This window comes from Podarcis raffonei, chromosome 5, assembly GCF_027172205.1.
Source record: "Podarcis raffonei isolate rPodRaf1 chromosome 5, rPodRaf1.pri, whole genome shotgun sequence".
NCBI lineage: Eukaryota > Metazoa > Chordata > Lepidosauria > Squamata > Lacertidae > Podarcis > Podarcis raffonei.
Window position 1 is genome coordinate 95836854 of NC_070606.1, and position 66140 is coordinate 95902993.

Genomic DNA, 66140 nt, shown 5'->3' on the forward strand with positions numbered 1-66140 from the left:
TTACGCACGAATTTCGCTGGGTGAGAGCTTCGGGGATCGATCGGCAGAAATGGGAATCAATTGAGAAAGAGAGAGAGAGGGACCATCATTCATAGGCATAGATCTGTAGGGTTAGGGGGCGCAAATCCACGGGTTAGGGGGCGCAAATTACTTGCCTTGCCCCGGGTGCTGACAACCCACGCTACGCCACTGCTGGCCCCAAGTTGTTAAGGGCTTTATATTCTAACAGTAACACCTTGAACCTAGCCTAGTAGCAGATTGACAACCAGTGCAGATTCCTGAGCACTGGTGTTCTATGCTGAGAAGGCCTCACTCTTATTAGCAATTGTGCTGCAGCACTGTTCACTAACTGCTGCTCCCGGTTCAAGTGCATTGCAGTAATGCAGTCTTGAAGTTACCAGTGCATGAACTGCCGTGGCCAACCTTTCCCAGTACGAACTTTTTCCTGGCTATATTCAATCATTTCAGTGGGTCTAAATGTGTAAATGCCACCCACGGTCTCCCATTATTTCAATATTGTTGCTTCCCCGCCCCCCTTCCAAATAGGATGCTCAGCTCCTTTCCTGAGCAAGGTTCCCATGCCTTTCAGTTCATTAAAGCATAGCGGTGACAACCCTAAGGTTGCAGGTTCGATCCCTGAATGGGACAGCTGCATATTCCTGCATTGCAGGGGGTTGGATTAATTCAGGGGTCAGCAAACTTTTTCAGCAGGGGGCTGGTCCACTGTCCCTCAGACCTTGTGGGGGGCTGGATTATTATTATTTATTTATTTTTTGTATTTTAATATTCTGTTAGAAGCCACCCAGAGTAGCTGGGGAAACCCAGCCAGATGGGTGGGATAGTTAGATAGATAATTTATTACAGTCAAAAACCAGCTCACATAACATAACATGATAAAACAGCATTTATAAAGATAAAATATGCAATCAGAGCAGATTGCAGCAATAGCTCATGAGTTAAAATTGATATACATATATATATATATCCAGCAAGTTTGGAAAACTCAGCAGTGGCCAGAAGATTGGAGAAGATCAGTCTACATCCCAGTCCCAAAGAAGGGCAGTGCCAAAGAGTGCTCCAACTACCGCACAATTGCACTCATTTCACACGCTAGCAAGGTTATGCTTAAAATTCTACAAGGAAGGCTCAAGCAGTATGTGGACCGAGAACTCCCAGAAGTGCAAGCTGGATTTAGAAGAGGCAGAGGAACCAGAGACCAAATTGCAAACATGCGCTGGATTATGGAGAAAGCTAGAGAGTTCCAGAAAGACACGACTAAACGACTAAACAACAACAACAAACACGTACAACTGAGATTTCGGCTACCATAAAAATTGACCCTGAGGCGACTTCAGCATTTCCCTAGTGAGCTATTTTATTCTAGAGGATGATCTGTGCCTATAAATCTGGGCGCAGAATCTGGCTACCAGCCAGGTCGTCTTGTGATCTTTGCCTAAGAGGAGAGAATTAAGTTTAGACTTGTCTGAACGATTGGCGGGCCTCTTCAGCAAAGGATCAATGGTGTCTCTACGAATCTCAACATAAAAAGGACATCTAAAAAATATTTTTTGGGGGCTTCCTATTTCCCCTAATGGGGTGGGCGGGGTATAAATAATAAATTATTATTATTAAATTATTATAAAAATGAACGAATTCCTATGCCCCACACATAACCCAGAGCTGCATTTTAAATAAAAGGGCACATTCTACTTATGCAAAAACACGCTGATTCCCTGACTATCAGCAGGCCAGATTTAGAAGGCGATTGGGCTGCATCCGGCCCCCGGGCCTTAGTTTGCCTACCCATGGACTAGGTGGTCCTCAGGGTCCCTTTACAATTCTATGAATCTATGAATCAACCTCTACCACTTTTCTTGCTCTGGGCACACATCAACTGGGAGGCAGTTGAGGTCCTTCAGGTTTTGCTGTTTGTTTTAAGAAGCCAGTAATTTGAAGGGGGCGTATTGTGTACATTTTCTCTTAAGGCAGCTTGGCTCAGCTGGAAGGCCTTTGCACAAGGGGATTTAGGAAAGCTTCAGGAGGATTTAGATAAAGGCAGGATTAGTTTGCAGGCCACTTCCTCTCTCTCTTGATTGCGGCTGGCTGGGAGTGTCTGCCCACTGGCAAGAAAGCAATGGCTCTTGGCACAGGTTTCAAGCCAGCTCCATCTGTCAACCAAATGACACATCTAGAAGACACCACATTGGTTTCCCCTGGACTAAAGCATAAACAGCTAAGGCTGGGTCTGATTCCCACCCCCAGTATAGGGCAGTAAATATGGAGGAAGGCACTTGTGGGCATTGAGGTCACCAGCATATCCCTGGATAAAGCTAGACCCCTTTGTGAGTCTGTTGCTCTAGGGCCGGGGAGTGCATTCCTGTCTAAAATAGGTTCCTGTCTAAAATAGGTTCCACCTAGATCACTATTATTATCAACCAAAAACTATTACCACCTAGTTTGGATCGATCTTTAGTTTGTTCACCACAAGTTTAGTGAACCCAAGCTTAACATGAGTCTAGGTGGGGAAACTAATTGCCCAACTGAAAAATAACAAAGCTCCGGGCATAGACCACATTCCAGCAGAGCTCATGAAGAACAATATCAGTTGGTGGGCTCCTATAATGGCGTCAATATTTACATACATCGATTCAACAGGCATAATTCCTGGTTGCTGGACAGAGGCAGTAATCATCCCAATCTATAAAAAGGGTCCTATGGCAGATCCAGCGAGCTATAGACCCATTAGCCTCCTTACTATCCCCAGCAAATTGTATGCCAAACATCTCCACATCAAACTAATTGACTGGATGGAAACTGAGGCAGTTCTGGCAGAGGAGCAAGCCGGCTTCAGACAGGGCAGAACAACAATAGACCATTGCTTCGTATTAGCACACCTCATTGACAAATACGTCAACAAAACACGTGGGATTCTATACGCAGCATTTATTGACCTGAAGGCGGCCTTTGACTCGATCCCATGAGTCAAACTTTGGGCTAAACTCAATGCTACCAACATTGACAAAAGATTACTATTCTTGATAAAAAGCCTATATAATGACTCCAAGTTATATGTAAGAACCTCAGTAAATGGGCACCTAATTGGCCCTGTACCAGCCACCAAAGGAGTTAAGCAGGGCTGTATTTTAGCCCCGGCCTTATTCAACTTATATATAAATGACATGCTCAAATACCTAACATCCCCGGAGTTTCATGCCCCCAAACTGGCCGAAAAATCAATATCAGCGCTCCTCTATGCGGACGACGCGGTTCTCTTATCACGAACTAAAGTAGGCCTCAAAAGGCTACTAAGAGAATTCTCAGCCTACTGCAGGAGAGATCATCTGGTGGTTAACCACCAAAAAACCAAAGTCATGGTCTTCGCTAGGAGACACAGACATCACAGATGGGAGATGGACAATCAGCCAATAGAACAGGTCAAAATTTTCAAATACCTCGGAGTAGTTTTCCAGTCAACAGGAGCCTGGGAGGCCCATCATAAATATGCTAGGGGAAAAGCATCTCAAAGCGCCAAAATACTGTCTCGCTTTTACTTTACGAAGGGGGGCAGACATATCCCAGCAGCTCTGGAGGTCTTTCAAGCAAAACCCTTGGCGCAATTACTCTACGGAGCCCAAATCTGGACGGGAAATCATTGCCGCACACTTGAAACGGTCCAGTCTAAATTCTTAAGACAGATTCTAGCCGTTCCACCATGCGCACCAAATGCGGCCCTACGGCTGGAGTCTGGCCTCCTCTCCATCGAAACCCAGACCTGGTTAAGAACATTCAACTATTGGCTTTGCTTAAATTTAAACCCATCCGGAATACTACCTCTAGTAGCACGAGATGCTCATAGAAGTCGGTGGTCCAAAGTAGTGCATCAAAAACTACTTACATGTGGCCTCCAAGCACAGCATCTCCTGAAAATGGGTCTCCCCAAGGCAAAAACCATTATTGACCAGCGCATGAAGGATATTGAGCAGCAGAATAATCTGGCCTATATTAAGAAATTTAGTGCTTGGTACGCTTATCTGCCCCCCTCCCACTTTGATTTTCGGGCACCTTATTTGTCTACCTTAACCATTCCAAAATACAGACGGGCCTTTACACTGGCCAGACTAAATATGTTACCCTCAGCTGTTCTTGAAGGTAGATATCAAAAAATTTCATTCGAGAACCGGCTCTGCCCCTGTGGAGCTGGCTACGTAGAGACTGTGTCACACGTTCTCTTGTCTTGCTCCCTATATAAAGATCTCAGGGACGAGACCATCACGCCACTCCTATCTGCCATCCCGGGCTGCTCTTGCGAAGCCAAGTTGTTCTCGCTCCTGGCCGACCAGAGCAGCTCGACAACAGAGAAGGTTGCCAGGTTTGTCGTGGGAGCAATGAGACTGAGGGCTGCCATCTGAATGGCATCGGTGTCGTCACCTGGATTCCTCGCCTGGGATCTTGTTTTTATTATCATTGTGTTTTGTTGTTGTTGTTTTGTTCCTTTGATGCTATGGCCTGTCGGCTACGCAAATAAAGTTTATTGTATTATTGTATTGTAACATGAGTCAATAGTGTGATGCAGCAGCAAATAAGGTTAATGCTATTCTAGGCTGTGTCAACAGAAGTATATAGTGTCCCGATCAAGGGAAGTCATAGTACCACTCTATTCTGCCTTGGTCACACCACACCTGGGGTACTGTGTCTAATTCAGGGAACCACAATTTGAGAAAGATATTGACAAGCTAGAATATGTGCAGAGGAGGGTGACCAAGATGATCAAGAGTCTGGAAACCAAGCCTTATGAGGAATGATTGAGGGAGTTGAGTATGTTGAGCCTGGAAAAGAGGAGACTGAGAGGAGACAGGATAGCCATCTTCAAATATTTTAGGGGCTGTCACATGGAAGATGGAGCAAGCTTGTTTTCTCCTGCTCTGTGTGTATCTTTGTGTGTGTTAAAAATTGGATTTTTTAACATTTCTGGGTAGGGCTGAGAGTGTCCCTTGCCAAAACCCATTGAGAGTTGCTGCCAATCAGTGTAGACAATACAGAAGGAGATAGGCCAATGGTCTAACTCTGTATAAAGCTGCTTCCTAGGTTCCTAACTTGTGCATGGATGCAATGAAGCCTTTTGGCCACAAAGACACAAATGTGAATTGCCCAGGTCACCTGCCATTCTGGTCTGGCCCAACCAAATAGACAGCCAGGGGCTCCAGCTAGCAACAGGGGAGAGTTTTGATTCAGTTCACATTTTCAAGGTAAACCTTCCAAATTTTCACTTTCTGGAGCAATGTGCCAACTGAAACACAGCTGCCCTTCGAAATTCTCTAAATTTTGCAGCTAACGTAAGTCAAGGAATATGTCCGAAAATGCACATGCTAGTGCAAAGCGTGCATGGAATGCATATGCTTCTGAAAACAATATACAAAAATGTGTTGTATTAGGAAAAAATGCTTTGTAAGAATGTGAATGCATGCAGGTCTTGTGATTAGAAAATTTGTTCTATGAAAGTTCACTAATCTAAACACAAGGAATTAGTACTGAAACATTGCTATACACACCGCAAGTTCAGATATCCAAGCAGCCAGGCCTGCATAAAGTACTATAAACAGATAAGCAGTCTTAAACATGCCTTCTTCTTTTTTACTGTTTTACTGGTCCTCATAAGCCGTTTCATCAGAAACAGTGTTGGGTGGGAGCGGTAGAATTTGGACAAGGTTCCAGAGGGTTTTTCTGTCCCCCCTTCCCCCATTTTGAGGTCAAAGTTCCACAGTCAGGAATGCTTAGAAATTCCCCCATAGGAATCAATTGAGAATGTTGACTCATTATGTGAACGCTTGTCTAACAAACGGATTGCGTTTATTAGGCAAAAGTAAATACAAAATGTGCATTTCAGAAGAAATTTGCACTGAAATGCTGGCGAATTTTCACAAGGCCTTGAAAAAAATGTTCAACTGGTATGGAAATAATAAATTTAAGAATGGGAAAATGAGAAAAAGAGAGAAACCAACAGGGACAGATTTGCTCTTCCTGAGCGCTAGTAGATTGGGAAATATCAGAAGGGGAGTCTTACAGGCCCTGTGGGGCAGCAGAGTCAGCAATGTGAGGGATGCTAGTGCTTTTCCTCTTCAGGGGGATCTTAGTTTGGGGTCACAGCTCAGTGGTCAGAGCACCTGCTTTGCAGGCAGAAGGTCCCAGGTGAGGCTAGGCATCTATCTCCCTTGCCTGGAACCACGGAGAGCTACTGCCAGTCATTGCAGACAGCACTGATTCAAAGGGACCTTAATGGTCTGATTCAGTATGAAGCAACTCCTTATGCATTCCTTCCTTTGTCTTTGGGGGGGGATTGCTCCCCATTTCTGCCCATGCAAACAAATGGACCAGAAGTGCACATTCTCTCATGCAGAGTCAGGAAAAGGGGTCTTGGTTGGGAATACCCTCGAGGGCAGAATATTTGTATACTGCGAACAATCTTTTGGATCATGGGGAGTCATTTTGAAGCGCCCCTTCATCCAACCTGCCTGTTCTCTTTTCTTTTTGTTGTTGGGTCAGGCGAAGGGGCTTACTCAGAGCTGTAGCTACGGGGGAGCTAGCAAGGGTTTTTGCCCAGTTGAAGCCTCCAGTGGGGTGCCATTGAGGCTCCCAGTCTTTCTCTCCCCGCCCCGTCTGTACACAAGTACGGATGGGGAGTGTGCCAAACTGGGTCTTTGACTCAGGTGAAATAAAGCCTGGTTTTGCCCCGGTTGGTATCCAGTTGCAGCCCAGCAATTATCACTTAATAGGGTGTTACCCAATACCACCTATCCAAGATAGCAGATCCACAGTTGGCCAAAGTGTTACATAAGACGTGGGAGGAGGCGCTGCAGAGCGCCCTGGCTGCTGTGACACCCAAGGGGAGAGGTATAAAGTTGGGCGCCTTCGAAGGAGACGGCATCTTCCTCTGCCCAGCTGCTTTTCTATTGACAGCACGCAAGGAGCAAGAGGAGGCACCCGCAGGATGAGGTCCACCATGCACAGCCTTTTGATGCTCCTGCTTTGCTCATTCTGCGTTCGGGCAGACATTGCCATGCAACCAGACTTCGATCTTCAGAAGGTACTGAGCTGTAGGGAAAGGGTGCGGTCACTGCTGTGTGGAAGTTGCACCCCTTTCTTTGCTTCCAGAGCTAGCCAATTGCTCACACTTCTGCAACCAAGTGCCCTCCAGGAGTTGGTGCTGAAGGAACTCCCACCAGTCCCAGCTAGCCAGAGGCCAGTGGCAAGGGGATGATGGGAGCAGGAGTCCACCAAGTACCATCTAAATTTATACTCGATTTGTTCCTGGCCATTTTCTCTGTTGTCTTTTGATCTTATAATGCTATCTGGTTGCCAAATTTGAAAGCCTTGTCATCACCTCATGCACTTGCCAGAGTCAGCTTCCCTGACGCCGTTGTTGGTTTATTGCTGACCTACACTTCAGTCCAGCTCCTGAGTTTTAATCTGGGTGTGCATTTATTCTCCTTTTTATTATGGGCTTCTTTTCATTAGAGGGGTTCCTGTGCTCCACTCTGAGCCTTGGCACAAATAATGCAGGTTAATTGAAATGCACAGAAATGTGGGAAATGCCAGATTTGGCCTCGTCTGGATGGTGGAGTGGAGGGGTGAGACCTCTGGTCTGACTGGAATGGTTTCCTCCAGTTTTCAGGGATGTGGCACATCATGGCTGGATCGTCAAACTGCCCTGTGTTCCAGGGCATGAAGAGCCTCATGACAACATCTGCTGCTCTAGTCAAACCCCTTCCAAACGGTGACATGAAAATACTTACTGGCTACCCTTTGTAAGTAACTACTGCTAGTCCCTTAGCTGGCCTTAGGAGCACTTTACATGATTAAGAATGGGGGAGGGAGGGCACATTTTGCAGGGGAGGAAATATGCCCCTCCCAAATACCCCCTCCCTGTGAAACCCTTTGAAAACGCTGGGGTAGGATGAAAATGTTCCCTCTTCATTAGACCAGGCACTCTGGTTTCCCTTGGGGGTGTTGCCATGTAGACTACAATGGATTGGTGATCCCCGATGGCTGGATCATAGAGCCAGCAAGGAGAGGCACCCTCTTTCAGAACAGATGTGCCAAATTCTCATCAAAATTTGCTGGGATGGGTTTGGACCATTTCCCTATAAGGAGATATTTAATGCTCTGGCCACCCCACTCCTCCTACAAACCAACACTGAAGTGTTATAGTGTTCCAATACTAATTTAATCAGTACTTTCCTAATCTTATACATACTGGAAAAGTGACCTGATGCTAATTAAAATACACAAGTGGGATGATAAAATGAAACCTGCTGCAAATGTTATAATTTATTTGTTTATTTCATTGCATTTCTATTCCACCTTTTTCTAAGATGAGCTCATGGGGGTGTATATGCTTCTGCCTCCTCGTCTAATCCTCACAATGACCATGTGAGGTAGGTTAGGGTGAGAGGCAACAACTGGCCCCCAGTGAGAGCCCTGGTCTCTTAGGTCTTTGTGGTTGCACCAACTACTACACTATCACTGGCTCTCATAATGCAGTTTTCCTCCGTGTAGGGCTTTCTGGGTGTTTTGGATTCCAGTTCCCATCATCCCTGACCATTGATCTTCCTGGCTGGGGCAGATGCAACATGTAGCCCCCAAACGCCTGTGAATATGTTGGGCAGCTAAATCTTCCCCAGGTCAATATGAAGGAAGAGTCCTAGCTCAACATATTGTCAGCAACGGCAATGATGCTCCTTTCCCTGTTCTCCCCTCTGAGAAAGGGATCACGATGTCAAGTGTGCCCCTCACCCGCATTAAAATATGGGTGAATGAGACAAAGCACCTCTGCTGAAAATGCCCCACGGGGAAGCAGCCTCCGTAGTCTAATAGCTCAGTTGGTAGAGCATGAGACTTTTGATCTCAGGGTCGTGAGTTCGAGCCCCACATTGGACAAAACATTCCTGCATTGCAGGGGGTTGGACTAGATAACCCTCAAGGTCCCTTCCAACTCTATGATTTTATATATTTGGGGGGGGGCAGGGCTCAGCCTCTTGCTAATATTAAAAATTAAAAAACAGGCAGATTTTACTATCTGGGCCCACTTGCTTAGTCACATTAAATAGGTCCTTGTAAGAGTAGCTCTGTATACTTACTGTTTTGTAAAGTTTGTGGAGGCTTTAAAGCTGCACAGAATCAAATGATAGCTTAGTAGATAGAGCATGAGACTCTTAACCTCAGGGTTGTCGGTCTGAGCCCCACATTGGACAAAACATTCCTGCATTGCAGGGGGTTGGACTAGATGACCCTTGTGGTCCCTTCCAACTGTATAATTCTGTGATTTCTAAACCCAGTATGTCTCTTTCCCTCATTTCTCTTTTCAGCCCTGAGGAGTGCAAGAAGGTAGAGATGTACTTTAAGAAGACAGACCAGCCTGCACACTTCACAAATGACGGTAGGGCACAAGTGCTTTAGGGCGTAGAGAGAGGGGAGCAGGGCTGTGCATTAAGGTTTGCCCCCAGAATTGCATTTTCCTGGCCCCCGCCCAGCCTGCCGTGATTCAGATGGGGGGATGGACCAATCAATGGGTTTCCCAGGCACGGCCAGGGCAGGCAAAAGTCTGCATCTTGGAGGGAAGTCAGGACCATGGAGAGATCCCCTTCTCCTGAGGTCAAACAGCCATGTTGCCTCAGCAAGGTCTTAGGGCCACAGACTTTTCAAGCAGGACTAGCTAGTCATTGACTAGAGGCCTTGCTCCTTGAGGGTGAGTGAAAGAACTGTAGCTTTCTGCTGCAACCCTTGGTTCCTTTGTGGGAATAGGATTTTCAGCTGCAGGGATCTCTCCTGAGGACTCTCTTGATTTCTCATGGAGTCTGTGGACCAGCCATCAGAGTCTGGTGGCCAAGGTGTCTACTCAGGGAGAGAGGAAGAAGTGTCAATGGACCCCCATGAGATGGACAAGGGCATGGACTAATTTCCTTCTCAGAGCTGCAGTTGCCTGAGGATTTTTCCTCTGCAGGATTTTGGTCCAGAGCCAGGACACAACCACATCTTGTGTGAGAGGAAAGCCTGGCACGTGACCTCTTTCTGAGTAGGGGCTACCTGTGTGGGTAACTACACATGAGTAATGTGGCAACAGGGACAGTGGGACTCTGCAAAACTGACCTGCCAAATGGTTATGTGTTTAAAATTCCTGTGTGACCCTGAGTCAGTGCAGAGTGCTTTTTTTCTCTCTAAAAGAACCAAGGTTTTGATAAAAAGGCTTGAGACAGAGTGATCCTGAGCATATACAGGGTACTTCTTAATGCAGGTTGAAACTCACATGTTTTGGTATATATATTCCCTTGCCTGCTAGGTGCAAGAACACTGCACACACATTTTTTCAAAATTCCTAGCAATTGCCAAATAAATTCTGGTTTCTCTGCAGCCTAACTGGCAAAAGAGCTTGCCATTCACGCTAGTGGTTCTTGGATCATTTCCTCCTCCCCCATCTAGGAAAATTGGTGCGGACACTCTAGAAGAAGTCAAGAATCCTTTGAAGGAATGGGTTTCCCAAATCTAAAACCTGACTATGCAGTCAGTCTGAAATGGGCCCCAAAATCCCCATTTTCCCTTCTCCATTAGCTAAAATGCATTAACTTGAGCACTTGAGCCAATGTATAAAAAGAGCCCAGCTGTATAAACAAAGCCCTCTCCTTTATCAGTACATGACGCTTAATGGATGGCCTTGCCAGTTCCGAATTTGAGACGGGACGGCAGAGTTGGGGTTTATCTTATCTTGTAGGTTGTAAATATCCTGACACACTGACGCACAGGCTCTGCAAGACAGGGTCTGTCAGCCCCCACGGCCGGAGATGGAGATGGCTTCAAGGGAAACTCCTATAGCTGGGTGACCTCCTTACCCCAAGATAAGAGTACCGGTACAGGAACATCTGTTTATGGTCATGGATGTCAACTTACGTGTATGAACGTACGAGGCTGGATTCCTGGGGAAGGGGGGAGAGGGTGCCTTGAGGGGATATATACTGTGTGAAATTTCTCTTTCTTTGGGCTTGCTGTGAACTGACCACGCAAGTGCCTTTCTGCTGCTCCGGAGAGCAGAAATAAAGAACTCTTTCTCTTCAGAGTGTGGCTTGGTGGGTGATTATCAATATTATCTGGCTCTGGAAAGATGGGAGGAAGGAAAAGTTGAAAGGACAGAAGAACAGATTCTGTTCCTCCTTCCATGGCCAGAACTAATCGGGGTTCCATCTCCTCCTTCATTCAGAGAATGCCAAGAGAGATATGCGGGTGCTGGAAACCGACTACACCAACTTTGCCCTCCTCTACACCTTCAAGGAGATCGAAGACGAGCCCAGCAGCACCACCGTCCAGTTGTACAGTATGTGCTCCAATGACCCATCTTTGAGGAAGAGAGAGGAGGGTGGAGGTGGCAAGAGCCGCCATCTTACTTCCTAAGCCATTGATGGCAGAGCGGCATTGCTAAGTTGGGGCTGCTTCTTTGAATGAAGGGATTGCACACCCTCTGATGCATCCCAGGCAAAAGCAGAGCCCCCTGACTGAATCCCCTGATCGGGACCCCTCACTGAAAATCAGGAGTTGCTTTCTTCTCTTTGTCCTTGGTGCTGTGCTGATTAACTCCGCAGCCACTTGTCTTCCATGGTTTTAAAGCCAGGAGGGTATTGGCGGGGGGGGGGGGAGTTGTAGATAAAACTAGCAAACCCTCATTGCCCTACAATAGATTATAATACAGTACAGTACTAAACAGTACTTAACAGGGCCAGCACGAGGCAATTTTCTGCCTGAAGTGAAGGGTAAGATGGCACGTCTCCCCCACATATACTGGCAGCTGAATCTTATTTTAGCACTGGTGATGGGGACAGCAGAATTTCAGGGCAGGCTATGTGGCATAGCTCTCCCCTCTGATACTTCGCTGCTGCTGCTGCTGCTGCTGCTGCTGCTACCCTCCTCCCCTCCAGCTGCCTTACACTTCATAATGGACAGGCTCCATCACCAAAATAAAAAGTAGCATCCATTTTATGACACTTTAAATTATCTGGAATCCTGGTAATTGGTGGAGGATGCAGGGGACTCAATGACTCCCATACAACAAGAGTCCCAGGATTCCTTGCAAGGAGGGAGAAGGTTGTTAAATGGTTTGACTGGACCACTAGTTTTAAGGTGGGATGAGACAGATGTTTTGTTATATGTACAGCAGCATCAGCCGGCAAGAGGCACTTTATATAGCTTAAGAGGCCAGGCCTTTGCCCCAATAAGTTTAGAGTCTAAAAGTTGATGGAGGGAAGGCCATGAAAACAGAAGTGCCAAGTTGCTCCCAAGACTGAGGGGGCCCAGCGCATGTCATGCGAAAGTGGGGCAAGTGTCCAGGCCATGAGGTGCAACCCCTCATTCAAACCGCTTCTGAAAGTTCCTCCTCCTCGCTACCTCCAGCCTCAGCCCACAGACTGGAACCCCCTTAGGGTGTTCCCTCCACATGGCAGCCTCTCAAGACTCTACCCTGCCCTGCCCACAAACTGGAGGTTGGTGAAGTTATTGCTCACCACCTGAAACAGAGTCTAATTCTGACCTCCTCTGGATGCAGCCCGCACTCAAGACATCAGCAATGAAGTGCTGGAGAAGTTCAAGGAGCATTACCACAAGGTGGGGCTCACAGACGACCTGATGGTAATCCTCCCCAAGTCTGGTGAGTATAGCATTTGTGATTTGTTTTCCTTTCAGCCTGTCTGGTTTAGCATGATGCTGGTACTCACCATGAAGTTGCTACAGTAATCTCACACTTTTAACATTTGAAAGAAAAAGGTACCGGTGCTGCATACCCTTGAGTGCCCCCAGAAAAAAAACACTGCTCATTGCGAGGATAACACTGATTCCCACAAATTGATCCAGAGGTTGGGTTGTGAGTGAAATGGCAGCAAAGGAATGGGCCAAGTGAGATTTTCCAAGCTAGCATATCCATTGGGTATAAGCCATACTACTAGACATAAAAACAACCTACTTGTTTTGCCTAGTGGGAGTCAATCCTGACCATTAAGGCCCCCCATGCTTGCTTGACAATTGGATTTCCTAAAGTCACACTTCTATGTTCTAATATTCATGAACTTCTTTCCCTTTTTTGCATTGCAGATGTTTGCTACAAGCTCCTCAGGTGAGTGATAAGTCTGACTAAAGAGGGGGTGTTTGCTACATCTGGAAAACTGGAAGCTGGAGGGTAGAGAGTTACTCCCCCCTTTGGTAATGTAGTAATGGGCAGCCAGTGTCCAATGGTGATTTAGACTACCTGGAATCAAGCTATCTGGGTGTAGAGAGACAGGACAACACTCAGATACCAGGCACTGGAGGCTCTCGTGGTCTGTTGTGGGGATGGGAAACATCAGCAGCTGCCTAGATGCAGTTGGGCTACAACTCCCATCAGCCTCAGCAAACATGGTCAATGGCCAGGGGTGATGGCGACAAGCATCAAAGACCAAGAAACCTCAGGAGAGTTTCCCACTCCTGTTTGCAGCCAATCTTTTTTCCTGGGCACAAAGTGACTGTCATTCAACAATCATGTGGAAGCCCAAGGAATCCTCAGACAAGTCCAGAAGCTTGTTTACAGACAGATGTGGGCTTTTCTCTTCCAAGGTTGTCAAGGGGAGGGAGGTGAGGAGTGCATCTATGTGTGGGAGCAATGGCAAACCAAGCCCCACAAGAAGGGCCTGCCAACAGCTGCCCCAAGGAAACAGGGCCCTGAATTTTGCTGGCATCACACCAGGGCAAGTGTGGGGAAGCCTTGGCCATGCTGGCTGGGGCTGATGGGTGTTGTAGATCAAGAGCTGCATCTGGAAGTCCAGACATTGACCAGCCCTGCTGCAGGGCTTTTCTGAGCAGATCTGCCATCTGTTGGTTGCTGTGAAGAAGGTTTGTCAATGGACAATCCAAGAAGAAAAAGATGAAGAGATAGTAGTTGGGACAAAATTTTGATATAGTGCCAGTTGCAGAGTTCAATGCCTTTTTCCACATACCATCCTGCCTTTTGTTTTGCAGTGCCTGAAGTGGACCCAATTCACCAGCAGCCAAGGCTTAACCTCCACCCCACTGCAGAAGTCCCACTGATTCAGAAATCACTGCTGCTGATCAGATCTCTCACTCCCTTCTCCCACTTCAGGCGTTCCCCACTCTGCAATCTGACCACTGCTTCATCCACACCCCACCCTTTCCTGCTGAATAAACAGCTTTACAAGGTGGATTCTTTTTTAGCAATGTGTTTCTTTGAGATAGGCTGTTTTTAGCAAGGATGGTGAGGTCTATTGCAGATATTAATATTGCACAGTTTGAAGCGACTGGATGCATGAAAATTGACTCCTTTTTGGAAATAAAACATTGTCAAGGTCAATAAGTTTAATTAAAACTTTACTTGCAGAACTTTCTTCAAAACATGACAAAAGCAGTAAATGATACATCCAAACAGTTCCACAAGACATGTGCCAGTCCAAAGCATAGCCCCAGCATCTTAGAAAATATGAAATCCCCCAAACACACCTGTCAGAGGCTCAGGAGCAGAAGCACAGGGGAGAGAGCAAATAGAGAGCGGAGGAGAGGAATCCGAGGGGAGCGTAGGGGAATATGACAGTGACCCGAGAGATTCCATGAGCTTCTCCAGCGAATCAGAAGATTCCCAGAAGGGGGCGCCTATGGTAAGGGCAAGGGGGGTCCCAGGGGGGACGCTCCAGAAGCAAGGGGCCAGCGGAGACTCCCAAGGGAGCAGCGGAGGATCAGGACCAGTTCCCCCACCAGAGCGCAGTGGGAGGGAAGAGTCACATGAGTCAGGACCAGCCTCTCCTCCAGCGGGGAGAGAAGATGAGTCAGGGAGAACCACGCCCCCATCGGAAAGTGGGGAAACGGAGGGAAGGCCAGGTCCAGCTAGCCTCCCCGAAGGAGGGAGCAGTGACACAAGTGTAACGGTCAGAAGGAAAGTGGGAGGCTGCGCGCGCGCGCCAAGTTCAAATGTGCAGGAGCGCGGACAGCAGAAGACCCGGATTGGGAGCCAGGTCCAAAAGCCCGAAGGAGGGAGGGGGAAGAGTCAGGGGACTCAGCGTCAGAGGAGTCTAGGAGGGCTGAGACTCCAACTAGCAGGTGGACCCAGAGAAGGAAGGAACAGAGGAAGAGGTGGAGTAAGGCTAGAATCTTAAACTGGTGTCAGGGGGGAGGAGATTCAGATGGAGCTTCGGCGGTCTAAGGTACAGACGTAGCGTTGCACACTGCGCGTGTGGAAGTGAAACTGAACTTCAATAAAGACTTTTATACTAAAGAAAAAAGCAGCGTTGGTCTTGTGTGAGCTGGGACCTTGGGCAGCGCTGACAACACCTATAAGCATTCTTACTTCCACAGAGCCTGCAAAGAAAAAACACGAAGGCAGCTCCCTTCTCATGTGAGCTAAGGTTAAACACTCACACGTTAGCTAGCAGAAAACAACAATAGTTAATGATCAACTCAGTTAAAACTCAGTTTCCCTTAGAACAGCCTTTCTCAACTTGTGAGTCCCCAGATGTTGAGCTACAACTCCCATCACCCCTAGCTAGCAAGGCCAGAGTTCAAGGATGATGGGAGTTGTAGTCCAACAACATCTGGGGACCCACAGGTTGAGAACCACTGCCTTAGAATATCACAGTGGAATTTCTCCATGTTAAACCTTTTCAGCAATACACATTTAGCCATTTCAGTGTCAATTAAACAATTATACTAACAAGGTCCCCAGACCATTGTGTAACAGACAGTGGGCATTTAACTTTCCAGACTCAAAGTATGTCTTCTGGCAGCCATGAGGGAGCATACCATCCATTTGTATTGTCCTGCTACTAACCCCCATACTATGGGAATATAGTTTAAAAGTACCAGAATATCTAAAAATATCAAAAATATTAAGTTGGACAACAACTTCAGACCAAAAGGAATATATCAGTGGACATACATGTACCATATGCTTCAATGAGGCCCTTGCAGCATCACAACCCCAGCATCTACCTGCCTGAGATGATGCCTTCAGGCTCTATCAAGAGACATTCACTAAGGTACTTCTTTCTAAATAACTGGCTGAGAAGGAGAATTCATGAAGCGAAGCATGAATTATTTTCTTCTCATGGTAACTGTGGATACCTATGGTCTTTGTGAAACCTTCTGGCATGAATTTTATAGGAGAAATCAGTATGTGGTATCTAGGAGACTTGGGATGCAATCTCATGGGAGGTGGGGGGGGTTGTTGAAAGGCAGTTTAAGCACTCATGTTATTTTCACACCAACCCTGTGGTTGGGCTGAGAGCTAGAGACTAGCCCAAGGTCATGACTGCTAAAAACTTGAACTTATTTAAAGATAATTATGAGAAATGTTGGTCAGAAGTGAAAAAAGATCTAGAAATATGGTCAAATTTGAAGCTTTCCTTGTTAGGCCGAATTGCTGTTATAAAGATGAATGTATTGCCAAAAATGTTGTTTCTGTTTCAATCATTACAGATTTTGGACAAAATGGACTGTTTCAAGAAGCGGCAGAAAGATATTTCTAGATTTGTCTGGCAGGGCAAGAAGCCCAGAATAAAATTTAAGATATTAACTGATGCAAAGGAAGAGGTGGATTTGCCCTGCCAGACTTTAAACTGTATTATGAATCAGCAGCATTCTGCTGGTTGAAAGAATGGCTGCTCCTTGAGAACACTGACATTTTGGATTTGGAAGGTTTTAATAATGTTTTTGGGTGGCATGCATATTTGTGGTATGACACGGTTAAAGCTCATAAAGCATTTAAGAATCATATTGTCAGAAAAGCATTGTTCAATGTCTGGATAAGATACAAAGATTTACTTGAGAACAAAACCCCAAGGTGGTTGTCACCAATGGAAGCAAAGGCTCAGAAAAAGCTCAATATGGAGGCCAAATGGCCGAAATATTGGGAAATTTTGGAACAAGATGGAGATAAATTGAAATTGCAGAGTTTTGAGAAATTAAAAGATAAAGTGCGAGGCTGGCTTCATTATTATCAAATAAGGGAAGCTTATAATTTGGACAAAAAAACCGGCTTCCAGGTGGAGAAATCGAAATTGGAAACAGAACTGTTAGAGCCAAAAACAAAGATTCTTTCAAGAATGTATAACTTGCTGTTGAAATGGAACACCCAAGATGAAACGGTTAAATCTGCTATGATTAAATGGGCACAGGATGTTGGACATAACATTATGTTTGCTGACTGGGAATGGTTGTGGACCACTGGTATGAAATTTACGGCAAGTAATGCCTTAAGAGAGAATATTATGAAAATGATATATAGGTGGTACATGACACCAGTCAAGCTAGCAAAAATATACCATTTGTCCGATAATAAATGTTGGAAATGTAAAGAAAATGAAGGTACATTCTTTCACCTCTGGTGGACGTGCCCAAGGATAAAGGCTTTCTGGGAAATGATATATAATGAAATGAAAAAGTATTTAAATATACCTTCTTGAAGAAACCAGAGGCCTTTCTTCTGGGCATAGTCGGCCAACAGGTGCCAAAGAAGGATAGAACTTTCTTTATGTATGCTACAACAGCAGCAAGAATACTCGTGGCAAAGTATTGGAAGACACAAGATTTACCCACCCTGGAAGAATGGCAGATGAAAGTGATGGACTATGTGGAGTTGGCGGAAATGACTGGCAGAATCCGTGACCAGGGAGAAGAGTTGGTGGAAGAAGACTGGAAGAAATTCAAAGACTACTTGCATAGGGAATTGGGGCCGACCTTAGAAAAAGACCTTTAAGAATAAATATTGACGTATAAAGATTGAGGTTTATAAGTTAAAATTGGTTAACTAAAATGATGGGGCTGATCTTAGAAAAAGATTTTTAAGAATAAGTATTGATGTATAAAGATTGACATTATAAATTAAAACTGGTTAACTAAAATGAATTAGAGAAAATACGGTAAAGTTTGGGACCAGAACTTGCTGAGCTAAAAATTGGAACTGGAATACAAGAAGGGGAGGTGTGGGGAAGTCAAGGAAATTGGTTATTGACAGTAAGAAATGTAAATTTTATGTGTTTTTAATTGTATTTTTTATGTTTTTTCCTTATTTTTTGAAAATTCCAATAAATATCTTTTTAAAAAAAATTCAAAGACTACTTGCAGAAATACTGTAAAATTAATGAATGTTAAAGTGATGTTGGATTGGATTTAAGTGGACTTAGTAATAAGATCAGTAAGAATATGTAAAAATGGTTTGATAATTGGTTAAAATATAAAGATGTAAATTTGTTGAAATATCGAGTTAAACTTAAAAGAAAAAGAAAAAAGAGGGGAAAGGATTTGCTGAATTAATGATGGGATTGGGAATACAAAAGAGGGAGGTGTGAGGAGGTCAAAGAAACAAGCAAATGAAAATTCTGAAAAATTTGAAAAATTGATTTGTTTTTAATTACTTTTCTTTGTGTTGTTATGTGTTTTTGTCATTTATTGTTGTATTTTGTGTAATTCTTTTATTGTATGTTATTTTTGGTTATGATTTTTCTGTTTTGTTTTTAAAAAAAATCTTAATAAATATCTTATAAAAAAAGAGAGAGAGAGACTAGCCCAAGGTCACTCAGTGAGCTCTGGGGCAGAATTGCATTTCTGCTTCTCCCCAATCCCAGTCCAACACTCTGACCATTGGAAAGTCATCAAAGAAAAGCATCTCCCCAGGCCTGGGTACTCTAATAGTTCTAACTTGAAATGCATTTTGAAAGTGCCCAACCCAGGAAACAAATATCCTAGTATTTCTCACAATATGTAAAAATGGTTTGATAATTGGTTAAAATATAAAGATGTAAATTTGTTGAAATATCGAGTTAAACTTAAAAGAAAAAGAAAAAAGAGGGGAAAGGATTTGCTGAATTAATGATGGGATTGGGAATACAAAAGAGGGAGGTGTGAGGAGGTCAAAGAAACAAGCGGTCCACTCAGGAACTGACTTCTTGTTAGCATCTCTGGGTTACAGAAAGATCTCTGAAATGTCCTCAGAGGCCAGTGCACTCTCACACACTTGTGGGCAGAATGAAGATTCAGGGACAGAAAATCTGATAGCTTAGTTCAGACTGGAGAATAAATAGGCTTCTTCTTTTTTCAGCTGCCCAGATAAAAAGTGAAATGCGCAAATACTTTAAATTCTGATTCACAGTATGAATGACCAATGCCAAATGGGCAAACCCCCTCTTGCTCAAAAAAGTTAAAGGGTCAGGAAAGGTTAGCCATGTAGGCATACTAGGATTGAAACATGTGGTTGTACAATGAGAGTGGCTCAGATAACTTTACAGAGGCGGGAAGCAAATAGCTAAGCAATTTATCAGGAGCTAGTGATCAGTGTGTGTGGTTCAAGTTCAGAAGCATAACATCCAGTGGAGCCACAACTTACACTCTTTGCAATGATGTGTTCCATTTTAACTTCCAGCTAGGATGTTTACAAGCTCATAAACACAGGTGCTGATTCATTTATCTGTTTTAAAATGTTGTTGCACCAGCATTCCTCAAGCAGTTAGTAGCAGTTGCCTCCAAGGGTGGATGGACTACAAGTTAGTGAAAGAGAACTGTTGTTGTCTAGGAGAGGCTGTAAATCTCTGATGATGCATTGAAATGTTTTAACTTGGGCGCTGTATGTGATTACTAGTGGTGTTCTGTTATTTTCTCTTTTGGGTCTGACTTGCAGCAAGTTCTCTCTGGGTATCAGTCTGTTTGTTGATCTGTTGTTTAACTTCATCAGGTGGGTATTTTAGTTCCAAAAAGGTTTGCTGTAGATCTCTTAGGTGAGAAACCCTGTCTGTAGAATTGGAAAAGACGCGGCTGTAACATAGAGCCTGGCTATGTAGAATTGATTGTTTGGTACGTTTGGTATGGTAGCTGAAAGCATGTAGATATGTTTGTCGGTCAGTTGGTTTTCGGTATAAGGTGGTGTCTATGAATCCATCCTGTATTTTTACAGTAGTGTCCAGAAAATGTATTTCTTGCATAGATTGGTTCATTGTTAGGTTGATGGTGGGGTGAAAGTTATTGAATGACTGGTGGAAGGTGTCCAGGGTCTGCTGAGCATGTGTCCAGATAATAAAAATATTGTCAATGTATCGCAGGTGCAAGAGAAGTAGAATAGTTTATTAACTATTGTTTTTGTTAATTTATTCATCTACTTTAAATATATACTCTTATGAAACTGCAGGTTATTACAATGTTCCGATCTGTTTACAATTTGTCTGTAAATATTCAATAAACCCTTTCCATTCTTTTATAAAAAGTCTGTTATCTTGATTTCTTATTTTTCTGGTGAGTTCTGCCATTTCTGCATTTTTTCTAAGCTTTTGAATCCATTCTTCTTCTGCTGGAACTTCTGCTTCTTTCCATTTGGGGGCATTCTTGCTGCTGTAGTAGCATACATGAATAAATTTATGTACAATTTGGGAAGTTATGTCCTTCTAATTCCCAAAAGCTTCTGGGGGTTGTTGTTTTTACAAATGTTATTACAAACATCCTTTTCAATTCATTATATATCATTTCCCAGTAAGTTTTAACCTTACTACAAGACTACCACATATGATGAAAAGAACCTTCTTTCTCTTCCAACACTTATTTGATTTAGAGTTATACATTTTTGCCAATTTACTTGTTGTCAGATACCATCGATATATCATTTTCATATAATTTTCTCCAAGACCATAACATGCTGTAAACATCAGGAAGAACTTTCTGACAGAAAGAGCTGTTTGTTAGTGGACTGGACTCCCTCAGGAGGTTGTGGACTCTCATTCATTGGAAGTTTTAAGCAGAGGTTGGATGGCCACCTGTCATGGATGCTTCAGCTGAGATTCCTGCATTGTAGGGGGTTGGACCAATGACCCTCAGGGTCCCTTCCAACACTACAGTTCTTTGGTTCTATGATCAGTATGGAGGGGGTTGAAAGGGGGTGGCCAAATCAGGAGAGAAAAGGAAGCGCAGAAAGAGGAGTGATCTGTGTGTAGGAGAGAGTTGAGGAAAGTGACGAGGAAGGTGGAGGAAAAAATGGATTAAGAGTAAGAATGGGGATGCAAAGTAAGTTGCAAAAAGGAGGGAGTAGGAGGCTTGGGGATAGGGTTGAAGATGAAAGCAGGAGCCTGAAAGGGCCTGAAAAACAGGAGATGGGATGAAGGTGATAATGGGTGCAAAGCAGAGCTGCAAAAAGAAGAGACCTCAGCAGTTGCATGAGATGGGAAGGGGAAGCTCTAGGGGGTTAATGTGTCAGGAATGACAAAGAGTTTGGCAAGTGGAGGAAGCATGAGTGCAGCCTCCTGTAATTTTCCTATTGCATTACGCCTTGCAGCGGGGAACAGCACAGAGTTTATAAGGATGGGGATGTGTTGTACCCCCTGGTATAGATTCCATATTGACTTCTTTAACTCCTTCTGGCAGCTGGAAGCGGAACATTCTCAGCAGGCTGGTCAGTAGGATGAAAATTTCAGTCTTTGCCAGCTGCATTCCCAAACACATGCGAGACCCTGCGGAGGAGACAAGGGGAAAGCAGCAAGTGAGCAATAATTTACTTTCCAGTGTCCATTTCTTTGTACTCTACACAATACTATGGTGAACTAGACATAGTTAGGACAGGGAAATAATCAAGGCTGTTGTCAATTCCCTAGCCTGCTGAGTGCCAACATTTCATAGTTGATTATGAGAGGCAAACTTTGGTCAACTGCCCTGAGCAATAGCGGAATAAGTCACAAACCCAGATTGAAAGAAACTGAAAGAGATAGGAGGAGAGGGAGGAGAGGTTGTAGAAGCTGATTTCCTTGTGCTTGCACCCTTGGTTTCGGTCTCAAGGTTTCTGGGTTTCTTTGTTTATTTGGTGCTCGACAGAAAGAGAGCTGCAAGGCTTTTAAAAAAAATACTCAACTGTCTCTGCACAATCCCCAAGGGTGATGTTCTGTGAGCTTAATAGTCTTCTTCTATAGTATAGCATTGTGCAAGAAGGTCCAGCACAGGGCTAATCATTTTTTTTTATTTAAAAAAAGAAATCATAGTACTCTGAATTCGCTCTTCCCTCCCTCCCACCCAACAACATAAAATGTTTGGAAGGGTATATTGCTGGGGGGCAGAGACAATAAGGAAAGTGCCATATAATATTTGCAAGTTTAATATTCCAAGGGCAGCTCATAGAATGTCTAGTTGTAGGGTCACAGCTAACCGGGCTGAGACAAAGTCTCTGCCTGAGAGCTGCTGTCAGCCAGAGGTGACACTATAAGACTCAGTAAAAGAACTCTTTGATGTCTTATGGAAAAAGTAGAAAACTCATCTCTAAGATGAATTCGGCACTTTAATTTGCCTTTCAACTGTTTCATCATCATAGTCTTAGAATACGACGAGATCTAAGTGTAATATGAGAATTATGACTCAACAAATCCCAGCATTAACAATGCAGTTGAGTGTACATTATGCATCGACCCAGGTAATCAGGCCTATTGTTCTCCGCCAGCCCACCTGAGAAGTTCATTGTAAAAGAGGTCTGAGCTGGTGCTCCAAGCTCAAACTGCATGGCTCTTACAAGCCATTTTCAAGTCTTTATACCCAGTGCTATTTTTCTAGAAAAAGAGATGCTAAAACTTACCACAAACACCTTTTATAATGGCAATGGTGCCCACCTGACAGGTGCTGGAACTGAGTTCCTGTGAGTTCCAGCTGGGAAAAAGCCCTGCTCATACCAATAATTTAGGAACTTTCAGCACTGTAACTAAGTCAAGTTTTACTGCCTGTACAATGTTTTCTGAATGCTGTGTGGAAAAGCAAAGGACTCTGACCTTTGGAGAGTTTGTATGTGAACCATTAGAAACTTACCAAATGTGTGGTCTTTTCCCTCTTCTGTGGAAGAGGGAAACTTTGAAGTACAAGGGCGTATATTAAAGGTCTAGCAGCCTATATTTCCACACTTTACTTTGCTGCATATTTTTGGATTTAAAATCTTTGCTGGGGTGTTCTCACCAAAAGAGTACTTGCCCCAAACCTGAATCTTGGAATTCTCCTTTCTATATACCTATTTTTCCCCCTGACAACCAACCAGAAGAACCTGTAAAACCATACTGTACTATCATATAAAAATGGCTGGCTCATCTTTACTTTAAAACATCAACAACAACAATTGAATAGGCATACAGTGGTACCTCGGGTTAAGTACTTAATTTGTTCTGGAGGTCAGTTCTTAACCTGAAACTGTTCTTAACCTGAAGCACTACTTTAGCTAATGGGGCCTCCTGCTGCCGCCGCGCCATTGGAGCCTGATTTCTGTACTTATCCTGAAGCAAAGTTCTTAACCTGAAGCACTATTTCTGGGTTAGCGGAGTGTGTAACCTGAAGCGTATGTAACCTGTCAGGGAACTGACATCAGAGATTAGCGGAGAGGGAAGCCGCTCCAATGATGCAGGGGAGGGAACTAGCAAGGAGAGAGAGAGAGCTTCCGCTGGGGAAGGAAACCAAGGTGACAGCAGGAAGAAAGGGGAGGCTGAGAGTACTTCGGAGGGAAGGCTCCGAGACTCTTCCAGTGAGATCAGTGGGGAGAGCGCAGGACCTCCGCTTGGCAGGCCTACTCTGCGCAGAAGGCTTCCGCGCAGAGAAGCTAGGCGGAGACTGGCTGTCAAGGAGTTTTTATGTTGGAAGAAGTTCAGGAAACGCCCACTGACGGATTCTGCCAGTGATTAAGACAGTCGCGTTGTAAGGCGCTGTCAAAATAGGGAAAGGTTTAGCTATACAACCCGCTTGGAGCAGCAAGGAGTTTTACGCATAAGCAACCCCAATTCCCATTACAGCAATCCGTCAGTCCTCTAAGTTGCTTGTGCGCAGAGAAGCAGGGGCAGCATCATGAGTCAAACTGGAGGAGCCGGCGCCGGAGAGGGGGGCAGAGGAGGACCTACTCTGGAGGAGAGAAACAGAGAGTTGGAGCAGCAACTCGCCCTACTAGCGGCATGGCTGGATGAAAGGCGCACTCAGGATGCCCAGGGGAAGCCCACCCCCATCGCAAGGAAGGTACCGGGACTAGTGCAGAAGTTTGGGGGCAATCCCAGAGACTATAATGCATTTAAGACAGAAGTGCAGTATGCGCTGGACCTGCAGTACGAGGACTTTGTAGATGATGCAGGGAGGGTAGCCTTCGTGGTAGGGCATCTGGAAGGGCGCGCCAGAGATTGGATCCGACCCTTGATGGCGTCGGAGAATGCTGCCTTGAAGGATTTGAGAAAAAATTTTAGCGCCATGGACCATATGTTCTCGAGTGATGTGGAGCAGAGCGTGACCCGCAAAGTACTGATGGGGTGCAAACAAGGGAACCAATCAGTGAGAGAGTACTGGTCGCGATTTGCGATGCTGATCCATAGACTTGGGTGGGAACTGGGTTCGGCGCCAGTGCAAATGTTATTTGAGGAAGGCTTATCCCCTTGGGTAAAAGATGAACTCTCCCGCGCGCCCCGCCCGGAATCGATGGACCAGCTGACCAAAATGGCGCTGGCTGTGGGAGTACGCCAAGAGGCGCGCGCTCTAGAAAAGCGGGAAGGGAGAGCAGAGCGTTGGTATGACAACCGCATTCCGGACGTGCCTGAGCAACCCGCGCCGCCCGCGGAACCAATGGAGATTGGAGGAGCGCGCGAGCGCGGGGTTTCAAACTCCAGCGAGGTTTGCAAGAAGGAGGGGAAAACGACTAAGAAGTGCTTTCTCTGCCAGCAGGCGGGACATTTCGGTCAACACAAGACCATGTTGCTTGTCACCAGGCAGTTCTGGTGGCCAAGGGTAAGGGAGGATGTGCGGGAATACGTACGGGGGTGCGAGTGCTGCCAGTGGGCTAAAGGGGAAAGGGCAGCACCCGCGGGGTTACTGGAACCCTTGCCCACACCAGAAAGACCATGGGAAGGGGTATCAATTGATTTTATGACTGATTTACCCAAGTCCAGGGGGAAAACAGCAGTCATGGTGGTAGTTGACTTGATGACTAAAATGTGCCATTTTATTGCTTGCTCGCATGCAGTGACTGCAGAGGAAACAGCTAGGCTGTTTGTAGATCACATCTTCAGGTTGCATGGCGCCCCCTTGAGGGTTTTATCCGACAGAGGCCGGCAATTTACTTCCAAATTCTGGAGGAAGCTCATGAGACTGCTGGAAGTTGAAGTTAGCTTCTCGACGGCCAGACACCCAGAGACCAACGGACAAGCAGATAGAGCTAATAGCATACTTCAACAGTATCTACGCTGCTACGTCAACGAAAGGGAGAACGATTGGGTGGACAAACTAGCGCTGGCTGAATTTGCATACAATAACGCGGAACATGTGTCCACGGGGATGAGTCCATTCATGGCCAATTACAGGTGTCATCCCAGGGCCTTCCCAGGGGAGGAGGGGGGAAGGTGGAGTGTACCGGCAGCCGAACAATTTGTGGAAGAAATGGAGGCTTTACACCAACAACTTAAGGTTAACCTGGAGAGGGCGAAGGAAGCGTACAAGAGGCAGGCAGACAAGCACCGCAGAGAAGGGGAAACTATAAGAGTGGGGGACCAGGTGTGGTTGTCTACCCAAGGGTTACCGTTCAAAGGGGGGTGTAAGAAACTATGGCCAAGGCGATTGGGACCTTTCGAGGTAACACAACAGGTTAATCCTGTGACCTTTAGACTCAGATTGCCCACCAACATGAAACTGCACCCGGTGTTCCACCGGTCCTTACTCTCACCATACAGGGAAGGATCTCTGGGACAAAAAAGAGAAACACCCAGGCATCCCCGGGTAGAGGAAAGGGAACTCAGTGGTCATGCAGCTGAAATTCTCGATTCAAGGTGGAGAGGGAGGAGGGTGGAATATTTGGTGGCGTGGGAGGGGGCGTGGGAGGGGGAGAACACTTGGGTTCCTGCAGAAGAGATCAGGGAGGAGTATCTGCAGGAGGAGTTTCATCGCAGGTTCCCAAGGAAGCCCAAGCCATTAGGGAGGTTCTGGGAGGAGCAATTTGGCAACACGGAGGATGAAGAAGAGTTTGTGGGATTTCCCGCCTCAGAAGCGGAGGAAGGGGAGAGATCCGAGGAAGAGGAATCTGACTGGGGAGATTGGGCAGAGGAAAGAGAGAACAGCAGGTGGAGAGCGGTGTTGGAATCATCTGAGGAGGAGGATAGCTCTTTCTGGGGTTTTCCCGCTTCACCGTCCCCGGGACGGACGGGGGAGGGGGAGGGGCCTGGGAGGGAGGTGGATGTCAGGGAACTGACATCAGAGATTAGCGGAGAGGGAAGCCGCTCCAATGATGCAGGGGAGGGAACTAGCAAGGAGAGAGAGAGAGCTTCCGCTGGGGAAGGAAACCAAGGTGACAGCAGGAAGAAAGGGGAGGCTGAGAGTACTTCGGAGGGAAGGCTCCGAGACTCTTCCAGTGAGATCAGTGGGGAGAGCGCAGGACCTCCGCTTGGCAGGCCTACTCTGCGCAGAAGGCTTCCGCGCAGAGAAGCTAGGCGGAGACTGGCTGTCAATGAGTTTTTATGTTGGAAGAAGTTCAGGAAACGCCCACTGACGGATTCTGCCAGTGATTAAGACAGTCGCGTTGTAAGGCGCTGTCAAAATAGGGAAAGGTTTAGCTATACAACCCACTTGGAGCAGCAAGGAGTTTTACGCATAAGCAACCCCAATTCCCATTACATAACCTGAGGTACCACTGTAATTATTTGTATAAAAAGGTTAAGAGATGTTTGGAAGTAAGCAATGAGGATGTCTACTGAATTTCTGCAGGAACAATACTTTACAGCACGTGGCAGATGATGTTAAACACCCAGCTCCTGACAGATACAGGACAAAAATACTCCTTTGTTCTTTGAAAATGGAAAACTGGCACATACCCCAATCTCCTATAGAGGTCAGAATGAAAGAAGTAGAAAGCAGGATGATTTCATTGCAGACTCAGTTCTGAGTGTGGTTTCAGACCAGGCTAAATTACATCCCATGAAAAGATGTAGGGTAGCTTTAGCCTAAACATTCCCAGCAGTGCTACTCCTGCCAGAAGGATGTTATTTCTGCTCTGCCTCCCTTGCTGCTGCTGTTGTCATTCCCTGGAATCTCCCCCATAAGCATGCCTACAAATCACAACATAGCTTGGACATTGGCATTTACCTGCACCAAATGGCAGGTATTCTTCTCTAGCCACATATTGTCCGTTCTTGTCCAAAAAATGATTTGGGTTGAACTCTGTTGGCTTCTCCCATCGTGTTGGATCAAGAAGAACAGAACGCAGATCAGGAATAATAGTAGTCCCCTGCAAAGAAGAAACAATTGAAAGGGAATGCACTCAGAACACTGGATTGTCCTTCACTACCCTAGGGCTAATATTTGTGAAATTCAAACTGAATTTAAACTGGGTGGGGTTTTTGTGGGGGGAGTGGCATTTACCAGTGGCCAGATTCATCTCCAACTTTTTTCCATTTAAAAGCTGCCTGTATGGGCAGGGGAAAGGACGGTCTCGTTCTCTCCATCCGTCTTTTAAAAGGGAAGACCCAAAACCAGAGGAAGACTGCTGGTCACCATATTTTCCCCTTCTTGATACATGAATAATAGAATTCTAGAGCTGGAAGGACTCCAAAGGACATCAAGTCCAATCACCTGCGATACAGGAATCTCAACTAAAGCTTAAATTACAGAAGACCATCCAACCTCTGCTTTGAAATCTCCAATGAAGGAAAGTCCACAACAGCTCTGTCAGAACCTGAAGCCATTGGTTTAGGTCCTGCCCTCTAGAGCAGGAGAAAACATGCTTTCTCTATTTTCCATGTGATAGTCCTTCAGATAGTTGAAGATGACTATCATATCTCCTCTCAGTTTCCTTTCTCCCAGGCTTTAGCATAACCAGCTTCCTCAATCATTCCTCATAAAGCTTAATTTCCATACCCTTTATACTCTTGCACACCCTCCTCTGCACACGTTCCAGCTTGTCAATATCCTTCTTAAACTGTGGTACCTAGAACTGGACACAGGACTCCACATATGGTCTGACCAAAGTAGAATAGAGCAGTACTATTACTTCCCTTGCTCTGGACACTATACTTCTGTTGGTGCAGCCTTGTATAGCATTAGCTTTTATTATTATTATTATTATTATTATTATTATTATTATTATTATTATTATGCTGCATCAGTGGCGTAGCGTGGGTTGTGAGCACCCGGGGCAAGGCAAGTAATTTGCGCCCCCAACCCGTGGATTTGCGCCCCCTAACCCGTGGATTTGCCCTAGCCCCAGATGTTGCGCCCGGTGCGGCCGGCCCCCCCTGCACCCCCCACGCTACGCCACTGTGCTGCATCACACTGTTGACACTATACTCCTGACAAAAAAAAAGCACTAGCCAATGGTGAAACAAGTCTGCAGATGGAACTCCTGCTCTTGTGTGGTTTTCTTGCTCTTCGGGTTTTAGACAACACAAGCTCCTGAATGGCTGCCTGCAACACTGCTGCAGCCCAGTGATTCTGTTTGGTCTTGGGATACAGGAGTGCAGTTGTATCATGCTTCTATACCTTGGGAATGAGGAAACCACAAATCTTCACATCCTCTGTACATTGCCTGATAACCCCAAAAAGTAAGGCATATTTAAAGCGCTGTGTTTCATGAATCACAGCATTGATGTAGGGCAATTTCTTCTTATCTTGATAGCTGATTGAGTGAGCAGAACCTATGACATCTTCTATCTCCTTGTAGGCTTTATCTGAAGAGAATAATAAAAACATATGGTTTATTTTGAATATTGCATTTTTTTCCCCAGATGGACATTTATTTCCCATGAACTTATTCCATAAGATTCTGTGAATGAGTCCCTGTTCCTTACATTTATAGCCCAACTATTCCTCCAAGGAGCTCATGTCAATGTACATGGTTCTTCTCTACTCTAGATCCCAGGGGTGAAAAAGGGGAAAGTGAATCTCCTCTCAGCTGTTTCCGGTTACTAGAGCTGGCTGAAGGGCTATGATCCAAGGCTGTTACGAAAAAGGAGCAATGCTGAGTGCTCCAGATGGCTGGAAAGCCAAACAGGATGTTGACGTTATGGGACTGTACCGTGGGAACAAAGGAACAGTCTATTCACACCACTGAGCACTGGATGTTAGCTCAGAGTGTCACCTGACTTGTACTGGAAGTACATGGGAGGAGTTATTCTCTCTCTGCTGTTGATGTTAAGAGAGTGCAGACACGTTTTCTCTGTACTGCTGGAAAGACAGAAATAAAGGCATGTAAATACATTTCTGTCTGTCTCTCTCCCCTCCCTGGGGATGGCAGGGGAGGAGTGGTGTGTTCTTCTCACGTTTGAGGAGGATCGCCGATAGAGATCTCGCCTTGTCTTGCCGGGAGTCGCTGACGGGGGAGGTCAACAAGGAACTCAAGCCGGGCACCTGGAGAGTGGCCAATTCCTCTGACTGAAGGCTTGATTCCGACATGTTTTACACTTAAAAACAAACAAACATATCCTCCACCCCACAATATTTCCTACTTTGTTTCACTAATCCTCTTTTCCTTACTTGATCTTGGCAAACATCAATCAGGGAAAGGGCTCAGGCACTTATTTCACAGCAGAGGCAATGATGGCATCTGCTGGGGACCTCTTGGCCAGTCCTCTGCATGGGATCCAACTGTTAGAGGTTGAGGTCCCTTTGCTCTCCCCCCTAAAATATTTGAGGGGCCCGGACCAACCCAAAGTTGATGGATGTTACCATCCAAATGTGGACTGGGGCTTACCTGCCCCCCAATAATTTATTTGATTTGGCACCCCTGCCTCTTTATATCAAATAAATGAGCTTCTCTCAAAGAGAAAATCACCCGCTAAGCTGTGCAGAGGAAAAGGTGGCTTCATTGGCTATGTGTTAAACTGCCATTTATATTTCAAAAGATTCCAAAGTCCTTTTATCATGGCCAAAGAAAATGCAAAGAGGGAGGGAGTGAGCCCAGCAGAACTCTTCCAGGCTGAATGTTGAGCAAAGGGGAAGAGAGAAAATAAGAAAACAGGAGGCTTGTTACTGAAGTCATAATCTGTGCATTGGTTAACATTTCATATTTGTTGCAGAGGTTTAGAAGGGGTATGGCTTGCGGGCTGTCATGAAGGTACCTGGACTTCAGGATTCATCATTATACCCCTGGCAAAAACAATGACCTCTTTATGCATCTTTCTCTCCCTTCCTTTGGCCATGCCGTTTCCCAATCTTCAAATTGTCTTCCCTCTATTTGCACAGCCATTCCTCTCCTTCAGAAAAACTTTCATTGACTCACTTAGCTTCATCCACTACCCACAACCGCCTCCTGTTCCAACTTTCTTACACATTCAGACCCTCCATCTCTTCCTGTCCCAGTAATAATAGATTGGAAGCTTCCTATGGGGACAGGGCATTTAGGGCACTTTACATTTCTGCTTCTGTTGACCTTGATTTTAGGTTCCAGAAACTATGTAGGAAAATGTTGGTGGGGAAAAGGGTTCTTTCTAGATGAGTAAGTCAAAAGTATTTAACTTATTTTGATAACCCTTTGTCTTCCAAAACTTATATAATAAACTCACTTACTTTTAACTATTTCCATTCCTTTAAGTTCCTTATTTTAGCACCTCATTAGATATGAATGAAACCTTTAAAGAATTACAGTCCACTGTCAAGAGGTCAAGAGAAGCCCAGGCTCCCATAGCTCCCTCTCTCACCTTGGATATCTGGATGACTTGCCAGGAGGAGAAGCGCCCATTTCAGAGAAACGTTGGTTGTGTCTGACCCTGCTACAAAGAGGTCAAAGATACACTGAGCCATGTTTTCTTCATCATAGTTAGACTCTGGGTCATTCCTGTTCTGATGTTGAAAATAGGGAAGGTGACATGTCATTTACATGCATTACAACCTGTCCTTCAGCACTTACTTTATCTACTTTCACCCACTTATTACCATACCACCTTGTTGTTGTTTAGTCGTTTAGTCGTGTCCGACTCTTCGTGACCCCATGGACCAGAGCACGCCAGGCACTCCTGTCTTCCACTGCCTCCCGCAGTTTGGTCAGACTCATGTTCGTAGCTTCGAGAACACTGTCCAACCATCTCGTCCTCTGTCGTCCCCTTCTTCTTGTGCCCTCCATCTTTCCCAACATCAGGGTCTTTTCCAGGGAGTCTTCTCTTCTCATGAGGTGGCCAAAGTATTGGAGCCTGAGCTTCAGCTTCACGATCTGTCCTTCCAGTGAGCACCATACCACCAGGAAATGCTTAATAAGGGGTCAAGGGACCCATCACACCACCTGAAGTGACATGGGAAGCTGCCACCACCACTGCCCTGATGATGATGCTTCCTCCCTTACCTGCATTGCACAGCAGTGCCTGCAAAGTGACAGCAGCAACAGTGGTATCCAGTAAGATCCTGTGAGATTTTGATGAAATCTCAGCGAAGCTGCCACCACTGCCAGCACTGCTTCTTCATCAGTGGTGGACTACCGTATTTTTCGCTCCATAAGACACACTTTTTTCCTCTTAAAAAGTAAGGGGGAATGTCTGTGCATCTTAGGGAGCGGATGTGTGGTCCCTGGAGCCAAATTGCCGGAGTGCAGCATGCTCCTGGGCTGCTCTTTGGCGGTGGGGGGGGGAACCGCGCTGCTCTGCCGGCAGCCTCCACTTCCCCCTGCAGCCCCAGGAAGCTTTGGGAGGCTTTGCGTTGCTTTCGCTGAAGCCAGAACAGCAAGAGGGATAGCCGTGCAAAGGCTCTTCAACAACATCTGATTCGGAATATATTTTTTCTTGTTTTCCTTAGGTGCATCTTATGGTCGGGTGCGTCTTATAGAGCGAAAAATACAGTAGGTGGTGCATCAACAGGGATGTCTCCTGTTGACACTCCACTGCCCAAGGCTGTTAGCAATTTCACCCCTCCCAACCTTCTTTTTAAACCTCATTCGAACAGTTTGTTATAATACTGTTGTTGTTGTTGTTTTAAAATAAACATTTTAAAAGCCTTAGCCCCACCCACTAAATTGCTTCATAGATGTGTCCGGAACAGCTGGTCCCCGGGGTGGCCTACAGAAAATTGGCCTGAATTGAGAGCCACAGATTGAGGCCACAAGGCACACAGGGGGGATTGTATACATTCCTGCAAAAGATAGCATGAGTTAGAACTATAGAACCAACATATCCTCCACTGAAGAAAAGTGAGATAAAAAATGAAACCAGTGAAACCATTGAACCAGTAGAGCTTTCCTGTTGTCTCTGCCCATGTTTGAATGCGAGATAAACACCAATCCAGAATAATTTATGCACAGAAGCAATGCTCCAAAGGGAAGACCCCTTACTTGACACACACAAATTTCTACTCATTCACACTCACATTTAGGGTTATGGAAATACCTGGCATTTCCTACCTATTTCAATAGATGTTTATGGATGGAAGTCAACCTACTTTAGCAACTAAAATGACTATGAGGGAAATTTGGTGAAACTCAATGTGCTTTTCAGCTGAGATTCAGAATAAAAACATTGGTGTTTTGGCAAGACGTTAGTATTCACATGTAGGACGGAATATAACGATTCTTTGGATGAGCAGGATTCAGTTTCAAAGCAGGTACTTACTTTTTCCATCTCAAGTAGATAGAAATCAATGAAATCCTGTGGTTCATGCAGAGCCAGATTCTCTTTATGCTTCGCTATCTCCTCCTTTGCAAATGAAACTACCATCTCCATGCAGGAGAAGGCCTTCTTGTGGGGCCCTGGGAGATGTTTCATGAGCCATGGGAGTGCTTCATACAACTAAAGGAAAGATAGCAAAAATGCTGTCATTACCATGAGGAAGCTTGGTCACATGTTTCATGTTTTGGATTAGCACTTTAATAATCTGCATAATCCTTCAGGGCTAGCATATTACTTTGAGTCTAACTGAGAAGAAGGAAGGTGTTTGCAGCTTCTCCTGAATCTCACAACAACTGCTTCTGGGAATTCTCCCTAGCTGAAAATGTGAAAGAAAAACATTGCTCAATATATTTTCCAGCTCCCAGACTTCATTCCAAAACTGGGAATAATCCCAGGACTCCTCCTGGAACAAGTGAGTGGTCTTTTTGCAGGAGGTGGGGATGGGTGGAGAATATGGCGGGGGGATGGGAGACATTCAAGTCAGTTGACATTTAAACATGAATTTGTCTAATACGCAAATTCAAACACAGCCATCCTTTGAAATGTGCACTTCTGCAATTTTTATTATTACTTATTTTATTTATTAAATTCCCCAGTTGCCCTGTCAAATAATGCCCACCTTTCCTCTACAAAACATCTTTTAAAAAGAAAACTTGTCCTTTTTTCCTATTTTCTGCATTAAAGATCAATTGCATACCTTTTCTGAATACCATATATATATATATATATATATATATATATATATATATATACTTAAACAACAACAAAAAAGTTGTACATTTATCTTGTTTGTGACAAGGGAAACAAAGTTCACAACAACAACAAAACAAAAAACCCCCAAAACTCATATATTCTGACAACAACTGTTCTTAAGATATGTTTTAAAAACTTCCCAGTTTGCAATACAATGGTACCTCTGGTTACGAACGTAACCCGTTCCGGAGGTCCATTCTTAAGCTGAAACCGTTCTTATCCTGAGGTGCAATTTTGCTAATGGCACCTCCCACTGTGCACACGCCTCTGACGCACGACTTCCACTTGCATCCTGGGGCAAAGTTCACAACCAGGAGCAACTACTTCCGGGTTAGAGGAGTTCATAACCTGAAGCGTGCGTAACCAGGAGCATTCATAACCAGAGTTACCACTGTAAATACTTGTTTTGAATTATCTTTCATTTTTCGGTTAATTTGGCTAGCATATTCAACTAATTTTTGTAACCATTCTGACCTGAAAGGGATTTTATCACTCTTCCAGTTAGTCGCCATTAGGATTCTCGTGGCGACAGTGGCATATAATTAGATTTAAACCTAATCTATCTTCTCCAACACTCTATCCTCTATCATAATGGATTCCAGAAGGCTGAATGGGGGCCCTAAGATCCTTGGGAGACCTCTCTGGCTCAGTAGGAATGAAAATGTCTACTCACAGAATGCTGGATGCTGCCTTGAAATTTTAGGACAAAATCTATGGCTTCTATCAGCTTCCGGAACTTTTCATCTTCAAGAGCAAACCGGTACCCAAAAACTACAGAACATATCACGTTGGAGACTGAATTAGTGATGGGCATGGAGGGGTCAAGTGGTTGTCCTGCAAAATAAAGTTATACCAATGTGAGTTCAGCTGCTCCTGTTCATGCTGAGAGTGGGATTTTATGATGGTCAAGAGAAACCTGCTGTGATCTCCAGCACAATGGGGCAGTGTGTCTCACAGAAGGTTTGGTGGTTCAAGTCCAACCCAGGGACAGCTGTGGTCAGGATTCCTGTATTGCAGGGGATTTGACTAGATGACTCTCTGGGTCCCTTCCAAGTCTACCATTCTGTGATTCTAAAGCATATTACATTCCTTTCCAAAATGGACAGAGGCAGTACACATAGATTTCTGCAGACTGGAAAATAAGAAAACCCATCACCATCACCTAGGATCATGTACCCTTTGAACTTGCAATGACCTCCACAAGCTGATGGGCCTCCTCTGCTATTTGGTGCTCCATGCCTTTCTTCCCCAGTCCCAGCTTCCGCATAGTAACCACTCCAAGCCGTCTCTGTTGCTTCCAGACGTGATCATTTGAGAATATAATACCTATGGGAAATTATTGAGAAATTATTATTTACAGAAATTAATGTAAATAACTAAGTTGCCAGCCTGGAAGAAACTATGTTCACTGAAGTTCATGTCCTTGAATTTAATAACTACTTGGTCTCTCTGAAGCAAAGAATTAGAAGATGATGCAGAATCCGTCTCAGAGTATTATATGGGAATCTCTACGATATTGGCGTAACAGAACCTCACTTTCTATTGCCTTTTGTCATTCAGAAATTCATTATTCATTATTGTGTGATAACAGAACAGAAATCAGGTGGTCCCAGTAGTCCCTGCACTTTACAGTATCAGAAAAATGTGAGATCTCCAGATATGTGATATCTACGATGGGGGATTTTGTCTAGCGTTTAAAATTATGGAAAACTCAGGTGATACCTGCAAGTTCAGTCTTTGTTGCACAAACAACCAGTGTTGATAAAGATAAACTGAACTCCTTTTGTGGCATTAGCTATCCCTCCCAATGTGGTGTCATCTGCAAATTTGATGAGCATCCTTTCAATTCCTCCATCCAAGTCATTTATAAAGACATTGAACAACAACATGCCCAGGTAAGAACCTTGCAGCACCCCCTTGTCCTCCTTTCCAAAATGATGAGGAACTATTAATGAATTTGGGTTCTGTCAGTCATCCAGCTACAAATCCACCTAACAAGTACCTCATTCATCCCATATTTTAGCAACTTCCTTGCAATAATATAATGGGGGGTTTTGTCTTTGACTTCTGGGAAATGAAATTGCCAGTGAGGCAATGGAGGAATTTGCCGGACCTTACATTCTTGGCAGAGTTTGAGTTCCAACAGATATCAGGGAAATTGAAGTCTCCCATGACTCTCCTTTTTTGAATGTTTGGTATTCTGTTCTAGGGAGGCAGCATCTAAGTCTTCAGTCTGGTTTGGCAGTCTATAGCAGAGTCCCACAGTAAGGTCACTGATGTTTCCCTCATATACAGTTTTTACCCATATGGTCTCAATCTACTTTCCTTGCTCAAGGTCTCTTCAACAGGTGTATACTTTGTATTGTTTTTCACTCATATTTAGTTGTTGTTTCTGCACTGTTTTAAAACCATTTTAGCTGTTTTTATATGTCTATATGTTGCTGTGAGACATTCAAGCAGAAGGCAATTGATAAATTAATAAGTGACGATGATGGTGACTGCCCACTGGGTCTACCCTAAGTAGGATTATTGTTCAGTACCACCAAACTTGCCAACAAAGGTCCGTATAGTAAAAGCTATGGTTTTCCCAGTAGTAATGTATGGAAGTGAGAGCTGGACCATAAAGAAGGCTGATCGAAGAAGAATTGATGCTTTTGATGGTATCTGCAGGAGGCCCTCACCCACAGAGTCTGGTTATTGACTAGGTATATAAGGAATGAGATAATCTTTTAAGCATCTTGATCCCAAGTTGTATATGCCTTTATACACCAAAACCAACATCATGAAATTATTCTGTGAGCCACCCCAATATTTTGTGATGAAGGGCGGTGTATAAATTTAATAAATAAAATAAAATAAACCCAGTAGCTAATTGGCAGCCAGTGGAATTCTTTCAACAGTGGCGTAACATGTTGGCTGTTCCTGCCCCCATGAGCAGTTGACCCATTGCATTATTCATCAGCTGCAGCTTCTGGACTAATCGCAAGGGCAGTCCCAAAAAACAAACATTGCAGTAATCCAACCTGAAGGTTACTAGTGCATGAATGGCAGTAGTTAGGCTATCCATAAAACACTTGCTAGAGGATTGGGTTGCATCTAGGTAAGTTTTACTCACAGAAGACTCATGGAAATTAATAGACCTTCATTAGCCATGCACATTAATTACAATGGGTCTACTGTAGGACTAGCATTGGCTCCAACAACCCATTTCCTGCAGTTAATAGAGAAGCTTTGTTCTGTTTATCCAGACAGTCATTTAAATTTTTCTCTGGGGCAAATACCAGTAGATTGTCTCATTCTTCACTACTCACCCTTTCCTTTTGTGTTAAAGAAAGACGACACTGGTCGCTCGTCAAATTGTTCAGAGTGGTCAATGAGAGCTTCTTTCACTGCTTGGAATCCAGACAGGACTACAAAGGGTATATGTCCCGTCCACATGGTGTAAACGTTTCCATATTGCTTTGCCATCTACCATTTGGGTCAAAAGAGAGGAGAGGAACGTTATGTTCAAAGTAAACAGGTAAGTATTTCAACTTAACACATGAGCTCCAGGCTTCCTTACCTCTACAGCTTCTCACAGCTTCTTTTGCCAACATCTCCCTCCCTCCCTCCCCCCCTTCCTTCCTTCCCAACCCATTTGTTTTACTCTCTCTTGAACATTTTGTGCAGGGATGTGGAAACTGGAGCCCACCAGTGATTGTAGAACTGCAACTCCCTGCCCATTGGCCATGATGGTTGGAGCAGATGGGCATTGTAGTCTGGAGGGCACCAGGTTGGCATAAACTGGGCTAGAGCATTGGGTCAGGTTTCTGACCCACGGTGGGTCACAGCAGGAGCATCACCACCAGACAAATATATGGTAAGGAATTAAAAAGAGGTCTCCCAAATATATCTCTGGGCTAGAGATTATTACCAATTTCAGATGTTTTAAAAGTTATGTTCTTATCTGATGGCTGAGTAGTCTTATATTCTTTGAATTGTTTTCTCTGGAAAAAAATGGCTTATAAATGGATTAAATAAACAAATAAATAAAAGAAAATATGGACTGACAAGGAGTGAATTCTTGCGGAGAAGGCAATGGAAAACTACCTGTTTTGATTTTCTATTGCTTAGATTGCTGCAATGTGTTATATATAGGGCTGCATCTAACAATGGTTCAGAAATTTCAGATAGTGCAGAATTCAGTGGCCAGGTTGCTCATCAGGAGAAGACTGTTTGAGCATATTACACTGATTCTGCTCTGACTGCATTGGCTACCAATTAGTTTCTGGGCCCAATTAAAAGTATTGGTTTTGATCTACAAAGCCTTAGGATCTCAATACCTCAAGGACTGCCTCTCCCCATATCATCTGATCAGGACCCTGCAATCATCATCTGGGGCTCATCTTTGTGTGCTTCCTCTACAAGAGGTCCAGGGGATGTGTCAGGGAACTGCCATCGGAGCCAAGAGTGGAGGTAAGACTCCCCAACGATGCAGGAGAAGGGACCAGCAGGGAGAGAGAGAACACTTCCTTTGGGGAAGGAAATGGGCATGACACCAGGAAGAGAGGGGAGGAGGGAAGGACTTCGGAGAGATGGCTCCAAGACTCTTCCACAGAGACCAGCGGGGAGAGCCTAGGACCTCCGCTGGCCACGCCCACTCTGCGCAGAAGACTTCCACGCAGGGAATTTAGGCGGAGACTTGGCGTCAAGCAGCTTTTATGTTGGAAGAAGTTTAGGAAACACCCACTGAAAGATTCTGCCAGTGACTGACACAGCCACGGAGAAGGTGCTGTCCAGCCAGGGGAAAGGTTTAGCCAGACAACGTTGCCTAGAGCAGCAGCCCCCTTACGCACGAGCAACCCCCAATTCCCTTTACAGGATGGCAACACAAAAACTGGCATTTTCTGTAGTCTCTCCTTTTTGTGGAATGTTCTCCCAAGGGAGGTTCAGCTGATGCCTTCATTATACATTTTTAGGTGTTTAAGACGAAACTGTTGCTCTTCAACCAGACCTCTTGCTGATTAACATCTTATACCTTTTCAAAATTTGTTTGTGGGAAGGGTTACTGGTTTGTTAGTTTTTTGTTCTTGTTTTTATGGTGTGTTTTATGTATGTTGTATTCTGTTGTTGTTGTTTAGTCATTTAGTCATGTCCAACTCTTCGTGACCCCATGGACCAGAGCACTCCAGGCACTCCTGTCTTCCACTGCCTCCTGCAGTTTGGTCAAACTCATGCTGGTAGCTTCAAGAACCCTGTCCAACCATCTCGTCCTCTGCCATCCCCTTCTCCTTGTGCCCTCAATATGGAGCAGGAATCGGCAAGCCACTCCAGTATCCCTGCCAAGAAAACTCCATGGACAAAGACAACAGGCATGTTGTATTCTAACTTATAGAAAACACCTGAAGGCAGCCTTGTATTGGGAAGTCTTTAACATTTGACGTTGTATTATGTTTTTATATTCTGCTGGAAGCCACCCAGAGTGGCTGGGGATACCTAGCCAGATGGGTGGGGTATAAATAATAAAATTATTATTAATTATTATTATTGTTATTAGGTTGTGAGCTGCCCTGAGCTGTGGATTAAGGGTGATATTTATAAACTTAATGACTAATAATAGCCACATGTGAGCGACAAGCTCCTTCATTTTCTTGGAAAGAGATGATGAGCTTCTACTTCATTGCCAAGGGAACGTTGTGCCCATTAATCTGTTGGAAGGCGGGAGGTTCCCAGCATTCTAGGTCATAGGCAGAATACAATGGAAGAGAAGGAAGACAAATTCCAGAGCTTATCATAATAAGCTGTTTGATTAGCTCAGCTTTTATTTTGCAAGATGTGTTTCAGAGATAAGCCTCCTTAATCCTACAAGAAATCAGAAACATGCCAAAAAGTTGTTGCATTTTCTATATGGCAAGTGTTGAATTGTAAATGGTAGCAAGATCAGCCTGTGAACTTCCTGTCCCAGTGCCATTTCTTTCACAGTGGCAGTCAAGGGCAAAGTTTGTAATACGATGCTCTGGGTGAGAACAAAATTTGGCACCCCCAAATAGACCACCTCAGTTAAGGAGCTTCTCAGTTGTGCACACACAACCTCGATGCCCTCAGTGCTGCACCTCAGTGGAGGCTGAACGATGGGAGCTGAGGCGCTCCTTTAGGTATACTTGGCCGAGGCCATTTAGGGCTTTAAAGGTCAGCACCAACACTTTGAATTGTGCTCGGAAATGTACTGGGAACCAATGTAGGTCTTTAAGGTCTGGTGCAATATGGTCACAGCTGCCACTCTGAGTCACCAGTCTGGCTGCCGCATTCTGGATTGGTTATAGTTTCTGAGTCACTTTCAAAGGTAGCCCTACATAGAGTGCATTGCAGTAATCCAAGCATGAGATAACTAGAGCACGCACCACTCTGGTGAGACAGTCTGCAGGCAGGTAGGGTCTCAGCCTGCGTACCAGATGGAGATAGGAGACAGCTGCCCTGGACACAGAACTGACCTGCACCTCCATGGAAAGCTGTTAGTCCAAAATGACTCCCAGGCTGTGCACCTGGTCTTTCAGGGGCACAGTTACCCCATTCAGGACCAGGGAGACCCCCACACCTGCTCACCCCCTGCCCTCCAAAAACAGTACTTCTGTCTTGTCAGGATTCAGCCTCAATCTGTTAGCTGCCATCCAACCTCCAACCAATCTGAGTAGGCTGAAAGCAAAGAGTAAGGTTACCGTAACTTCTGTCATAGAGCTTCAGTATGCTGATGACAACGTAGTGCGCACACACACACAGGATGACCTCCAAACCATCTTAAATATCTTCACAAAAGCTTACAAAAATATTGGCCTATCGCTCAACATCCAAAAACCTAAAAAACCAAAGTGCTGCACCAACAAGTACAAAACAACCCCTCTGCAGCACCACAAGTCCAACTCAGTGGTGCAATGCTGGAAAATGTTGATCACTTCTCCTACCTGGGCAATTATCTTTCCACAAGGGCTGACATTGATGCCAAAATCCATCATCGCCTGAGCTCTGTGAGTGCAGCTTTCTCCCGGCTAATGTGTAGAGTGTTTAAGGACCAGGACATTCGCAGGGAAATCAAAATGCTTGTACTATTGTAGCTATTGTACTACCAACCTTACTGCATGCTTGTGAAACATGAACCACTTATAAATGCCATCTCCAATTCCTCAAAAGATTCCATTAACAGTGTCTCAAAAAATTTTTACACATCACTTGGGAAGACAGGCAGACTAATGCCAGTGTACCGGAAGAAGCAAAGATCACCATTGTCAAAGCAATGATTCTTCAACATCAACTTCATTGGACTGGTCATGTTGTGCAGATGCCTGATTATCATCTTCCAAAGCGACTACTCTATTCTGAACTAAAAAATGGAAAGTGTAATGCCAGTGGTCAACAGAAGAAGAAGAAGAAGAAGAGGAGTTTGGATTTGATATCCCGCCTTTCACTCCCCTTCAGGAGTCTCAAAGCGGCTAACAATCTCCTTTCCCTTCCTCCCCCACAACAAACACTCTGTGAGGTGAGTGGGGCTGAGAGACTTCAAAGAAGAGCCTTAAAGACTCTCTCAAGGCAAATCTAAAAAACGTAGTATAAACACTGAAAACTGGGAAACACTGGCCTGTGAGCACTCCAGTTGGAGAACAGCCTTTACCAAAGGTGTCATGGGCTTTGAACACACTCAAACTCAAGACAAAAGGGAGAAACGTGCTAAGAGAAAGGCATGCTTGACAAACCCTCACCATGATCAACTCCCACTCAGAAACCTGTGTCCCCATTGTGGAAGGATGTATGGATCCAGAATAGGCCTCCACAGTCACTTACAGACTCACTGTTAAGTCTATGTTCATGGAAGACAAACTTACTTGGCTACAGATGATGGAAGAAGGAGGAGGAGGAGGTGCTCTTGGTGAGATTATTACCTGGAGATTAGTGTTTACTGCTGAGATCCATTAAGAATGATTTGCTGTTTTATTAAAAGTGTTTCTAGTTTGAGTGACCAATATGAAGATTTTCCAAGGCTTAAGAAATTGAATAGCATATGCAGTTTAGTATCTGTTGAAAGGTTGCCATGAATGAATGCTGCTGACCTACGTTCCCTGTCATTTGTAATGCCTTTTCTTACATGTATCTGTTTGTGCTGTGCGATTTAGATATGATGTGCATATGCACCAGAAGTGATAGCTCCAAAAGACTTGAAAAAAGCGCCTGAGTCGTGGAAGGAAGCTTATATTACACTTATACCGAAAAGTGAGTCTGAAAAGACACAACTTAAGAACTACCGACCCATATCCCTGCTGAATGTGGATTACAAAATTTTTGCTGACATTTTGGCCAATATGTTAAAAGGGGTATTAGTGGAAGAGATACATAAAGACCAAGCTGGCTTTCTCCCGGGTAGACACTTGCCTGACAATACAAGGAATATTATTAATATTTTGGAGAAGTTGCAAGTGAACATTAACACTAAAGCAGTTTTAATTTTTGTTGATGCGGAGAAAGCCTTTGACAATATTTCTTGGAGTTTTATGAAGAAAAATCTTCAGGGGATGGGGGTCGGTCAAGGGCTTGAAAATGGTATAGGTGCAATTTATTCAGAACAAAAAGCTAAGTTAATAGTTAATAACGTGGTTACAGAAGAATTTAAGATAGAGAAAGGGACACGACAAGGCTGCCCAATTTCCCCACTGCTTTTTATTTCAGTCCTGGAGGTTTTGCTAAATATGAATAGAAGGGACGGTTTGATCAAAGGAATACAGGTCTGAGCTAAACATTACAAATTGAAGGCATTTGCAGATGATTTGGTATTGACGGTACAGGAGCCAGAATCTAGTGTTAAAAGAGCTTTAGAATTGATCCAAGAATTTGGTCACGTGGCAGGATTTAAGCTGAATAAGTCAAAAACTAAAGTCCTTGAGAAAAATCTAACACCAATAGAGAAAGAAAGGTTTCAGAAGGAGACAGGGTTAACATTGGTAAAGAAAGTAAAATATTTAGGGGTTAATATGACTGCTAAAAACTTGAACTTATTTAAAGATAACTATGAGAAATGTTGGTCAGAAGTGAAAAAAGATCTAGAAACATGGTCAAATTTGAAGCTTTCCTTGTTAGGCCGAATTGCAGCTATAATGATGAATGTATTGCCAAGAATGTTGTTTTTGTTTCAATCTTTACAGATTTTAGACAAAATGGACTGTTTCAAGAAGTGGCAGAAAGATATTTCTAGATTTGTCTGGCAGGGCAAGAAGCCCAGAATAAAATTTAAGATATTAACTGATGCAAAGGAAGAGGTGGATTTGCCCTGCCAGACTTCAAACTTTATTATGAATCGGCAGCATTTTGCTGGCTGAAAGAATGGCTGCTCCTTGAGAACACTGACATTTTGGATTTGGAAGGTTTTAATAATGTTTTTGGGTGGCATGCATATTTGTGGTATGACAAGGTTAAAGCTCACAAAGCATTCAAAAATCATATTGTCAGAAAAGCATTGTTTAATGTCTGGATAAGATACAAAGATTTACTGGAGAATAAAACCCCAAGGTGGTTGTCACCAATGGAAGCAAAGGCTCAGAAAAAGCTCAATATGGAGGCCAAATGGCCAAAATATTGGGAAATGTTGGAACAAGATGGAGATAAATTGAAATTGCAGAGTTTTGACAAATTAAAAGATAAAGTGCAAGACTGGCTTCATTACTATCAAATAAGGGAAGCTTATAATTTGGACAAAAAAACCGGCTTCCAGGTGGAGAAATCAAAATTGGAAACAGAATTGTTAGAGCCAAAAACAAAGATACTTTCGAGAATGTATAACTTGCTGTTGAAATGGAATACTCAAGATGAAATGGTAAAATCTGCTATGATTAAATGGGCACAGGATGTTGGACTTAACATTATGTTTGCTGACTGGGAACGGTTGTGGACCACTGGCATGAAATTTACGGCATGTAATGCCTTAAGAGAGAATATTATGAAAATGATATACAGATGGTACATGACACCAGTCAAGCTAGCAAAAATCTACCATTTGCCCGATAATAAATGTTGGAAATGTAAAGAGTCAGAAGCTACATTCTTTCACCTGTGGTGGACGTGCCCAAGGATAAAGGCTTTCTGGGAAATGATATATAATGAAATGAAAAAGGTATTTAAATATACCTTCTTGAAGAAACCAGAGGCCTTTCTTCTGGGCATAGTCGGCCAACAGGTGTTAAAGAAGGATAGAACTTTTTTTATGTATGCTACAACAGCAGCAAGAATACTCGTGGCAAAGTATTGGAAGACACAAGATCTACCCACTCTGGAAGAATGGCAGATGAAAGTGATGGACTATATGGAGTTGGCGGAAATGACTGGCAGAATCCGTGACCAGGGAGAAGAGTTGGTGGAAGAAGATTGGAAGAAATTTAAAGACTACTTACAGAAACATTGGAAAATTAATGAATGTTAAAATGATGTTGGAATGGACCTAAGTGGACTTAGTAATGTAAAAATGAGTATGTAAAAATGGTATGACAATTGGTTAAGGTATAAAGATGTAAATTTGATGAAAATCGAGCTAAATGTTATGAAGAAAAAGGGGTAAGGATATGCTGAACTAATGACATGATTGGGAGGGACTGGCAGAAATGACTGGCAGAATCCAAGACCAGGGGAGAGAGACAGCGGAGGAAGATTGGAAGAAATTTAAGGACTATCTTAAGAAACATTGCAAAATGAATGAATGTTAGTATGACGCTGGTTTAGAATTTATGTGGTTTTCAGCTGTAACGGATAAGTAAAAAGAAAGAAAGGTTAAAAATTAAATGAAATTTAGGGAAAGGATTTGCTGAATCAAAAAATTAGAAACTGGAATACAGAAAGGGGAGGTATGAGGAAGTCGGGGAAGTAAGTTATAAGAAAATAAGGGATAGAAAGTATACTTGGGGGTTTTTTCTTTATTCTTGTCTGTTTCTATTTTTGTATTTTTGTATTTTTGTTTTGTTATGTCTTTATATAATTTTTGAAATTTTAATAAAAAGTTTTAAAAAAATGATTGGGAAGACAAAAAAGAGAGGCGTGATTTGCTCTAGGAAACAAAGGAAGTTTATCTCTAAAATGCATCCAGCTAAACATACAGTTGGATTTGGATTTGATATCCTGCTTTATCAATACCCAAAGGAGTCTCAAAGCGGCTAACATTCTCCTTTCTCTTCCTCCCCCACAACAAACACTCTGTGAGGTGAGTGGGGCTGAGAGACTTCAAAGAAGTGTGACTGGCCGAAGGTCACCCAGCAGCTGCATGTGGAGGAGCGGAGACGCGAACCCGGTTCACCAGATTACAAGTCTACCGCTCTTAACCACTACACCACACTGGCTCTTTAGTTGGGCTAAATAAACAGTTCATTACAAGAACAACCAGAGCTTGTCTTGGCTGTGTTCAATTGTCCTTGGTGCTTTGCCCCTCTTCTTGCTTACAACACCCACTACATTAAGTGTCCCCCCCCCAGAAGTTGATAAACTACAATTTCCATCAGCCCCGGCAAGCACAGCTGATGGCCATGGAAGATGGGAGTTGTGTTCTGCAGTGGCTAGAGGGCCAAAGGTTCTGCACAACTACCCTGGATTATTTACAAGCAGAGGGGATAGACATGCAGAATAACCACCAGAGGCGGTTTTAGGGTAGCATGACTGGTTTGGCCACACTGGGTGCCATTGCCTCAGGTGGCACCATAACAATGATGTACAATGGTACCTCGGGTTACATACGCTTCAGGTTACATACGCTTTAGGCTACAGACTCCGCTAACCCAGAAATAGTACCTTGGGTTAAGAACTTTGCTTCAGGATGAGAACAGAAATCGTGCTCCGGGGGCGCGGTGGCAGCAGGAGGCCCCATTAGCTAAAGTGGTGCTTCAGGTTAAGAACAGTTTCAGGTTAAGAACGGACGTCCGGAACGAATTAAGTACTTAACCCGAGGTACCACTGTATAATGGAGAGCAAGTGGTGAGTGGGCAGCGCCAAATTTTAGCGCTGCACAGGGAGCCACTGAAATTTGAGAGCCCCAAATCCTCCTCTTCCTCCATCATTGTTCTATCAAACTTTTATCTGCATGGCAGCTGCTAGGTCTGCCTGTGTATGGCCTATATAACACAGCAGCAGTGGCAGGAATGAACTAATTCAGATTAACAGATTCACAGAATTAATTCCAAAATCTCTGAATTGTTTTTGTTTTGTTTTGTTTTGTTTCTTAAATTTGTTAGTTACTTTTACTTGCCCTTATTACACCTGAAAGTAGTTTGTAAAAATTCTGGGTGACTTGAAAAGGAATTAAGTTACTTTTGCAATGGAACCTTGGATGATTTTTAATTCAGTTTTAATTTTAATTCAATGATTTTTAATTGTAGGAGTTTCATCGCATTTAATTGTCTATTAAATTGTGGCCCTTGCAGTTAGCATTTAAACCCATGGTACTGTTTAAGCTTAAATACCAGAATGGTTGGGGGAAATTGATAAAACAATTATTGACATTAGACTGAGTTATCACTAAGAAGTACCTTAATGAAAGTATCTTCACGAAGCTTCGCCCCGGATTTCCACAAACCTCCAATGACAGGAAGCGGAAAAGGTCCTGGAGGATATTGCCTGCGTGACCAGAGTTGTTTCAGGAAGTGCAGAATCAGAAGAACCACCAGCACAGCAATCAAAAATGCCCTTATCTCCATCCTTCTCTTGCCGTCTCTTTCACCTTGTTTCTTTCTAGGATTCCTGGTTAGGTTCAACTCTCCTTCTTCAAGAGCTTTTTAATCCCTCAGAGACCTTGGCATTTCTCTCTCTCTTTATATACTCCACTACTAAAAGCAATTAAGCAACAAAGGTTCTGACATCCCATCAAATAGCCCTGTAATGAGACCTCGAGGCACGCGCCACAGCCGGACTCTATAATCATTCTTATGTGTGTCACTCAAATGTCCGGGGTTTAATATGTGTGTGTTTAATATGAATTGCAATTAGAATTCTAGGTAGTGTAAGACTGATTTGTGCCACAAACATTCGGGGAAATGCATACCATACATTCATGAAATTAAAAAAGTATGTGAGAAAAGGCCTGCTGGGTCAGACCAAAGTCCTATTGAGTGCAAGTGCCCATGGGAAGCCCTCAGGCACGACATGAAGGCAATATCCCTCACCCACTATTGTTCTCCAGTATTTGCAGCATCTGATCCTGGAAATCTGGCATGGTCCAAGGGTGCAATGGGAAGCCTGAGCCCCCCACCCACCCACTTGCTGCCTCCTTGTTCACGAGGTGGTTCCCTATTTTTCTCCCTTGAAAAGTACATAGAGCTAAAGGAGGAAGCTGGGACATGGGCTTGCTTTCCCACATCTTCTTTCTGCTCCACGTGTACTGGATCCAACTTTGGAAAAGCAAAGTGTGTATGGGCACATTCTCCTTCTCTCCTTCTCCTTTGGTGGTGGTGGGGCTCATCTGGGAGCCAAGTGCATGGTGCTCACAGGCAGGGATAGCCAACCTAAGGCCCAGGGGCTGGAAGCAGCCCAATCACCTTCTCAATCCAGCCCGCGGACAGTCCAGGAATCAGCATGTTTTTACATGAGTAGAATATGTCCCTTTATTTAAAATGCATCTCTGGGTTATTTGTGGGGCCTGCCTGGTGTTTTTACATGAGTAGAATATGTCCCTTTATTTAAAATGCATCTCTGGGGTTATTTGTGGGGCATAGGAATTCATTCATCCCCCCCCAAAAAAAATATAGTCTGGCCCGTCACATGGTCTGAGGGACGGTGGACTGGCCCACGGCTGGAAAAGGTTGCTGACCCCCGCGACTAATCCCAAATTCCCAAGGTGTCCATGGGCCTAAAACGGTTTGTGATCCCTCCTGGAAATGGAAGAGAATCATCATGAATGATGTCCTTTAGTAGTGTATCCTTCACAAACTTCTCTAATATCCCTTTAAAGTCATTTAAATTGGTAGCATCATGGTTGTGTGAATGTTTTCTTTCTTTCTTTTATATTTCCATGGATTTCTCTGCTTCATCTCTCTAATGCTCAGGGCAGTCTGAGGTATCTGTCATATAGCCTTGCTTTTCCAAACCATGCATACAGGCAGGTCTGGCACAGCCTTTGAGTGGGGTGAAGCCATTTCCTCAGATGGTGGAAGCCCCTGTGTTGGCGCCCCCATGCCAGTGGCAGAGAAGTAATGCTGGCATAGAAAATGATTTTGGATAAGATATTCATTGAGATCTAGGTGATTTTTGACTGAGATCTCAGCATAAATCGCTGAGATCTTTCCTGCCATGGACTGGCTGGAAGCAGAGGAGTGGTGGGAGGCACCAGCTGGGGAACCCCTGAGGGAACCCCCAAGGAAAGAAGGCTGAGAGTCAGGGGATTGGTGGTAGGGTGACAATGAGTGGGCAGAGGAAGAAAAGGGAGCAGACGGGGAGGAGGAGGTATCAGCAGCTGAAGAGACAACAGAAGGGGTCTGTGGCAGGGAGCAGTCCAGAATCAGAGGCTGGAAAGGAGGAGGGTCAAGAGGCAGAGATGAAGGAGGCTGCTGAAGAACCCAGGGGGGTCTCACACCCTCGTCTCCTGCAAGAAGAGGAGAGATGGACTCTCCCACATGGGTAATGTGGGCAACCAAATGGGGTGATTTGCCCTAAAGGGGAGAAATGGAGATCAGACTATTTAAGCCCACTTCGTACCATACTGCACACTCACCTCTACTCATTTTATAGTGTGGGCTCTGCTGTTGACTTCTTTGAGGGGACTGAGTAGGAATATATATATATATATATATATATATGGGGTGACACTAATTGGCCTGTGTCACATCTTTTTTGCCTACTTCACATCATTGAGTGTCATCTGTGTGACTGGAGTAGTGTTTGGTTAGAATTTAGCTCCAGGTGGGTGAGTGGATTTTGGATAATATCTGACTAATATTGGAGCCAGCGCGGTGTTCAGGCCTCTCAGGTGCATCTGGGTCAATGCTCATCAATGGGGCCACGTTGTGCAAGACAGGTTCAGATACCAAATAAACAGGGAGCATGCAATAAACAGAGAGGAGTTTCCAAGGGCCTTGAGCAGCTGGCAGCTAGCTCAGAAAGATGGGAGAGGTTAAATCCTTCCTTCAATCCATTCACCTCCTGGACCTCATTGGTTTTGGTTAATTTGGTTGAATTATTCCGATTGCAAATTCTATTGTTGTTATATTTTAATAAATATAACCAGTTAGCCACCTTTCTGGTCTTGAGTCTTCTTGGGTGTGTTGGCAATTAACCATTAGTACAGTGGTACCTTGGTTCTCAAACTTAATCCATTCCGGGAGTCCCTTCGACTCCTGAAACCATTCAAAAACCAAGGAACAACTTCCAGTTGGCTGCAGGAACTTCCTGCAGTCAAGCGGAAGCTGTGTTGGATGATCAGCTTCCAAAAATCATTTGCATACCTAGCAATTCGAAAGCACATCAAAGTGCAAGTAAATAAATAGGTACCGCTCTGGTGGGAAGGTAAACAGTGTTTCTGTGCGCTGCTCTGGTTTTGCCAGAAGCGGCTTAGTCATGCTGGTCACATGACCCGGAAAAACTGTCTGCGGACAAACGTCGGCCAGTAAAGTGAGATGAGCGCTGCAACCCCAGAGTCGTTTGCGACTGGACTTAACTGTCAGGGGTCCTTTACCCTTACCTTTTAAACAACTCAACACCTTGAAGAAACTATACTTCCTATTATTCTGTGGGGGAATCCATGACCGTTGGTGCAGGTGGTGCCTGGTACTGAACTTGCACTTTATGCAGCTCATGAACCAACATCCTTCACATGGATAAATAAGGAAGCATTTCCTTCTATGCAGCGGAAACCAAACAGTCTGCACTTGAAGAATAATAAGTTGCTAGCATCCGATAGATAAGAAACCTGGGAATATAATAATTATACGATGATATCTGATGTGAATTAGCCTACAAATATGGCACACAGGTAAAGCTTGTTGATTAATGCAATATGGATGACTCAAGACCTAGCAAACCTCTCCAAACACAATGCTAGAGCAGGGTCATTGGCAGGTGCATAATGGCAGTGGCAGGTGAAGGGAGGGCCACAATAATGACACAGGAGACAGGTATTGGGTTGTATTAGGCCACATCGTGATTGATTGCAGGAAAGAGTAGGTTTGGCTAAGGCATTGGGCGCGTATCCTGCATCAGGCAGCCCGCCTGCTATCTGATAGGAACTTGTGTTGGGGAGTCACCCCCAACGTGAATTGAATGGCACAATCCCACACAGGCTGCCATTGGGAGAGGTGTTTTGGTCCATTGGTCTCCCAGAGTCACCCCTCCTGGACCCACCTAACTAGGTACCCCTGTGGCTAAGGGTGCAACCCAATGCCTTTTTTTGCCAAAGTTGTGAAAACCTACAAGCTGGTCAATTTGCTTGCAGGATTAAATTCCTCCCTGGCCCCAAATGTGCTGACCAAATAAACCATAGCAAGGTCCATAGGTAACGTGCCCGCTTCCCCCTCAGACAGGCCCCTAAGGACTGGGTGGGTGGGGAAATCCCAGAATGATTGGCTAACAGGGCGGCCAACACCTGGCCACCCCCTTAAATGCTTGCAGCCCCCAAGCCCCAGCCCTCAATTGGCTGAGCAGGCAATGCCCGCCCTTACCTGAGGGCCCGATGCAGCCAGAGGTGAGCAGTGCAAGCCATTCCCTCCCCTGGCTGCGCCAGAAGATGGCAGCCTTCCTGAACCCACCATGGCCGTGCCATATGACAGTGGCCGCCCATCCGGAGTCTCAGGTGAGTGGATAGAACGGAGACTTGGAGACTCATAAGTCAGTTTTTTATTCAAGAAAATAGTATACAAGCAGAATGCCCACAGGCATGGCTGCCCTCAGTGGCAATGTTGCCAAGACTTGGCCCCTCCTGCTTCCTCCTAAATCCACTCCTCTGGATGTTTCCCAAGCAAGCATAAACTCTGGTGGGAAGGGTCCCCCTTGGGCTTTCTGAGCCTTCTGTTCAGCTACATGCAAAGACCTGCATGACATTGGAGTCAAAGGAGGAGGTGGGACCAGGTAGCTGCTGAGAAGCTGTTTCAGCTTTTCGGTTGCAGCTTCTTCCTCTTCTCTTTGAGGTCCAGGACCTGAGGTGCCTTCCTCTGCACCCTGCCCTGCCTTTGAAGGATTTTCTTCCTCTGGCTCTTCTCTTTCCCTTGAGCCTGTTGCTTCTTCTGCCTCCCAGACTCCCTCCTCCTCTGACATGTCTTCAGAGTCCCACCACCACAATCCTGGCTGTGAGTCTTCCTCCTCTGCTGCTTCTCTAAGGTGTTCCCTGGCTGGTGCCTCCAACCACTCCTCTTCATCCAGAAAGTCCCTGGCACACAACCATGAGAAATTATTATTAGCTGTTAAAAATAAATTACATCAGCAGTCACGGGTAATTGCGACACAGAAAAATATCTGCTTCAAAAACAATTGTATTCTCAAATGAATTCTTCGCTGGGGGTTCACTATAAAACCCTTGATGATTGTGAAAATATTTTTGTAGACTTCACTTGACAATACAAAAGACTTGAAACAGAATCCAAGACTCTGTGTAATAAAACAAAAGGGTGGACTATTTTTTCCTTCAGTTACTAGATATTACAAGATGTTTTCTGCTGCTCCAGAGAAGCGGACACGGAGCAATGGATCCAAACTACAAGAAAGAAGATTCCACCTAAACATTAGGAAGAACTTCCTGACAGTAAGAGCTGTTCGACAGTGGAATTTGCTGCCAAGGAGTGTGGTGGAGTCTCCTTCTTTGGAGGTCTTTAAGCAGAGGCTTGACAACCATATGTCAGGAGTGCTCTGATGGTGTTTCCTGCTTGGCAGGGAGTTGGACTCGATGGCCCTTGTGGTCTCTTCCAACTCTATGATTCTATGATTCTATGAAGACTCACTTCAAAAAAATGGTTTCACTTGGGCACGCCTTTAATTCTTGAGCAGATTAAGGCCTTTTTTTAAAAAAAAACCACAACAAAAAAACCACAACCCTTTCTGGTACTGTATGATATCTGAGAAGGAAATACTTAAGTCATGAGTTAAAAATAAAGAAATTGAGATATATACATACACCTGTACAACTGAGATCTGGGCTACCATAAAAAATTGACCTTGAGGCGCCCCAAAGGGCTACTTCAGCATTTCCCTATTAAACTATTTTATTTTAGAGGATGATATGTGCCTATAAATCTGGGCGCGGAATCTGGCTACCAACCAGGACGTCTTGTGATCTTTGCCTAAGAGGAGAGAATTAAGTTGTCTGAAAGATTGGCGAACCTCTTCAGCAAAGGATCAATGGTGTCTCTACGGATCTCAACATAAAAGTCAAACTCTGTACATTTGGATATGGCTGAATGCACCACAAGACACCATAAGCCTTAAGGAAAGTTTCTAGAAATTTATCTTTAGAAGGCATTTAATACCAAAGTGTATTAATTGCATATACTCAGCAGTTGATAGCTTTTGTTAGAGGTGTAAAATGCCTCTGTCGATTCACTACATATCTTTCGGAAATGTCCCCAAATAACAACATTCTGACCTGATGTTATCAAGGAAATATACTACTAAGTGGGCCTTCTTTTTGGCTAAATTAAGATAGTAGTATTGACAAATGATGGAGAGATGACCCTTATTTATTAAGTGCAGCCATAATAACCATTGCCTACAACTGGGGCAAAAAATATAGAGGACTTTATTGAATAGAGTTAGGGAATATAGCATAAATGCTAAAATGACAAATCTGATTCGGGGTAGTGGGGCTATGTAAGAATATGATTGCTTTGTTGAAAAAGTAACCTTTTTAATTATCGTATTTTTCGCACTATAAGACACACCAGACCACAAGATGCACCTAGTTTTTGGAGGAGGAAAACAAGAAAAAAAAATATTCTGAATCCCAGATGCCAGAACAGCAAGAGGGATCTGGCTTCTGGGATAGCCTCTTGCTGTCTTGGCTTATGGGATAGCTGTGCGCAGCCTCCCCCAGGCAGGGGGATGAAGGCTGTACAGTATTGCTATAATGAAGTACAAGAAAATCTGAATCTATGTTTTGCTGGGAATGCTGTGAGAGTTTTATTTACTCTGTTAAATGCATTGCTCTTCTTTTGCTTTATTTCTTTTTTCCCTTCCCCCTCATCTCTCTTTTTTTTCATTTTCTCTTCTTCTCATTAAATCCACATGCAGCAGGGTTTCTGCGAACCTCACATCATCAGGAGGAGGGAGATCAAAGAGGAAATTAAGGGTTCCACAAAGACCGAATTAGTGATTTGAGCCCCAAAGTAGCTGTTGATCTTCTTGAGCTAAAGCTTACTGGAACCACAAGACAAAGCTATGTGGACAACTGCATGGTGCGGTGGTGGAGCTTTGGGGGACTGTGTACCATATCCTCCAACATTCCTCAGATAAAAATAGGGAGATTCTATTCTACATCTGTATCACTGCTGGGGAGGGGGCTTTTTAAAATTGATCTCCAATATTACATTTTTACATAGTTCTTACTGTATATGTGGATGTTTGCTGTAAACTCACTTTTATGAATACCGTTGTACAAATATTTTTCTTAAATATTTTTCTCAAATAAAACATAATCATGAGGAGGGTTTTCACATATTAAGTAGCCACCCCTAGGCTTGTGGAGGACAGGATCTAGAATTAGCCTACTTTGAAAGCAGTGTGTTGAGGACAAGCATGAAGAATTCTGGTTTGAGGGGGGAAATATTAAATAAATAAAGTTTAAATAAAACATGGTTGGACTTCTGGGTCTTCTCTTGACGTTGGGTCCCCGGCAAATGTCCCCAACTTGCCACCCTATGGAGTTGGCCCTGGATATTCAATTAAGCTTTACTCAGAGTAGAACCATTGAAATTAATAGACATGACTGACTTGGGGCCCTTAATTTGAATGGGCCATTTCTGAGTAAAACTTGCTTGTATACCACCCTATAAAACCATTTCTAAAATCATACAGTTGTTACTGAGTAAAATGATAGGGTTACATGCATTAGCTTTTTTAAATAAGGTGCCTAAATATCAAAATACTAGGTGCTTTTCTGATTTTGGATGGCAACTTATTTCAGATGGCTGGAGCTGCGGTACTAAAAGCCCAATTTCTATGCATACTAAGTATAGAAAATGCACTGGTCAGGCAGGGAGATAGGGAAACTTGTAGGTTAAAGCAGAAGTAAAGCTGTTGCTAGGGAGTGGGGAGAAGCATCTAGGAAGCTCTTTTCCAGGTGACAGGTCACCCCAATATTTCCTTTTCCTCTTCACTGCTTTACAGTGGCATTTTCCCCACCTACACAGGTAAAGTGGCTCAGGAGGAAGAGAAGCCTGGCTGACAGACTGCCCTTACATCCTGGAAAGAGATAACCATTCTCATCCACATGATACACAGGTCACGTGGAATCCACTGAGAAGTGGCACCAGAACTGGCCTTGCCACCAAGAGCCAATGCCAGGACCAAACTAGACATGGCAGCAGGCAGCTCCATCTCATGTTTTCCCTAACTATTCACAGGGATGGGAGGGCCTAACTCTCACGGAAAAGGCATCCCAGGGGAAAGGCGAGACTTATGGCAGTTTGCATTCTTTTTCTCTCTGCTTCTGCTTCGTTTTGGCAGGCCATGGTGTGTGTGAAAAGTCAGCAATGGCCTTATTCTGGAGGCATGTTAAAAGTCCTCCAAGCCCTTTGCAAAGAGGAAAGCAAAGAGGAGGTTAATAAAAATCAAGGAAAAAAGTCTTCCTTTTGGTTTTGTAGTACAGGGGAAACTCGGTTTTCTAACATAATCTGTTCAACTTTCAAAACATTCCAAAACCAAAAACTCAATACGGAAGCCTCAAAAAGAAAAATTAATACAGAAAACTCAATACAGAAGCCTCCTTGGAAGTTCAACTTCCGAGGAATGTTCGAAAATGGAAGCATTTATTTCCGGGTTTACCCAGGTTTACGCCATTCAAGTTCCAAAACGTTTGAAAACCGAGGTTCCACTGTATCTTAAACCCACACTTAAGTGAGCAATTAGGTACTGTGTCATTAATTTCCAGAGATGTTGCCCTGTTAATCTTTTTGTAGCATCATCAAAGAGCCTTGGGATACTTTAAAAGTGGGTCATCATGCACCTGCATGAGATGTGCAGTCCCGAATTGTTACAACAGGGCACAGTACCCTTCTGATCTGAAAAAACAAAACAAAAAACACACACAACACATTCCTACGTTTGTTCTGAAAACATTCCATTGATACCTGGGTGTAAGCGTTACTTGCAAGAGCTACTGAATACAGAGGGAGGTGCACAGCAGTGATGAGAGAAGCACCTCAGCGAGAGTAGCTGGGGCCATATGAAGTGAGAGAAGGAGGGATGGACTGCAGTCAGGATAAGCTCCTGTAATTCCTTGTCCAGCTGCCGCCGCTTTCCTCCTACAGCTTGTCAGAGGTTCACTTCAGCCAGCAGTGAACCTGACTGCTTTCCTTGCCAGTACCTCTCCCTTTCCCTTTCAGTCCTTTTGAGTTGCATATGCACAAATTTCAGTGGCGCAATGTAACGCCAAAATCCAGCGCCCCTCTCTTCTTGCCATCCATTGCACAAAATAGTGGTGGCACCTGTTGGGCTGCCCCAGAAGCTACGTGCCTTGTGCCACAGATATCTGAGCACCATAACCCTGAAGCAAGCACATCACACACAGCCAGCTGGGCTGCTGAGCCTGAGCAATCACTTTCTGACAGTCTCAACCGCAAGGCTGGTTATTCCCAGTCTAAGCTCAAGATAAGGGAAGTCCGGGGACATACCTTGAGCTAAAATATAGCAAAGACTCTCCTCCCTGGAAGAGAGGGGAGTGGTTGTGGGCGGGAGCCCGAGCTCCGCCCCTGGCCGGGGGCCTTAGCCCCCACCCCTCCTCACCTGACTGGTGCCCACGCCCACCGGAGGCAGCCAACCAGGTGTCTCCGGGGGGCGTGTTTAGCAGCTTAATGCTGCGGCTCCAGCTCCGCCTCCTCCTCAGTCGTCGTCGTCCCGCAGCGAGTCACCCACCCTCCACTCCCATTTAGCTCAGGGTCTAGGTTTTTTGGCCTTGCTATGGACCTTAGGTTGGTCGCCCCGGTTGTCTGGGGGGCCTGGTAGGAATTTTTCCATTTGGCATTAGGCTTTTTGGTTTTTTCGCCTACCTCGTAGCAATCGTCACAACTTTTGTGGTATTGGTGGGTAGGTTAGGCATTGGATTCATGTGTGTCAAGGGCTAGGTGTGGCCATCGCCTATGCTATCTACCGTGGGTTATTCCGTTAAAGGAATCTGGCGGTCGTGTATTCCGTCCGATGCCTGCTTGGCGGGAGGCCATGGCACGACCCTCGGTGACATCAGGGGTGAGCCTATAGTTGGATTAGCATCAACAGGCTCCACCTACTGGTGAATAAACCCACCTCCTATAGTCATCCAATGCCTAAGCCAATACCTTTTCACTGCTGTAATCAATAAAGTTGTGGCCTTTTCTTGCCCATTAACCTTATATCACGTGTCCTTGTGTGTTTATTTCACATAGCGGGGGTCAGGCCCTCGATCCACAACCACTCTATATCCAATTGTGAGAATGACTGGCTTAGGCATGCTTTGTCCATGCATATTCTCAGCCAATCTTCTTCTTCTTTGGCAATCACTCGTAGCCGAGTAAGATTGTCTTCCAAAACAGGGTTTTAGCATCCACACAACATGACCAGTCCAACAAAGTTGATGTTGAAGAATCATTGCTTCAACACTGTTCCAACAGAAAAAAACGATGCTTTTGTGTACTTGCTAGGATAGTATAAATGCTTTTGTATTTTGTGTGTTCATAATACTAATATAATCATTTATTATTCCTACCCCACCCATCTGGTTGGGTTTCCCCAGCCACTCTGGGGGGCTTCCAACAGAAGGTTAAAATTACATTAAAACATCAGTCATTAAAAGCTTCCCTAAACAGGGCTGCCTTCAGATGTCTTCTAAATGTCATATAGTTGTTTATTTCTTTGACATCTGATGGGAGGGTGTTCCACAGGGTGGGCACCACTACTGAGAAGGCCCTCTGCTTGTTGTTGTTGTTGTTGTTGTTTAAGTCGTTTAGTCGTGTCCGACTCTTCGTGACCCCATGGACCAGAGCACGCCAGGCACTCCTGTCTTCCACTGCCTCCCGCAGTTTGGTCAGGCTCATGTTTATAGCTTTGAGAACACTGTCTCTCTGCTTGGTTCCCTGTAACTTCACTTCTCACAGTGAAGGAGCTGCCAGAAGGCCCTCAGTGCTGGACCTCAGTGTCCGGGTAGAACGGTGGGAGTGGAGACGCGCCTTCAGGTATACAGGACCAAAGCTGTTTAAGGCTTTAAAGGTCAGCACTCAGTCTTTGGGAAACATCCTATCAAGTCTGTATTCTGCAGGATCAAATAAACTTTTTTCACCCTTCCACCCATTGTGTTTTATTGGCGTTGGAAAGACAGAGAGGAAGATCTTGCCTCCAGTAACATCACGTTGCCCTGCTTGGAAAAATTGGGATTTGGTGGGACACAGTGTGAAAGCGTGGTTGCTAAGCAGTTTCTGTGGCTGCCAAGGAAGAAACAGGGCAGTTAACGATTATATTGTATGCTGATTTGGGCCTGTGTACAGATCCTTCTTGAAAGTTTTGTCATTGCTTCTTGAAATGCTGTTGATTTGTCCTTTCTTAATGACATTTTTAGGAATTGTTCTGATAACTGAGTGTGTGTTTGGAAGCACAAAGAAAATAATGAGCCAGGCCTTTGTGTTATGCAGCTCTGGTACTGAGGATTGCCCTCTGGTGCAAATATGTTGGAAATTCGCCAACTTACATCCTACAATGGGTGGGGACTGTGTAAGTTGCTGGAATGCAGAACTGTGACTGGGGGTGTGCAACAAGGAGAAAGATGAAGGCTTGAAGAAAACCTGAAGGACTGGAATTTTCTTGAAAGAAATAAGCTATAACTGTAATTGTTAAAAGTGTAATTGTCTTTTATCTTCTCTTTTAATTATGTGTGTTCTAATGCCTTCATTAACTTGTATGTAATTTCCACACTATAAGTGGATCTGCTCTGTTTCAGCACCCAGAAAAATGTCCTAACACTTGCAATCAGGAACCTTGATAGAGTTTCTGATTCTGGGCAGCCTCTAAAAACGTTGAAAATAAAACAAGTGAAGAAACACAAATTGAAGAGCAGCATCAGAATAAAACCATATAAAGGAAATGAAACTGATTATACCTGAAGGAGTATCTCCACCCTCATTGTTCTGCCTGGACACTGAGGTCCAGCACCAAGGGCCTTCTGGCGGTTCCCTCACTGTGAGAAGTGAAGTTACAAGGAACCAGGCAGAGGGCCTTCTCAGTAGTGGCACCCGCCCTGTGGGACGTCCTCCCATCAGATGTCAAAGAGATAAACAACTACCTGACATTAATAATAATAATAATAATTTATTATTTGTACCCCGCCCATCTGGCTGGGTTTCCCCAGCCACTCTGGGCGGCTTCCAGAGACCTGAAGACATCTGAAGGCAGCCCTGTTTAGGGAAGCTTTTAATGTCTGGCATTTTAATGTATTTTTAATCTTTGTTGGAAGCTCCCCAGAGTGGCTGGGGAAACCCAGCCAGATGGGTAGGGTACAAATAAATTATTATTATTATTATTAAAGATTACTGGGATAAAACAGTTTTCAAGGACTGTTTAAGGGTAGCAAGAAAGTAAGTCAAGCAGCGTTCAAGTGGAGGGCCACCACTGAAAAGGTCATTTGTCACTGAAACTCATGAATCTGACTGACCTTAGTGGTGTAGACTAGAGAGCAGAACATCTAAGCCTTGGAGGTTCTAAGGCCATCTTCAAGCCCAAGCTGATTTACATGGGAATGGGTAGCTAAGACCTGCCCTTGTAAGTGCCTGGCTGACGTATTCAGCTATGCCATTGAAACCCTCATTAATCTCTGGCACAGGGACTCGTGCCCATCATATGTGCTTGACTCATTCCCCTTCATGGTTCAGTCAGTGTCAATAAGATTATTTTGATTTGCCTATGATTACTGCTTTACTGTGAAGTGGCACTTCCGCAATTGAAAGAGGCTTTTATTATGTTATTACACCTCTTTCATCTGACCTCACATATTATAGATCAGATTACAATTTGCTATATTGATTTAAGGTAGTGCGCACCAGCTACAGGCCTTCTCGGGATGGCACAGGTTTCTTTTATCCTTCTAAATCTGGTTTCTGGGTTGCTTTGTGGATTGAAAGTGCCTCTTCCTCCTGGTTGAATTACTAGCACTGGGAGAAGGACAAAGGTAGGGAGGCCCAGATATCTCCTTGGGGCCTTTCCATGGCTATCAGTACTATAAACCATATTTGCTTTTCAGCTCCCTGTGTAGGTTTATGCTAGCTGACATGGAGATGAAGTGACTCCCTACCTACGTTATGGGTAGGTGCCAGAAGTTGGTTCTGGTAAACAATTAACTTATTGCAAAGGACTTTCCTATACTATTCAGCAAGAATCAGGGTTGTTTGCCATGCATCAGGGAGTCATTTTGGACTCACAGCTGTCCATGGAGGTGCAGGTTAATTCTGTGTCCAGGGCAGCTGTCTACCAGCTGCACCTGGTATGCAGGCTAAGACCCTACCTGCCCATGGACTGTTTTGCCAGAGTGGTGCATGCTCTAGTTATCTCCCACTTGGACTACTGCAACGCGCTGCTTGGACTACTGCAACGTGGGGCTACCTTTGAAGGTGACCCAGAAACTGCAATTAATCCAGAATGCGGCAGCTAGACTGGTGACTGGGAGTGGCCGCTGGAACCACATAACACCGGTTCTGAGAGATCTGCATTGGCTCCCAGTACGTTTCCGAGCACAATTCAAAGTGTTGGTGCTGACCTTGGAAGTCCTAAACGGCCTCAAAGGCCCAGTATACCTGAAGGAGCATCTCCGCCCCCATCGTTCAGCCCGGACACTGAGATCCAGTGCCGAGGGCCTTCTGGCAGTTCCCTCATTGCGAGAAGTAAGGTTACAGGGAACCAGACAGAGGGCCTTCTCGGTAGTGGCGCCCACCATGTGGAACACCCTCCCTGTAGATGTGAAGGAAATAAGTAGCTATCCTATCTTTAAAAGACATCTGAAGGCAGCCCTGTTCAGGGAAGTTTTTAATATTTAACGCTGTATTGTTTTTAATACTTGATTGGGAGCCGCCCAGAGTGGCTGGGGAAGCTCAGCCAGATGGGCGGGGTATAAATAATAAATTATTATTATTATTGGGATGCGGGTGGCACTGTGGGTAAAACCTCAGTGCTTAGGACTTGCCAATCGTATGGTCGGCGGTTCAAATCCCCGTGGTGGGGTGAGCTCTCATCGTTCAGTCCCTGCTCCTGCCCACCTAGTAGTTCGAAAGCACCCTAAGTGCAAGTAGATAAATAGGGACCGCTTTATAGCGGGAAGGTAAACGGCATTTCCGTGCGCTGCACTGGTGCTGGCTCGCCAGAGCAGCTTCGTCACACTGGCCATGTGACCCGGAAGTGTCTCCGGACAGTGCTGGCTCCCGGCCTCTTAAGCGAGATGAGCACGCAACCCCAGAGTTGGACACTACTGGCCCGTACGGGCAGGGGTACCTTTACCTTTACCTTTACTTCTTCTTCTTCTTCTTCTTCTTTGCTGATTCATATTCACATGAAGCCTTTGTACATAGTCACCCAGAGGATCTTACAGTAAATACAATGTTTTTAGTATGCTGTCGTAGCTGCAAATCTCCTTTTCATTTAATCCGCAGGCAGCAGGGATTCTGTAACCATGACATGACATGAGTGATAGATTGAACAAGGAAGAATCAATCAAAGATCAATCTAGGCAACAATTGTAGAAGAGAGAAATAACAGTGACCTTCTTGTGGGTGTCTGCTATAGACTGTGGAGTCAGACTGAAGACTTGGATGATGTCCTCCTAGAGCAGATTGCCAAACATTCAAAAAGGACAGATAAAGCTGTCACAGGAGACTTAAACTTCCTCGAAAACTGTTGGAACTCAAAGTGATCCTTAAAACTTAACAAAAATATATTTTTAAAAAAACAACAAAAAATAGTGAGTCTGTAAGTGACTGTAGAGGCCTATTCTGGATCCACACGTCCTTTCACAGTGGGGACATACCGTATTTCCCCGTGTATTGGGCGAGGTTTTCTGACTCAAAAATCATGTCAAAAAACTGGGGTTGTCCAATACACAAATAGTAGCATGGCGGGGGGGGCGGGGAGAGAAGTGCCGCGCCGCCAGCAATTCGGTTGGTGGGAGCACGGCTTCCCCAGATGCCGCAGCAAGCAGGGAGCGATCTGGGGGGTGCTTCCTGCCCACAACTGGGGGGGGGGGAGAAGCTGCGCACCACAAGCCAGCTCTTTGGAAGGAACACAAATTCACTCGATGCTACTGTGCACAGGAAGCACTCCCTGGATCGTTTCCCATGCATGGCGGCATCAGGGGAGGTTGCGCTCCTGCAAATCGGATGGCTGGAGGAAGGGCAAATTCATCCGATGCTGCTGCGCGCAGGAAACGATCTAGGGATTGTTTCCTCCCCACAACTGCGTGAGGGGAGAGGCTCAACAACTTTGGGCCATCTTCCCTCATTTTCTTAAAATTTAGTCCCCCAAAATGGGGGGGGGGTCTTACACAAGGGGGCGTCTTATAGACAGAAAAGTACAGTAGGTTTCTGGGTGGGAGTTGATCACAGTAAGGGTTTACCAAGCATGCCTTTCTCTTAGACACTCTGAGTTTGAGTGTCTTCAAAGCCCATGACATCTTTGGTAAAGGCTGTTCTCCAACTGGAGCGCTCACAGGCCAGTGTTTCTCACTTGTCAGTGTTTATACTACATTTTTTTAGATTTGCCTTGAGAGAGTCTTTAAACCTCTTTTGTTGACCACCGGCATTACGCTTTCCATTTTTTGGTTCAGAATAGAGTAGTCGCTTTGGAAGACGATAATCAGGCATCTGCACAACATGATCAGTCCAACGAACCTGATGTTGAAGAATAATTGCTTCAGCAATGGTGATCTTTGCTTCTTCCAATGCACAGCCTTAGTTTGCCTGTCTTCCCAAGTGATGTGTACAATTTTTCAGAGACACTGTTGATTGAATCTGTCAAGGAGTTGAAGATGGCGTTTATAAGTGGACTATGTTTCACAAGCATACAGTAAGGCTAGTAGTACAATAGCTTTGTAAACAGGCATTTTGGTGTCCCTGTGAATGTTCCAGTCCTCAAACACTCTACACTTCAATCGGGAGAAAGCTGCACTCACAGAGCTCAGGTGATGCTGGATTTTGGCATCAGTGAAGGCCCTTGTGGAAAGATAATTGCCCAGGTAGGAGAAGTTTCAAAGAGTATCTTAGAGGGTATAATAGTCAATTTAACCTACAAGTAGGAATGAACATATGAACAACATAAAACATTAAATAAAGGAAGATTTGAGACGAAAATGAGTGGAATAATAGATTATGCAGCCAACGAAAGACTACCTAGAATGCCATGGAGAGAATGCCTGGGAAGTCCAGGGAAAAGATAATGATGACTTATTATGAATTATGAATTATGAATAAGTTGTAAAATGCATAAACAAAACAAACAAACAAACAAAAAACTCAAAGTGCAGGGTAGGTGTGATCCCAGCTGTACATTGTCGTACTTTTCCCAGAGCCACTCTTGAGAAGTTAAGATGACAGGTGGCTATGGTTTCACTGGAGATGAGATTTGCAGTGCACCCAGCCCCCTTGTGATCCACAGGGGGAAAGAAAACAAAGGAAGGTCCCTCCCCACATGCTTGGTTAAGGGTGGGTAGATGGAACACAGTAAGTAAACTGAAAGGAACAACCATTGTCCAAAAGACTTGATGTTGTGGTTATTCACTCACTAAGCAAGGCCTCCCCCTTTACACATAGTAGTTAGTTAGATACCAACTTCCAAGCATATTCAAATTAGCTTAGCCATAGTTAGCTAGCTAACAACTCCAACAGAGCCTCCTTCTGGCTACATATCAGACTTCACTGGCACATGTACCAAAGGAACAGGCGAGACTTCTGCTGCCTTGCTGGCACAGGATTTTAAAGGGGACAACTTAACTTACTGCTCAAGGCACAGATTGCTGGTCCCTGACTTTGTGCTCCTCTTGCTTCAAGATCAGGTATACCCACCTTCCTTCCTTCCTTCCTTCCTTCCTTCCTTCCTTCCATCCTTCCTTCCTTCCTTCTTTCTCCACCCCCGCTTTTCCTTTAGTGTGAGTCTGTAGCAAACTGTTGAACTCACTCTCTGGGCTTTTGGGTAGCTAGGGATTCTTTTAGTCTATAGAATGAAAGTGTGTGTGTTGCTTTTTAATATTTGTCATTTGGTTGAAAGGGGAAAAAATACTGGATATAGTAAAATAAAATGAGAATTCCCTGGATGCCTAGATCCAAGTTTGGGGCAAGTACTATGTTAGAAGTGGGTCTTGAGACCCTCAAAATAAAATCTGAACAAAATTGGTGAGGCAGCAAAGAGTTTATTGATTACCAAACGTTCTTGCAAGAGCGGGTGTCCAAAGTAGGCACACCCCGGCTTTGGCAAAGCATAAGCTTATATTCCCTATACCCAAAGTGCAGGTCCCCTCCCTTGTCTCCCCATTGGCTGGATACTACAAGGTTTACAGCCTATCAAGACCACCTAATTTCCCTACTAACATTATTTATTATTTCCCTTATTTGGTTGGTATTCCTATGCAATTACTTGCTAAGCCAAGCAAAAATGCCGCCTTCTGATCACAAGCTCTAACATTAGAGCATTAAAGAATTAGAGCTGGAGCTCTTCTTGGAAGCAACAGAGCACACCGTCTCCACCAAGGAGGAGACAGGGGACTCCCCTGAGAAGGAGGCTAGTTCACCAACACAGGAGCCAGATATATGGAGAAACGTGACTCAAAGAAGTAGGAGGCCCAGGGTTCGCTCTGATTGTTTAGAAATACGCAATCGCTTTGAGGTCCTTTCCCCTAGCATGGAAGACGAAGAGCAGACGACTCCATTTGAGGATCTCTCCCTCATTACAGTCGATCAGGTATATGAAGACGAGCAGCAAAGGCAGTCCTCAGGGAATGTCCAGGCGACCTTGGAACGGAAAGCTCACGGAAGAACCCCGACCAGACCTAAGAGGAGGCGTGTAGTGGTGATAGGGGATTCCCTACTGAGGGGAACAGAAGCAGTGATCTGTGGGCCTGACAAGATGTCTCAGGAAGTGTGCTGTCTCCCCGGGGCTAAGATCCAAGATGTAACTGAATGACTGCAAGGAATCATAAAACCCACTGACAAATACCCCTTCCTCTTGGTTCATGTGGGAACCAATGACACTGCAAGCGATAGCCTCCAGAAGATCAAAAGAGACTACGAGGCTCTGGGCAGGAAATTGAAGCAATTAAATGCACAAATTGTCATCTCATCTGTCCTCCCAGTTGAACGACGTGGCCCAGGGAGAGAGGGAAAAATAGTGGAAGTGAACAACTGGCTTCGCAAATGGTGTAAACAGGAACAGTTTGGATTCTTAGATCACAGAATGCAGTTTCTTGAAGATGGACTTCTGGCAAGCGATGGGCTGCACCTCACAACGGTTGGGAGGAATGTTTTTGCCAAAAATCTCAGAAACCTCATCAGGAGGGCTTTAAACTGACTAATGTGCGGGAGGGAGACAGTGCTCCTGAAGGTAGGAGTCTATCAATTGATGAAGATGATCATCCAAATGTCATAGACTGAATGGAGCAAACAGCACGCAGACCTAGTGGTGGGAGGAAAAAATCCTTAAATAAGAGACACGGGGGAATGATTAATGGACTTCAATGTCTGTACACTAATGCGCAAAGCATGGGAAATAAACAAGATGAGCTTGAGCTCTTGGTACAGCAAACTAAATATGACATAATAGGAATCACTGAAACCTGGTGGGATAAGTCCCGCGATTGGAATGTAATAATGGAGGGATACAATCTATTTCAGAGAAACAGACCAGACAAGAAAGGAGGAGGAGTGGCGTTATATGTCAGGGATGTGTATACCTGTGAAGAGATCCAAGATTTAGAACCTCAAAGCCAAAGTGAGAGCATTTGGGTCAAAATTAAGGGAGAGAAGAATAACAGTGACCTCATTGTGGGAACAAAAAATTTTTTTTCCTTCCAGTAGCACCTTAAAGACCAACTAAGTTAGTTCTTGGTATGAGCTTTCGTGTGCATGGACACTTCTTCAGATACACTGAAACAGAAGTTGCCAGATCCTTCTATATAGTGAGAAGGTGGGGAGGGGTATTACTCAGAAGGGTGGTGGGAATGGGTGATTGGCAGATAGCTGTGATGAGCCTGTTGACGACTCTTAACGACTGCAATAGGTCTTACAGGAAAAAGCAAGGGGTGAGAAGGTGAAAGATGGCTTTGTCATGTATAATGAGATAAGAATCCAATGTCTTTGTTCAGACCAGGTCCCTCCATGGTTTTAAGTTTGGTAATGAGTTGCAATTCAGCAGCTTCTCTTTCCAGTCTATTTCTGAAATTCCTTTGTAGTAAAACAGCTACTTTGAGATCTTGTATAGAATGTCCTGGGAGATTGAAGTGTTCTCCTACTGGTTTCTCTGTCTTGTGATTCTTGATGTCCGATTTATGTCCGTTTATTCTTCGGCGTAAGGTTTGGCCTGTTTGTCCAATATAGAGAGCTGAAGGACGCTGTTGGCATTTGATGGCATATACAATGTTAGACGATGAGCAATTAAATAGTCCCGAGATGGTATGTGTGATGTTGTTGGGGCCAGTAATGGTGTTGTCCGGGTGTATGTGGCAGCAAAGTTGGCACCTGGGTTTATTGCAGGCTCTGGTGCCAGTGTCCGTGTTACGTCTGGTTGTAGTATTATTGGCAGGAGAAGGGGGAGCTTTTCTTTGGAACGTCTAAAACTGCCGAAGTAAGCTTAAAGTAAAGAAAGCTTCCACCGTCCTAACCCTGGAGCGGGTGTCAGGACTGATATTTAAAGCTCATTGACCAGAGACAGAAGCTTTGACAGCTAGCTAAATGAAGAGAAACATTGTGATTCCACTGTGTCCTTTCGCATTTTAAAGGAACAAATTTGGACAAAAGTAACAAAAAGTAACTTTGTGGCTGGATCTGCAATAGAAGTTTACCCCCTAGAGGGAGAACGGGAAATTGTAGCTGTTTACAGGGAATTTCCAGCTGCTGCAGACTATCTCGTGGGAATTTGACTGGTGTCCTCGAAGCACAATGCATTCAGAAGCACTATTGTGTGTTTTCTTTAAAACAAATGCCCTACTGGAAGAATTGCATGAGGAAACGAATTTGACGACTGACTTGGTTGGAAAACTTAAGCAGACAGTGGGAAATTTGGATCAGGCAGTGGGAAAAAGAATGGAGCTTACCCAGGAATCAAGTCAGGAGTCTGCCGTAATAGAACAGATGAAAGAAGAGGAGGATGTGGAATTTTGGGAGCCAGAGATGGAGTCAGAGATGGAGGAAGTTGCGGCCCAGCAGGAACATGAGCTTTTGGATTTACCAATCGATTGTCGGAAAAATCAGACCTGGAAAGATAAAGTTTGGATTGGTCTGGAAATGGGGGGTTGGATTGACCCCCCTGAGCAGGAATTTATGGACTTTCCGAGTCTGGGAATGGGCCGTGAGAGGTCTGGAGATATGGGGGCTCCCAATTTTGGAAAGACTTTGAAAAATGACTTTAAATCTTATATGGAGTTCAATATGGACTGTGGGAAAAGGGCTG

The 66140-nt window shown here is 44.5% G+C and overlaps 1 protein-coding gene, 1 long non-coding RNA gene and 2 other non-coding genes across 4 annotated transcripts; 3 read left to right on the plus strand and 1 right to left on the minus strand.

Moving 5' to 3' along the window:
- The first annotated feature begins 6596 nt into the window (after nucleotides 1-6596).
- LOC128414865 (lipocalin-15-like) lies at nucleotides 6597-14222 on the plus strand. Its single transcript, XM_053390780.1, has 7 exons — nucleotides 6597-7081; nucleotides 7663-7802; nucleotides 9363-9433; nucleotides 11246-11359; nucleotides 12581-12682; nucleotides 13123-13144; nucleotides 14023-14222. Exons 1-7 carry the CDS (start codon nucleotides 6986-6988, stop codon nucleotides 14027-14029), a joined length of 552 nt encoding a protein of 183 aa, XP_053246755.1. The 5' UTR covers nucleotides 6597-6985; the 3' UTR covers nucleotides 14030-14222.
- TRNAK-UUU (transfer RNA lysine (anticodon UUU)) lies at nucleotides 8863-8934 on the plus strand. The gene has a single exon. It is a non-coding gene; the product is annotated as a tRNA-Lys (tRNA).
- Nucleotides 14223-50158: 35936 nt separating the features above from the next.
- On the minus strand, nucleotides 50159-60651 carry LOC128414872 (uncharacterized). The gene is made up of 2 exons (XR_008330749.1): nucleotides 59997-60651; nucleotides 50159-50703 (listed from the first exon to the last, which is right to left on the minus strand). It is a non-coding gene; the product is annotated as an uncharacterized LOC128414872 (long non-coding RNA).
- Nucleotides 54431-54545, plus strand: LOC128414996 (small nucleolar RNA U13). Its single transcript, XR_008330799.1, has one exon. It is a non-coding gene; the product is annotated as a small nucleolar RNA U13 (small nucleolar RNA).
- Nucleotides 60652-66140: the final 5489 nt, after the last annotated feature.

Coding starts and splice junctions, on each gene's coding strand:
- LOC128414865 (XM_053390780.1), top strand. CDS start 6,986: ATGAGGTCCACCATGCACAGCCTTTTGATGCTCCTGCTTTGCTCATTC. Junction 7,082..7,662: donor CAGACTTCGATCTTCAGAAG/GTACTGAGCTGT, acceptor GGTTTCCTCCAG/TTTTCAGGGATGTGGCACAT. Junction 7,803..9,362: donor ATACTTACTGGCTACCCTTT/GTAAGTAACTAC, acceptor TTCTCTTTTCAG/CCCTGAGGAGTGCAAGAAGG.